We start from the raw sequence: 72,089 nt of genomic DNA, 5'->3' as shown, positions 1-72,089 counted from the left end.
TATCTCATGGTAGTTTTGATTTGCAATTCTCTAATAATCATTGATATTGAGCATGTTTCTGTGCTTGTTGGCCATCTGTATATTTTTTGTGAAATGTCACTTCAAGTCTTTTGCCCATTTTTCCATTGGTTTCTTGGCTTTTTTTGCTGTTGACTTGTTTAAGTTGTTTGTATATTTTGAAGATTAAGCCCTTGTCAGTTGCATCATTTGAAAATATTTTATCCCATTCTGTAAATTGTCTTTTTGTTTTAATTTTGGTTTCCTTTGCTGTGCAAAAGCTTGTTTGTTTGGTTAGGTTGCATTGGTTTATTTTTGCATTTATTTCTGTTTCTTTGAGAGACTGACCTGAGAAAACATTTGCAGATGTCAGAGAATGTTTCGCCTATGTTCTCTTCCAGGAGTTTGATTGTGTCTTGACATATTTAAGTCTTTCAGCCATTTTGAGTATATTTTTGTGCATGTTGTGATGGTGTGTTCCAGTTTCATTGATTTGCATGCAGCTGTCCAGGTTTCCCAGCAATACTTGCTGAAAAGATGGTCTTTTTCCCATTTTATGTTCTTGCCTCCTTTGTCAAAGATTAATTGACCATATGTGTCTGGGTTTATTTTTATGTTCTCTATTCTGTTCCATTGGTCTGTATGTCTGTTTTGGTACCAGTACCACACTGCCTTGATTACTATGGCTTTGTAATATTGCCTGAAGTCTGGGAGAGTTATGTGTCCTGTTGGTGTTTGTTCCTCAGGACTACTTTGGCAATTCTGGGTCTTTTGTGGTTTCAAATATTTTTTGGATTTTTTGTTCTAGTTCTGTGAAAAATGTCATGTGTGATTTGATAGGGATTGCACTGAATATGTAGATTGCTTTGGGTAGTATGGACATTTTTTCAATATTAATTTTTTCCAACCCAGGAGCATGGAATATCTTTCCTTTCTTTTCATCCTCTTTAATTTCCTTGATAATGTCAAACACTAGTTTTGTGGATTTATCAGAGCTGAGATTTTTAAAAGTCATCTATATATTGCTAATCATTGAATCTTTGTAAAGAGATAATAGTCCTTCACTAAAGATAGATTGGGTTTCCTCAAGCATATTTGATCAATTATGGTAATAGTGATGCTGGTGGTAATAAGTGATACTCTCAATTTTTTTTCTTTTAAATTATATATGATCCCTGTAACACTATGTAGTAAATACATTACACTGTACAGTTTCTTAACAAAGAATGACTCTTCAGGCTCTAGTAAGAAGAAAAGAAATAAACTAGCAATGGCTTTAATTCCCTGTTTTACTAGTAACATTTAAATAATGAATAAGAATGTGATATTAAGCAAAACATGATAATCATTATAATTTTACCATAATAAATAAGAAAAAAAATGGGAAGAGGTTAAATCAGTACAATGTGGTCCCAACAATTACACTATGATTCTATTTTTTTTGTCTTTTGTCTTTTTAGAGCAAAACCTATGGAACATGGACATTTCCAGGCTAGGGGTCTAACCAGAGGTAGAGCTGCCAGCCTACACCAGAGCCACAGCAATGGTAGATTTGAGCCATCTCTGCAACCTACACCACAGCTCATGGCAATGCAAAATCCTTAATCCACTGAGCAAGGCCAGGGATTGAACCCACAACCTCATTGTTCTTAGTCAGATTTGTTGCCACTGTGCCATGATGGGAACTCATTTAAATCAAAATGCATCTATGTATAATATCTTCCAATATCTCCTATACTATAAAGATGAATTTCTAAGTAAATGCAGAAGAACTTGGCACACTTTTTCAAAGATAAATAACAGATGAACCAGGAGTCCCCTTTGCTAAAGTGCACTTGTGACCAGTCTGATCTGGCCCTATTCACCATCTGAGCCATCAACAGTCACACAGAACATAGTCTTTTAAACCAAATACTTTATAGAGTAGACTACAAAAAAATCTAAATATATTATCTTCTAAATATTTGGGGAAGTAAGATAACCTCATCATTTTTAAGATTGAAAATATAAAGGGTCCATACAAACTAAGAACTGCATTAGGTGTACATGTTTTACATGAATATTCATTTGATGTGCTTTTAAATTCTCCATGAGAGAAGCAGATATTTTTGCATGTCTTTTGGCAATAGAGGCAAAAGCAAGAGCAGCCATGCTACTGAATTCCATGGGTCCTGGTTTTCAAGCAAAGTTATTCAGCATCTGCACTGTCATTGCATTCATTCACTTACCAGAGGAGAGCTACAGCAGCTCAGTGACAGGTCAGGGACAAAAGGAGGGTCAGTGGGTCTACAAAGCATCCCCTTTCTGTATTAGGTAAGAAAGTTCTCTCAGAGGAAATACAAACAGCTGCAATTCGAATCAGATTATATATGCTTAATGATTCTTTTACCTCATGTAAAATTAAACATAACCCTCACCACCACAAATCTGTAGGAACCAGATGAGAATTTGCACTACCCAATCATGACTACTTTTGCATTCCACTCTTGAAGTTGCTCCTTTATCAATGTTCCCATTGTTGCTGAGCAGAAACCAATCTGACTAGTATCCATGAGGATGCAGTTTAATCTCTGGCCTTGCTCAATGGGTTAAGGATCCAGCATTGCTGTGAGCTGTGGTATAGGTTGCAGACATGGCTTGCATCTCTTGTGACTGTGGCTTAGGCCAGTGGCTACAGCTCCTGTTAGACCCCTAGCCTGGGAACCTCCACACGCCACATGTGCAGTCCTAAACACACAACACACACAAAACAGTAATTACCCCAAGGTTTAAAGAAAAATGTAATTTATAAAAGAAATTCTTTTAAATCACTGGATGTATCATGTTTATTACTAAGACAAACAAATTATACTTGCTTTGACAAATAATAATTTTTAAAACTTTTGTCCTTCTATGAGCATTACTATACAAAGCTCTTATTTTTTAGAAACTCATGCTTGATGACTTACTTTATAAGTTACTGTTGGTAGCTGGTGACTCTTTTCATTATAGGAACATTTGAGTACAGCTGACCCTTGAATTATGTGGGCCCATTTACACACATTTTTTCATTAGTAAACCCTATGCAGTAAGTATGACCACAATTTGTGGAACAGCCAAGGACACAGATGACTTACTATTGGTGAGAGTGGTTTTTGTGCAGAGGGTTAGTTCCCCTAATGCCCACAACTATTCAAGGGCCAGTGGTATAGACAAAAGATCAGTAGCATAATGAACCCCACACCTGACACCTGGATTCAACAATCAGCCATAGGCTGACCTGACTGCATCAACACTCCAGTTCCCTCTCATCATCTCCACCACATTATCCTGAGCAGAGTGTAAACAGACTGGCTTCCCAGTAAACATCTCAGAGGTATGATAGTTTTGTTTTAATCAAAGGTCTTCCCCTATTTTATCCTTTTCTGCCAAATAAACTCCTACTTTACATTCCATCACCTGTGCTCTGCAGCCTAGTCAAGGAGCTTAGCTACCCTGCAACTGAAGTTTACTTCTGGTCTTGGAATGACCAAGCTCTTTTTGGCCTAAAAAAAGGCCTTTTATATTTTCTGTCCCTCTCTATAAAAAATGATGCCAACAAATTTACTGTAATTACTAAATTAACAGTTACTACAATTAATAAATTCATTATTTGGAGCTCCCAATGTGGCTCAGTGGGTTAAGGACCCAAGTGGTATTCATGAGGATGTGGGTTTGATCCCTGGCCTCACTCAGTGGGTTAAGGATCTGCATTGCCAATTCACAGATCTGCTTCCCACCCCATCCCACCACAACACACTGTGTTGTGGCTACAGGTTGAGTTACTGACTTCTGATTGCTTAGAGGAACTATCACAAAGCCCATACTTGTGTTATGTGCTGTGCTTTTGATGGAAATACACCTCACTCTCTTTGGACAAATGCCAAGCATCCCTTCAAATATCAGCTATGAATTGAATCTTACAAAGCTTTGTACTAGGATCTCATTCTTCTACTTGCATAATACACTCAAAAATGTAAACTTACCTATATAATGGACAGTGTTTAATTTCTCTTTTATACTCAAGATTGTTACAACATGAAATTATCTGAAATACATTCAAAATATAATTTGTTGGCTCTTAAATAATAGATATGTGGACCACATAGCTTAATCATCCTATCAAACTCACAGTAAATCTTCTTTAAAAAGAAGAAACTACCATTTTCATATAAAATTTTTCATTCTTATAAAAATTCATTTAAAAATTTATTTTATAATAATTTAAGCCAGTATTATAATTTTCAGAATAAATAAACACAGATAATTTAAATTAAAAGAACTCAAAATATTAAACTTCTTTTATCAAATGTCTTAAATCAACTTAAAATATGCTTATAGTTTAAAAGGTTCTTACTAGTTAAAAATACATGATCACTTACAGAACTATTACCTAGGAAAACACCACTATAAGCAAACAACTTAAAATTAAAAGCACTCTTTATATTGATTATATTTTTATGCACTCTCACCCCAGCAAAATGAATTAGAAAGTATTTAGTGCCTTATTCTAAAATCAAATGTGTGATTCTGGTCAAGTGACCTTATACTAGTGATTAGCACAATTCATTCCAAATCCTATATATGGAGCATCCATTGTGTGTAACGACAAAAGGCATACATGCTTACATGTATGTCTATACATCAACAATCTCACTAATTAAAGATTAATTTACAACTATGATATATGCTCTAAAGGAAATGAATATGACTCTATAAATACGACTGAGTATCCAAGGAATCTTACAGGCCTGGTGAGTCAGAGAAAGGCTTCCCAAGAAACAATAAGCTGATCTGAAAGTTAAGTCAGGACAATCAGAGCCATGCTACCCAGGATGGTAGCCATGAGCTACAGGTTGAGATGAGCAATGAAAATGTGGCTGGTCCAAACTGAGATGTGCTTTAAGGACCAAAATCGCATGAGATTTCAAAGATTTAGTACAAAAATGTAAAACACCTCAGCAATTCTTTTAAGTGTGTGTGTGTGTGTGTGTGTGTGTTTCAATAGCCACTTAAATTGAAATGCTAAACAATTACCCTTCTAATTTATTTTCTATAAATAGGAGTTTCAAATCCTTTCCTTAATATCATCTTTTCTTCGGAACTCTCTCCTGGCTTTCCTGCTATCACTTTGAACAATTCAGAAGAAGTGAAATTATAGAAGGACTATAATTTCCACCTCCAATTATAGTCCTCAAAAAAAAAAACAACATAACTAAGTGGAAAACATAAGAAACAGAAGTTTCATGAACTTTTCCACCTTCCAACTTTGAATGTGAACCTAAATTTTACAAATTACATATGCTATTCACAAAAAAAATCTCAGGACTAGAAAAGAAATTGCCCAGAAAATTACAGCAAAAAATATGCATATGGCACTCTCTATATCAATATAATAGTTCTTGTTTTATTAAGTTGAATACTATCAATAGGTGCAGGTTCACATTAAAAAAATAGAAATTCTTTCCTCAAAGTGCCAAAAACCCCCAAAATTCGAACAGTTAAAAAAAAAACCTCCCCTAAAAATAAAAACCTTGCCTCTAATGAATAAACCAACTGTCATCTAATTGAAAAATGCTTTGGGGAGGCTATTTTGAAGATCTTAAATAAGCCACTATTATGCTAAGAAACAAAGTTTTTTTTTTTTTTTTTTGCCTTTTGGGGACTGCACCAGTGGCGTAGGCATATGGAGGTTCCCATGCTAGGGGTCAAATCAGAGCTACAGCTGCTGGCCTACACCAGAGTCACAGCAACACCAGATCCAAGGTGTGTCTGCAACCTACACCATAGCTCAGGACAACGCCAGATCCTTAACCCACTGAGCAAATCCAGGAATTGAACACACAACCTCATGGTTTCCAGTTGAATTAATTTCTGCTGCACCAGAATGGGAACTCCCAGAAACAAAGTTTTTTAATTCAGATCTGAGCAAGTATGTTGCTTCCACTTAGGGAGTATTACAAAGAAGCATAGAGAAAAATCAGACCTCTAAGTTTACAAACAAATTCTATTAATACAAATGAAACATGTATTTCTAGCAAAGGCTTATGGTGTTTTACACTTTTAGTGTTTTACACTTTTATTTAAACAAATCAAATGAATTTCCTTTACCAGAATAGTCAGATTTGAAAGTTTAATCAAAACTGAGACAACATTCCAAAGGACCAGACTATTTCTAGACATAAAAAAGTAATGCCTCAAGGACATATTCAAGAAGTAAATTGTAAGATTTTCAAATATGGGTACTAAAATATCTGAAACATACTAGAGAACTCATATATCAAACACAGTATAAAAAAAGTTGTAACACTAACATTTTTCTAGTTATAAAAATGTGTCCACCAGAGACTGAATTCTACTGGGGACTGTTTATTATACTGTTAGCTATGGTTTCACATTTTCCACTAATGATGCACATATCCTTCATGTTAGTAAAAAAAAATTCTCAAACTTCCTGTATTTATACCACTATATTAAAAATATACAAGTGGGTTATGGATTTTCTTTCCTAACAAAAAATTCAGAGATGGGCTTTAATATTTCTGACTAGGCAGAATTGAATATCTTACTTAGACATTTTGTATTCTGATACTGAAATTAAGTTTATTTTTAATAATAGCATTTTATCTAAATTAATCATACCGATTCTACTGCTGATAATATCTTTTCAAAAGTCTGTGTTAAAATTTTTCAGGTAAGTATTTATGAATAAGCTCAAACATGTATGAAGAACTAAATGACTGATTTGAAATGTGGATGGTGACCACCATGTGATCAGAGTAAATTATAACTGTTACTAATTCATCCAGTATAGAGAAGGAAACGACGAAAACATTTTCTTCCTTCAGCTTCAACTGCATTCTGAAAGCTGCACCTTTCCAAAGTTTTCTCTATAAGCAAAGGACAAATTTTATACCACAGGGGAAGGCTTTCAAACACTGATGGCCTCTTGGGCCCTTTACCCTGACCTCCAAACATACTCCAATGCCTTTCCTGGGCCCTCCAACAACATGCATAATTGGTGTAGAATATGCTTTTCTCATTCTTGTGCTTTGTGTTCACATTTACTTCTCCCCTCACATCAAAGTCCTTTTCTTTTTTTTTTTCTTTTTTTTGGTTGCACCCATGGCTTGTGGAAGTTCATGGCCCAGAGAATGAACCTGTGCCACAGTGACCCAATGACCATAGCAGTGACAATATCAGATCCTTAACCCATTGGAACACAAGGGAACTCTGAAATCCTGCCTTAATTTGTCTCCAATATTCTAACAGGTGAGTGTTTTTGAAGAACCAAGCAGAAGAAAACAAATAATTGAGAAACAAATTAGAAATTAATTATCTAAAACTGAGTCATTAATTTACTCCAACAGGATTTGAGGAAAATTCTGAATAGAATTTAATAATAAGTATTTCTTTTTTTTGCATTTTTTTAATGGCCACACCCACAGCATATGGAATTTCCCAGGGTAGGGTTCAAATCTGAGCTACAGCTGCCAGCCTACTCCATAGCCAGAACAATGCAGGATCTGAGCTGCATCTGTGACCTATATCACAGCTCACCAGCTCATGGCAACCTTAGATCCTTGGCCCACTGAGCAAGGCCATGGGTCAAACCCGTATCCTCATGGATACTAGTCAGATTTATTTCCACTCTGCCAAAATGGGAACTCCAGTATTTTTTTTAATTTCCACATGTATTGTGAATATTAAAAAGTAATTGCTTCATAAAGGCTTTGAAATATAGGAAATAGTATTATTAAGCAATTTCTATCTAATTTTGAATTCTTTTCTTGATATTACAGTACCATAAATTACTCCCTTAATATAAAAATATTGAGCATTATCTCTTTGAATTTGGAATTTTTTTCAGCAAAAAATTTCATGAATGGCTTTATTACAATTTCAAAAGATATATTGGTCTATAACATTTACAGATATTATATATTATAACTGTGTTGGGTTAATATAATATAAACATTTTAATAATCCAGAAAACTTGAAAAAATTGTATTACAAAGAAAAAGTGCACAAACCCAACAATTTCTGACCAAAAATCTTATTCTAATTCCACTACATGTTTCAAACTCTGATGGACAGTTTCTACTTGTGTTAAATGATTTTATAGTTAATTTCCAAATAAGTCTTAATGAAATTAATAAGTTCTGCAACATGGAGAACATTATTCACCATATCAAGCACCAAGGCTGTCAACATTTTATTTTCCCAAATGATATTTAAGCAATATGAGAATCAGAGACCATATAAAATGTAAGCAACACAAAGAAGAATGAGAGAGAGTGGGGGACAGGAGGGGAGGAATAAGGGAGGAAAGGAGGGAGGGAGGAAGTGGGAGAAAGGCCACAAGGTAAGAATTCTTCAATGTATTTTCATACTAAAATATTCACCTCTGACTTCCCATTGTGGCTCAGTGGTAATGAACCCAACTAGTATCCATGAGGACATGGGTTCTATCCCTGGCCTTTCTCAGTGGGTTAAGGATCCAGCACTGCTATGGCCATGGTGTAGCTAAGCAGCTACAGTTCCAATTTGACCCTTAGCCTGGGTGTTTCGATATGCTGCTGATGGAGTCCTAAAAATAAAAGCTAAATAAATAAATAAATGAAATAAAATATTCACTTTAGTGATTAGTAAAATATGGTTTCCTGCTTTTTTTTAATACACTAAATCCATCCCTAATATTGGAGATGAGATTTGTACTATCATTTGGCCCTATGTATGTATCCTTTCATTGTACCTAGAGGAGAACAAAGGAAATTAATATATACTACTCTAAAATTAAAACTACTCACTGTCCTCTTTTCTAGAAGTCCCTCAAGGTGAAGAGTAAACAAGGACTTGATTCTTTTGTTCTTTTAATTGAGGCTTTTTGCTGCAGTTGAGTTCTTTACTCAGGGACACAGGACAGCTTCTGTTTTATTTAACTTATGAACTTAGGGCTCTAAATTCCCTTGGATAGGGACAAAGACAGTTAGTTATATGTGTAGTCAGATTTTGTAGCATGTCTTTAATCAGAAAAGTATTAGTCCAATGAATTTTTTTAAATACCTTAAAATTTTAGATTCTTTTTCAAGATAGTGTTTCTTTAGAAATAATTTATTTCATTGATAGCTATGTGCAAAACTTATTTTTTATTTTTCATTTATTTTTTATTGTATGACAGTAAAGACCTTTATTAACAGGTGCTTTCAGTTTATTGACTTTTTTTGAAAATATCAAGCTATAAACTTTTTTATAAATTAAAAATTAGGTTCTTAAAAATCTCTACTTTACCAGATATGAAACAATTTAAAAACCTCTAAAGGTGTATTGAGAAAAACAAGACCTTAAACACACACACAAACAAATTTATCATTACCAAAAAGAAACATCTTTATGTAAAAATAAAAAAAAAATCCATGCTGCATAGATAATGCATATAGTTCTAGTTATCTGGTCAACAGGCAAAAAGCAAGGACTTAAGGGCTTCAGCTCCAAACTTTTGTTCACTTCTTATTGCTGGAATTTTGTATTCATTTCTTCTTGTTGGATGGCTAAACCAGATGATGGTAGAGATGGTAAGATGGCATTTACTCAGCTCCATCCTGCTCAGCCTTGAGAGTAGAGGAATATTCACCTGGTTGTTCATCTGCTTTTGTCTCTTTGTCATCTTATGGTTTAGGGTTTTCAGGGTGTCTGTCTGGTAATTGAAATTGTGGCCATACTGAAGTTGAGGTGACTGCTGACCTTGGGTCTCTTCTTCTTGATTTTCCTTATCTTCTTTATTGCTATCCTCTCTGGGTTGTCTTTGGCATGGAGGGTCCATGCTGAATCATGGTCTATAGCCCTTATACATATTCTGTCTCACTCTCTCCCTAGTTCTCCTGCACCCTGCTTGTCAGCACCCTCCATCACTTTTCCCTGCACAGGAGGGTTAGAATACTGTGGTCAATGCCCATCCAGTCACATCATGTCATAAAATGGGAAACTTCAACTGCGATAGGACTGGTAGGGCCAGAGCTGTTGGGCCTGGCCTTCAGGAGCGCTCTCTGATCTCTCTTTCTTTCCCCAACTGTCACAATTCTGGCAATTCTGCTGGTAATTGCATGGAGGAACCCTGCAATATGGATAGCCTCTGTAATGGTTATAGTTTGTTTCATATTTACTGCCTTTTTCTGGAACTCTAGCAGGGCCTGTACATTTGCTGCCTCTGTACCTTTTTCTCCTTCAACAACATCAAACTCCACAGACTCTCAATATCCTACACTGCCCAGGTACTTCCTGGAGTTATTCTTCTTTATGGCAGTCTGGTGTACAAATACATCTTCCTTGGTGTCATTCCTTTTGATGAAACCATATATGTTTCTTACATTGAAGATTCCTTGCAATGACCTTCTTGTCCCTGTTGGCAGATACTGCTGATGTGCTGATGTGAAACTGCCCAGGCCTGGCTGCCCCTCCTTGAGGGTGGTGGCAGCCTGGGTGGGAGGGGGGTGGGGGGCTGCTCACACTTATGGTTGCTGTGATGGTGACTGGGGCTTGCTGTGGCAGCTGCAGGTCCTCCCGGTGTGTGATGGTAACTAGGCCAGTGGCAGCTGTGGGGCTACTCAGGGTTCTCTGGGGTCTGCTCTCTGCTCTTCTACTGATGACACACAAAACTTATTTTTAAAATAATCAATTACTGCCTTCTCCAGTAAGTTTTATTGTATTAGATTTTTTCAAAACTGCCTCAATAATTTGAATAACTTTTTTTACATTCTAACAATACATTTCAAAATTCTTGTAATAATTTATCCCACTCATTTTCTGACAGAAAAATGTAGATGTTCCCTGAAATAGGATTTAACTTATTAAGCTTAATATATTATTCTGTTAATATACTGTAAATATTTGGACTTTCTGAACTTTGATATTAAAGATGTAATTTGCTAAGAAAACCAATTTAAATGTAAATCACACTTTTGATGAAAAAGTTCATGCTTACCTTCACAGACTGGAATGAAATTATTTCTTTCATTGACACAGTTTTTGTATATGTTGTTCTCTTGACATTCAGTTTTAAACTATTTGAATTTTAGGAGTTGCAAATAACTTTCTAAAACATATTTTTTTCCTTCAATACAAATAGTGCCTCTTAAATATTTTGTTTTCTGTCTTGTTGGAATTAGTCCTCTTCTATATCACTTTTTAATTGAACTAACTCATTATTACTGGCATCCAAAATTTTGGAAAGCAACTAAAAAACATCTCTGGCTATAACATGCCTTTGTAATTAGGTCTGACTCTACATTCTCTCACTTTGTCTTTTCTGTGCTTTGTTTATTTGTTTTTTAAGACTCCAATAATCAAATGTCTTTAGTTACATGTCCTGTAGTGCTTTTAGTTAGTGCATAGACTATGATTTGCAGGTATTCTCTTGACATTTAAAATATGGACACTCCCCTGATCTTTATAGTGGTTCCTAATCTGATATTTATACATGAAATAATCATGCAGAAATTCAAAATGAACCATAAGTGGAAGAATGTGTAAAATCTGAGTGTTTGTGGAAGTAAATGTCACTACTGAGATTTCAGGGATCTGTGACTTATAAGCGAAGCATGGCAGATGATTAAAGAGAGAAATAATTAGTGTTTGCAAGGAAAAAAGCAGAAGTGTTGCTCTTTTTTAAGTATGTAAAACTTCAAACATACAAAAGTAGATAGAACAATATGGTTAATTCCTTTGAGATATACCAAAAGCATATAACCAACTTTGTTTCACTAATGTCATCACCACATGAACCTCACAGCATCAATATGGAGTCAATTTTTGTGTAAGGTTTGAGGTTTATATAGAGGTTCAGTTTTTCACTATTTTTTGGTTTGTTTTGCATGTCCAATTTTTCAACAACACATTTGAGACAACATATTTTCTCAGGTGAATGGTTTTGAAACTTTGTCAAAGATCATTCACACTTGTGTGGGACAATTTTTAAATTGTCTTAAATTCCATTTCTCTAGTGGCTACCCCTCAAACACTATATTGGCTTCATTATTCTAGACATTAGAATATGCAATCTGTATATACAGATATATATATATATATCTGTATATATATATGTAAATGTGTGTATGTGTTATGTTATAAAAGTCAGTGTAAAACTACACCAAGTCAATTGAGGCAGATGCACTAATGGCCCAGACTCTTAAGGAATGAATTTTGCATCACACACTGAAGACATAGTGATGACCAGCTGAAGTGCTTTCTAAGGGAAATGGGAATAAGTATTAGATGTTGGAAGGAGAATGTTATCAATTTTAGTTGTTACTAATGAGAAATTGCAGAAACAAGGACAGTAATCTATAATTGTTATGAGTATTTCTTCTTTGATTATGAGTATATTAAAATACCAAGAATGAGAGAGAACATTATCCCAGGACTTTGTATCTCTTTTGGCAAAATGATAACCATTCCTTGGCTGCATATTGAATACTTGTATCATGTGAAGTGGATTTATGTCTTTGTTATTGCTATTATTTGGAGATCAGTCAGGCTAAGGAGATTAGTATATTATCGAGTTGACAAAGGATGGACTCTGACAGCTAGTTTTTTTTTAATATTTTATTACTCAAATGAATTTATCACATCTGTAGTTGTATAATGATCATAACAATCTGATTTCACAGGATTTACATCCCACAGCCCAGGCACATCCCCCCAACCCCCAAAATGTCTCCTCCAGAGACCATAAGTTTTTCAATGTCTGTGAGTCAGCATCTGTTCTGCAAAGAAGGTCAGTCTGTCCTTTTTTCAGATTCCACATGTCAGTGAAAGCATTGGATGTTGGTGTCTCATTGTATGGCTGACTTCACTTAGCATGATAGTTTATAGGTCCATCCATATTGCAAAAAATGCTGGAATTTCATTATTTTTAATGGCTGAGTAATATTCCATTGTGTACATGTACCACTTCTTCTTGATCCACTCCTCTGTCGATGGACATTTAGGTTGTTTCCATGTCTTGGCTATTGTAAATAGTGCTGCAATGAACATTGGAGTACATGCGTCTTTGCGAGTCACAGTTTTCTCTGGGTAGATGCCCAGGAGTGGGATTGCTGGATCAAATGGTAGTTCTATGTTTAGTTTTCTGAGGCATCTCCATACTGTTTTCCACAGTGGTTGCACCAATTTAGGATCCCACCAACAGTGTACTAGGGTTCCTTTTTCTGAACACCCTCTCCAGCACTTATTGTTTGTAGACTTTTTGGTGATGGCCATTCTGGCTGGTGTAAGGTGGTACTCATAGTGGTTTTGATTTGCATTTCTCTAATCATAAGTGATGTTGGACATCTTTTCATGTGTTTTTTGGCCATCTGTATGTCTTCTTTAGAGAACTGTCTGTTTAGAGCTTCTGCTCATTTTTTGATAGGCTTGTTTGTTTTTTTGGTATGGAGCTGCAGAAGGTGTTTATAAATTTTGGAGATTAATCCCTTGTCAGTCGATTCATTTGCAAAGATTTTCTCCCATTCCGTGGGTTGTCTTTTTGTGTTGTTTAGGGTTTCCTTTGCTGTGCAGAAACTTTTAGGTTTGATTAGGTCCCATTTTTTTATTTCTGTTTTTTTTGTCAATACCCTAAGAGTTGTATTCGAGAAGATGTTGCTATTGTTTATGTCAGAGAGTGTTTGGCCTATGTTTTCCTCTAGGAGTTTGATAGTGTCTGGTCTTATGTCTAGGTCTTTAATCCATTTGGAGTTTATTTTTGTGTGTGGTATTAGAGAGTGTTTTAATTTCATTCTTTTCCATGTGGCTGTCCAGTTTTCCCAGCACCACTTATTGAACAAGCTGTCCTTTCTCCATTGTATATTCTTGCCTCTTTTGTCCTAGATTAGTTGGCTGTTGGTGCGTGGGCTTAATTCTGGGCTTTCCATCCTGTTCCACTTATCTATATTTCTGTCTTTGTGTCAGTAGCATACGGTTTTGATGATTGTTGCTTTGTAGTAGAGTCTGAAGTCCGGGAGCCTGATTGCTCCATCTCCATTTTTCTTTTTCAGGATGTCTTTGGCTATTCTGGTCTTTTGTGCTTCCAAACAAACTTTAGAATATTTTGATCGAGTTCTGTGAAAAATGTCCATGGTAATTTGATACGGATTTCATGGAATCTGTAGATTGCCTTAGGTAGTATAGTCATTTTGGTAATATTAACTCTTCCAATTCATGAGCATCTTCTGTCCACCTATGTGTGTCCTATTTAATTTCTTTCATCAGTGTCTTATAGTTTTCAGAGTACAGGTCTTTCGTTACTTTAGGTAGGTTTATTCCTAGGTATTTGATTCTTTTGGATGTGATGCTGAATGGGATTGCTTCCCTAATTTCTTTTTCTGCTTTTTCATTGTTAGTATATAGAAATACCATTGATTTATGTTTATTAATTTTGTATTCTGTGACATTGCCATATTCACGATGGGCGCTAAGTGTTTTCTGGCAGAGTCTTTAGGATTCTTTAGGTATAGTATCATGCCATCTGAAAATAGGGATAGTTTTACTTCTTCCTTTCCAATTTGGATTCCTTTTATTTCTTTTACTTCTCTGACTACTGTGGCTAGGACTTACAGAACTATGTTGAAGAGTAGTGGTGAGAGCGGACATCCTTGTCTTGTTCCTGATCTCAGCGGGAATTCTTATGGCATTTCACCATTAAGAATGATGTTTGCTGTGGGTTTGTCATATATGGCCTTTATTATGTTGAGGTATGTCCCCAGTATGCCCACTTTCTGAAGGGTTTTTTTCAGGAGTGGGTGTTGGATTTTTGTCAAAGGCTTTTTCTGCATCTATTGAGAGGATCATATGGGTATTATTCTTTAGTTTTTAAATGAGGTATATCACACTGATGGATTTGCAGATAATGAAGAACCCTTGCATCCCTGGGATAAATCCCACTTGATCATGATGTACAATCCTTTTAATGTATTGTTGGATTCTGTTTGCTAGGGTTTTGTTGAGGATTTTTGCATTGATGTTCATCAGTGAAATTGGCCTGTAGTTTTCTTTTGTTGTGGAGTCTTTGTCTGGTTTTGGTACCAGGGTGATGGTGGCCTCATAGAATGAGTTTGGGAGTATCCCTTCCTCTGCAATTTTTTGAAATAGTTTCAGAAGGATAGGTGTTAGCTCTTCTCTAAATGTTTGATAGGATTTGCCTGTGAAGCCATCTGCTCCTGGACTTTTGTTTGTTGGAAGTTTTTTAATCACAGTTTCAATTTCAGTTCTTGTGATGGGTCCATTCATCTTTTCTATTTCATCTTGGTTTAGTCTTTGAAGATTGTACTTTTCTAAGAATTTGCCATTTTCTTCTAAGTTTTCCATTTTATTGGCATAGTGTTCCATATAGTAGTCTCTGAGGATCCTTTGTATTTCTGTGATGTCCATTGTTACTTCTCCTTTTTCATTTCTGATTTTATTGATTAGAGTCCTTTCTCTTTTTTTGCTTGATAAATCTGGCTAGGGGTTTATCAATTTTGTTGATCTTTTCAAATAACAAGGTTTGCATTTCATTGATTTTTTCCTATGGTTTTCTTTGTTTCTATTTCATTGATTTCTGCTCTGATCTTTTTGATTTCTTTCCTTCTACTAACTTTAGGTCTTGTCTGTTCTTCTCTCTCTAGCTACTTTATATGTAAAGTTAGCTTGTTTATTTGGGCTTTTTCTTGTTTCCTGAGGTGGGCTTGTATTGCTATAAACTTTCGTCTTAGAACGGCTTTTGCTGTATCCCATAGGTTTTGGAGTGTTTTATCTTCATTGTCATTTGCTGCCAGGTATTTTTTAATTTCCTCTTTGATTTCTTCAGTGATACATTTGTTGTTTAGTAGCATGTTGTTGAGTCTCCACTTGTTTGTGTTTTTTTGCAGTTTTTTTCTTGTTGTTGATTTCCAGTCATATATTGTTTTGGTCGGAAAAGATGCTTGATATGATTTCAATTTTCTTAAAGTTACCGAGGTTGGATTTGTAGCCCAGGATATGATCAATCTTAGAGAGTGTTCCATGTACACTTGAGAAGAATGTGTATTCTGTTGCTTTTGGATGAAATATCCTATAAAGATCTATTAAGTACATCTGGTCTAATGCTACAATCAGGGCCTGTGTTTCCTTATTGATTTTCTGTCTGGTTGATCTGTCCATTGCTGTTAAGTGGGGAGTTAACATCCCCCACTATGATTGTGTTATTGTTGATTTCTCCTTTTAAGGTTGTTAGCAATTGCCTTATATACTGTGGTGAACCTGTGTTGGGTGCGTTGATATTTAAAATTGTTATATCATCTTCTTGGATTGATCCTTTGATCATTATATAATGACCTTCTTTGTCCCTTAAAATATTCTTCATTTTAAAGTCTATTTTGTCTGATATGAGTATTGCTACTCCAGCTTTCTTTTGATCCCCGTTTGCATGAAATATTTTCTTCCATCCTCTCACTTTCAATTTGTATGTGTCCCTAGAGGTGAAGTGAGTCTCTTGAAGGCAGCATACATATGGGTCTTGTTTTTGTATCCATTCAGCCAGGCTATGTGTCTTGGATTGGACATTTAGCCCATTAACATTTAAGGTGATTATTGATATGTATGTTCTTATTGCTATTTTATTAATTGCTTTGGATTTGTTTTTGTTGTTCTTCTTTCTTTCCTTCTTCTCTTGTTCTTTTCAGCCCAGAGAAGTTCCTTTAGTATTTGTTGTAAGGCTGGTTTAGTGTTGCTGAATTCTCTCAGCTTTTGCTTATCTGTGAAGGTTTTGATTTCTCCTTCAAATCTGAATGAGAGCCTTGCTGGGTAGAGTCATCTTGGTTGGAGGTTTTTTCCTTTCATCACATTAAGTATATCATGCCACTCCCTTCTGGCCTGCAGTTTCTGTTGAAAAATCTGCCAATAACCTTACTGGTGTTCTCTTGCATGTTATTTGTTTCTTTTCCCAAGCTGCTTTCAAGATTTTCTCTTTGTATTTAATTTTGGTCAGTTTGATTAGTATGTGTCTCAGGGTATTCCTCCTTGGGTTTATTTTATATGGTAATCGTGCTTCCTGGATTTGAGTGAGTGGTTCCTTTCCCATGTGAGGGAAGTTTTTGGCTATTATCTCATGGAGGATTTTATCTGTCCCCTTCTCTCTCTCTTCTCCTTCTGGCACCCCTATAATATGGATGTTGGTGCATTTAACGTTGTCCCAGAGTTCTCTGAGATGCTCTTCATTGATTTTCAATCTTTTTTCTCTTTTCTGTTCTGCATCCATAATTTCCACTAATCTGTCCTCCACCTCACTTATTCATTTTTCTGCCTCCTGTATTCTGCTTTTAGCTGCTTCTAGTGAGTTTTTTATTTCAGTTATTGTAATTTGCATCTCTTCTTTTTTAAGTTTTATATCTTGTATCTCTTTGCTCAGTGTATCCTGTATGTTATCCATCTTTGCCTCCAGCTTATTTCCAATGTTTTGCATCATCTTCAGCATCAATAATCTAAAATCTTTTTCTGGAGGCTGAGAATCTCCTCATCACTTAGCTGATTTTCTGGGGTTTTTCCTTTCTCCCTCATCTGAGTTATAGTCCTCTGTCTTTTCATTTTTATAGGTTTTTGGTGTGGTGACCTTCTTACAGATAATAGAGTTGTAGCCTCTCTTACTTCTGATGTCTGCCCCCCTTGTGGCTGTGCTCAGTATGGGGGCTTGGTGTAAGCTTCCTGATGGGAGGGGCTGATGCCTGTCCCCTGGTAGGAGGAGCCGATTCTAATCCCTCTGGTTGGTGGGGCTTAGTCTCTGGATGGGATTAGAGGCATCTGTGTGCCTGAGGGATTTTTATGCAGCCTGTTTACTGAAGGCCAAGGCTGTGATCCCACCTGGATTGTTGTTTGGCCTGAGGCTTCTCAGTGCTGACTGATGGGTGGGGCCAGATTATCCCTAAATGGCCACCTCCAGAGGAAGGCACTGCTGCTGAATATTCCCAAGAGTTTTGCTTTCAATATCCTTCCCTCACAAGTCACATTTACTCCTGTTTTCCCAGGATGTCCTCCAAGAACTGCAGTCAGGTTTGACCCAGATTCCCTTGGAGACTTTGCTTTGCCCTGGGACTCAGTGCATGTGAAAGTCCATGTGTGCCTTTTTAGAATGGGGTCTCCATTCCCCCAGTCCTGTGGAGCTCCTGTGCAAAAGCCCCACTGGCCTTAAATGCCAGATGTTCCAGGGCTCTTTCTCCCCATGCCAGATCCCCACACATGAGAGTTTGATGTGTGGCTCAGAACTCTCACTCCTGTATGTGAGGCTCTGTGAACCAGTTAGTTTCCAGTCTGTGGAGTTTCCATCCAGGAGGTATGTGGTTGTTTATATCATGAAATCACCCCTCCTACCTCTTGATATGGCCTCCTATTTTTCTTCTGGAGTAGGTTATCTTTTTTAAGGTTTCTGGTCCATTCAGGCAAAGAGTGATCAGTCTTTAGTTGTGAATTTTGTTGTTTTTAGGAGAGAAGTTTAGCTCCAGTCCTTCTATTCTGCCATCCTAATCCTGTCCCTGACAGCTAGTTTTATGTCAACATGTCCAGGCTATAGTGGCCATCTATCAGACAAAAATATAGGCATTGTTTTGATATATTCTGTGGAAGTGATTAACACTTAAAATCAATAAACTTTAAGTAGAGTTCACCCTTTGTAATATGGGTCTCAGCTGATCAGTTGGAAGCTCTTACAAGCAAAACTGACGTTTCTCTGAGGAATAAATTCTGCCTCAAGGCATCTTTTTCCTGAGAGTTTCAATATCAACTGTCATAAAGGAACCAACATAATCAGCAAATATACCACACAGTTAAATAGATTTTTGTCTCTTTTTAGGGCCACACTCATGACATATGGAGGTTCCAAGTCTAGGGGTCCAATTGGAGTTGCAGCTGCCAGCCTATACCAGAGCCACAGCAACTTGGGATCTGAGCCACACCTGTGAACTACAACACAGCTCACAGCAATGCTGGATCCTTAACTCACTGAGTGAGCCCAGGAATCAAACCTGCATCCTCATGGATGGTATTTGGGTTTGCTAACCACTGAGCCATGATAGGAACTCCCTAGATATTTTTACTGAAATGAATATACAGAGGTCAAATAATTGCATAAAAGATGCTCACCACCATTAGCCATTATTAAATTACAAATTAAAGCCAAAATGATGCTGTCCTACACATATATATTTAGTGGCTAGAATTAGAATAAATAACAAAATAATATAACTCAAAATTGTTACATATAGGGATAAAACTTTATTAGTGATAGCTTTCAAAGCATGGAAACAATTTTTATAATATAATTTGTTCCATGTCTATAATCATTTTTCTTTATACAAGAATAAATCTATTCCTGCTTCCTATGGTTAAATCTAATATTCTCCTCCATTGTATTTTGTTATTGTGGGTCTATGTGTGTTTGTAGGTGGTTTTACAGAAAAATTATTCTATAACTGCATTCTCACTAAGCCGAGAGGAACCACAATTAACACAAGGACACCTGTGGTTGGGAACTCAATAAAGGAACTACTTGGAATTTTAGGTTGTGACAACTGAGGAAAGCCAAGGATAGGTATTGACAGTCTTGTCTTGTCACAAGGCAGTGCACCAAGAAATATTCCCAGCATCTCTTCCAGCTTGGTGTGATCTTATAACTAAAGTTTTGGTTAGGGACTTAAATCCTACATACTGTTTTTAGCTTGTACATCTAAGAAAGAATAAGTGAGTGCTTCCCTTTATCCATGGTCCCCTTTCTGTAGTCTTGGGGATTATGAGGACTGCTGGGCTAGTGTGGATGCAGAGATGGAAGATTTATGTTTAAGATGGCATCACTGTCCCAACAGTCCTTGATTCCCCACTTCTGAATTTATAATGACAGAGAAATAAACTTCTACTTCATTTAAGACACTGCACAATTGCATCTTTTTAGAACATATTAATTTGTGCTTCAAGTAAAATATAATCATAAGTTTCTGATTTTGCAAGCCTTCCATTTCTTTTTTGTTGTTGTTTGTTTTTGTTTTTTGTCTTTTTTTTTAGGGCCACACCCATGGCATATGGAGGTTCCCAGGCTAGGAGTCAAATCAGAGCTAAGCTGCTGGCCTATGCCAGAGCCACAGCAACACCAGAGCTGAGCAACATCTGCAAACTATACCACAGCTCATGGCAACACTGAATCTCTAACACACTGAGCAAGGCCAGGGATCAAACCTGCAACCTCATGGTTCCTAGTCAGATTCATTTCTACTGCACCAAGATGGGAACTCTAAGACTTCTATTTCTTAATAAACACAAAACCCAGTAAGAGAGGTAGAGATTTTAGAGAGGGAGTCATATGGAAAGATATGTTGTTGTATGAAACTCGTTGAGAGGCATGCAGAAAAGATTAGTTCAGTTAGGAAGTGATTTGGGGAAGGAGCTAGTCTCCAGGGTAAAGAATATTTCCTATATAAGAGCATATTTGTTATGACAATAGAACATATTATAGATACAGGTTAAACTCTGTTTCAAATAAATGTGAAATACCTAATTGTCAAAAAAAATCTAATTTTCTCTTTTAACTCAATCCATAAAGGTAAGCATTATATTTGTTGTCAATGAAAAGATATGAGCATGAATCATTCTTGTCCAATAAAAACATTATAATTTTATATTAATCTGTATCTATTTTGCATCTACCAAAGAGCACTTATTTTGGAGAATTTAAAAAAGAAATCCTTTGATGTAATCTCTGATTCAGGCAGATTTTGACAGTATGATTCTCAGCATTATATTATCAAATGAGAAATTACAAATGTCTTAATATAATGGGTCAATATATCAAAGATTACTGCCTTCATAATCATCATCATCATCTTAGGTGCTAATATTTATTAAATTATGTATTTAATATGTGTATATTAAATCTGGGGATATAATAAAAATTTAATTTTATATAACTGAGTAAGATACTTGATTAAACTTATTAAAATGGGTTTGCATCCTTCTAATACCAAGGGAATGATTTTTTTGGTTAATATGAAGTTTTGGTAAATGAATCTGAAAATTCTAAAGAAATAATAGATTGCTTTCACTTTTATCTTTGAAGATGTCTCCTAAAGAAAAACAGCTTCTGAACTGCATTAAAAACATCAAGGTTATTACTTATCTTCAAGTTGATTTTATAAACCTGCTCTAAATAGCATTAAATGCTATGTGATATAGCTGGTACACTTAAAAAAAAATCATTGTTAAAGTGGAAAGACCAGAAAAATAAACACAATTTATTTGAGTAAAAACAAATATGGCTACATTTACCTGAATTATTTCATGTTTTTCTTTATGACTTTTAAAAATAGAAACACTAAATATTCCCAAAAGTCAGAACCTGGCAAATATGTTGCTGGATTTGAGGAAAGCTTTGTAGCTGAGATTGAATTTAGAAGGTAAGTACATATAGATAGGATTTGAAAAATTGTTTCTTAATTTGCAAATGGTTTTACATTAATAATTCCATTTAATAGTCATAAAATATTGTTCCATTTGACAATAAGTTGAGGCTAAAAGTGTTTTCAGTAAATGCAGACACCATATTCTGGGCTTCAAATTCTTTTGTTCTTAGTTTCTCTGGCTATTTTATATACCTGATTTTCAGTATGCTTCAAGTGCACTACTTGAAGAATAAGGACACATTTAGAGAGAGGATCAAAAATGAGAATATTTTACATAAAGATCAGATAGAAAAAAGGAATAAAGCAGGTAAGAGTTTCTGAAGACAATTGTTAGCCCATCAAATGTAGGTGTATGGTGCATGTTGGTCTGAAAAGACTGATGATTTATTCAACAAACAGTTGTAATCAGTGTCCATGTAGTATACTTTACACTGAATTAAATAAGTGAATAAAACCTGAGTAAAGGTGTCAGGATGAGATAAACAAACAAACAAAAATGATATGGTCATGTAGTCTCAGATACATGAAATAATGATTTAGTAACACCACCTATCAGCCATTAGATTCTGACCAACCACAGATACAACATTTTGACATTTTCTACAATCACATTTTCTTTGGGAGAATTGTGTAGTAATGAATCAAGGTTTAAATATATTTTGTACCTTAATATGGACTCTGAAATATTGTAAATGGTAAAAGAAATTAGTATTTAATTTTCCTTTTCTAACTCATGGAAAGTCCTCAGGATTAACAAGTTATAGATGAACTGTTGCTTCTGACCCATATGTATCTATATTTTCATAACTGAAATCTTGACAATTATCTTCATCTAACACCTGTAGAATATGGATATGGGTGTCTCCTCTTTGTAATGACTTAGCCTCTATTAACTTTCAAATCAGTTAACACTATGAAAGTTATGTATAACATTCTGAAAACAAGAAGTAATTTGCTACTTCTGCCAGAGGAAGCGAAAAGTGTAAAATTTCTAGCCCTCCTGCCCCCAACAACACGCACACACCACAGAAGGCATGCTTGAACTCTACCAGGGGAAGGAAGAGTTCAATCTGAGTTGGTAGAAACAATTGCTTACACCTTGAGCACTGTTCCTAAGAAGCAATTAAGTTGACTCACTTTTAATTTATTCAAGCAGTTAGTAAATAAATTTTTGTGAAAAAAATGCTACACATTGCATAAAAACATGTACAGAATATTAAAAGAAGCATATAACCTAAATAGAGCAAAAACAAAAGTACAACATAAAGTTGGGCAATCTCAACCTAACATATTGACATGACTTAACTAACACACACGTGTGCAAAAAAGAAAAATAAGAAAAATAAAAGAATGGATTGAATGGATTTAGCAGAATAATAGCAATTGCTGTGGATGTGAGTGATTTGGTAAGTTCTCAGGAGTTGTGGCTGATTTCTCTTTCATAGCATAAGTGTGGAGGGTTGAACATTCTAGTTAGAATTTCTTACTTGAACAAAAATGCTAGGTGGTCCAGCCTCTGACCTCATGAGTGCTCCTGTACAAGAAGACCACCTTAGAGGTTCTTCACACTTGACTGGAAAATCTGAATAAAAATGATGAGTATTGATTTTATAGACCTTATACTGAAAAACACAGTTTTAAAAATTAAATATCATCCCAAATATTGAATGGTCAGCACACTGATGTTGTTTACAATAAAATACATTAAATAGATAGTCAAAGCTAAACAGGACATTGCTGTTACTTTAAAAAATTAACTATATTTATCCCTGAAGTTATCTTACATAGTTTACAAAATATTTACTTGTGCAATAAAATTAATGTTGAATTCATAAAAATGTAAAATAGATTTGAGAGGTGAGGAGAAAAACATGTCAGCTGGAAGAAGGAAATCACTGATAGAAATGAACATAAATTAAGATTTTCACTTTGTTCAGATGATGAGCAAATTAAAATCATATCCTCAGAAACAAAGAAATATAATAATCTGTAATAGAAAATGGAGACCATAGAAGTTTTTTCATTAAAATATATTTAATAATAATGAAAAATATACTTCACAATTTTAGACATCTTATCAGATATAGGTTTTGCTTTTATAGGAAAGCAGAAAAAATAGAATGAATATAATCCTGTTTTTCATAATAAAACAAGAGCCAATGAAAGTGGAGTAACAGTATAGCAGATTAAATCACTCCCATGGATGAAATATGAAGAGATGGAAGCAGAAGACAACATGTCCACAGTGATACAATTTGTACTCCTGGGATTTTCTGACCTTACAAACCTCCAAGGGTTACTCTTTGTAGTGTTCTCTATCATTTACATCATTATCTTAATTGGAAATAGCCTCATAATAATAATAACTAGGCTTGACACTGTGCTCTAGAAACCCATATGTTTTTTTTTTCCTGGCAAATTTTTCCTTTTTGGAAATCTGCTGTGTGTCTGTCACACTCCCGAGGATTCTAGTCAACATTTGGACTCAGGATAGAAAAATTTCTATGCTAGACTGTGCCTCTCAAATGTTATTCTTCCTTATACTGGGAACCACTGAATATTTCCTCCTGGCTGTGATGGCCTATGATCACTACATGACCATTTCTAACTCTCTGCACGATCCTCTACTCATGAAACACAGGATGTGCATCCAACTTGCTATTGGCTCCTGAATCAGTGGAATCACAGTGCAGATAGTGCAGACCAGCCAGATTTTATCTCTGCACTTCTGTCATTCTAACAAAATTAACCACTTCTTCTCTGACATCCCTCCAATTCTGAAGCTTGCCTGTGGAGACACTTCTGTGCATAAGCTCTCTGTCTATATAGTAGTTTTCCTGGTTGCTGCCATTCCTTTTATGTTGATACTTGCCTCCTACAGCAAAATCATTTCCACTATTCTGAGGTTGCCCACAGCCAGAGATCAAGACAAACCCTTCTCTACATACTCTTCTCACATGCTGGTTGTGCTCTTATTTTCTGTATCTACATATTTAAGGCCCAAATCCAGTCATTCTGCAGGAATTGACAAACTGCATTCTTTATTTTACATAATCATGACTCTGATGTTTAATCCCATGATATACAGTCTTAGGAACAAGGGTGTGATTGCAGCACTCAGAAAATCATTGCTTAAAAAAATTGTTTGATGGGGGGTTCAGGGATGTGCTGGGGGTTTGGGATAAAATGCTATAAAATTGGGTTGTTATGATCATTGTACAACTATAAATGTAATAAAATTCATTGAGTAATTTAAAAAAGACACACACACACAAACACAAACACTCAAGCAGAGAAGTGCCATTGAAAGTCATATATCTCTAGGGCCCAAGACTCATAAGAGAGGGGGTTCCAAGCTCTTTTCTGGGACAAATAAGTGCAGGAGAGTGGGGGTTGGAGGAATTGCCATACTACCCAAATCAATCTGCCGGGGTCCAGCCCCAGCAGCCAGGAGATGATGAAGAGGAGGAGGGGCTACAAACAGGCATGGAAAGAATTGGAGCCAACTCCCTCAGCAAGTGCTGCAGATGACCTGTTTATTGAAAGGAGAGCATCAGGTTTTATACATTTTACTCTTGTTCATGATTATACAAAACAATATGTACTAACTTATTATTCCAAACTATTCTTTTAGTTTTAGATTTTAAATAAAGATTACATAGACAATACGTACAAGCTGTACTTTTATTCTTAGAAAATAAATGTTTAGCAAGCAGAATAATAGGTATCTACTTTTTGCTTTAACAATGGTTTGGCATAAGGTGATAGAGCAGTTAGAATTCCCAGATCCTTCAGAAGGGCTTTATTTGGAAGAAAGGTTTGTATTTTGAATGAAGGGGTGAAAGATGGGGATAAAAGGGAGAGTGGATGTGTTGGTTCTTTTCTAGGCTCAGTTGTTTCCTCCAGGACATCAGATCTCAAACACAGAAACCATGGGAAGGAGGAGCTGAGAAAGAATGAGAGCAGCTCCTGATTCAGGGCTCCAGGGCATGATCTCAGAACCCTGGGCAGTTATCTCTGTCCTCAGGGAATCAGCTACATTCCTGCCACAGATCTGTCACTCATCACTGCTGAGACTCTTGGAAAGTCACTTAAGCTCTCTACATGTTAATGCCCACCACTGTACTCTATGGGTTACAGCCCATGTTTGCACTTCCTCACCTACAACAGGCCTGGGTGTCAGAGGAGAAGAAAATAGGTATTGTCCATGTGCTGTGAAGCATCACACCCATGAAGAACCTGAAAGGTAAGTTTCCTCCCTCCCTGATGTGGAGCATCCATATAACCCCCTGGTTAAATGGACCACAACTAAATGTCTAACTTATTGTTGCCATCACTCAAGACTGAACACATACTGAGCATTGATGAAGCACACATACTTCATTTTTTTTCTAAAAATGTAATGATGTCTGATAACATAATACTAAAAGTAGGCCAGATTAACATTTCTACATCTCAGAACAGGGGATCTAGGCACTTAGGGATCTACAACACTTTCCCAGGATTGTGATTCTTCTAAAAGTGTTTGAACCCATTCCATTAGGCACAATCTCTGTGCTTTCCTGTTTTCTAGAAGGTCTTAGTTAAACAAAGATATTTTTTCACAAATCCTGTCTGTCACTTGTTTTAAATTGCATGATCTTTCTAAGTCTGACTTTGATCCAGAAAGTTCTGCTGGGCAGCTGGTGAGTAAGGGGACCAAAAGTTTAGACATAATAAATTATCACTAAATTCCCTATGGTCTTGTGACAGCAAGATGTCAACAACTCTCTTCATTGTAATACATTTTATAGGATCCTGCTTCCCAATTAGAAAAATCAGGCCTCAGAAGTCACAAGGATCAACTTCTGGCTGGGTGAAAAATTTACACTCCTGACATTGCAAGCAGGTTCACCCAACAAATGAGTCAGTTGAAAGTACTGTGGAGTGCCAGGGGTTCAGCCCCAGCAGCCAGGAGACGATGAACAGGATGAGGGGCTACAAACAGGTGAGGAAAGAATTTGAGCCAACTCCCTCAGCAAGTGCTGCAGATGACCCATTTATTGAAAGGAGAGTATCAGTTTTTATACATTTTACTCTTATGCATGATTATACAAACAACAATATATGTTAATTTATTATTCCAAACTATTCTTTTAGTTTTAGATTTTAAATAAAGATTACGTACAAACTGTACTTTAATTCTTAGAAAATAAGTAAATAGCAAGCAGAATAATAGGTATCTAATTTTTACTTTAACAATGATTTGGCATAAGGTAATAGATATTCTTGCCTAAAGCTACCTATTGTGCTCCTACAGCAGGCATGAGAAGCCATTAATGGGGAGTGGGGTATTCACATGTGGCTTGCTTTTGAGGTCAGGCTGACCTCAGACCATTAGCAGGTTGTGGGAACATAAACTGTCTTACATAAACCTTACCTATATAGAAATCTTTATTAATCATCAAGTCTATATATCAAAAAATCTTGCCAATATAATAATAATTTCCACCTGCTTGGTCCCAATAGGTAGCGTTTAATGTAGAAAAATATCTCGCCTTATAGTAGTCACAATTGTTGGGCCATGGGCAATACCCAAACCAAATCCTAATCTGTCTCCATGGGGACAGACCAAAGTCCAACAAAAATCCCCAGGCTTGCATGGCAGTTCAGCATAATATTTACTATTACTCCACTGAAGGGAAACTTCCCATTCTTAGGAAAGTTCTTTATACATTTTTCAATAGTATTCAACCTATTTGGCAAGGTCTTAGGTTTATAAGTAGGTAATGGCCCAGGAATTTGAGAAAGTTCCCATTTTATGAGCCAAGAATGACTCACAACACACATAAATGTCATACAGGAAAGAAGTACAAGAATAGAAGAGGAAATCATATTTCTGGAATTTTTACTAAACAGGATAAGCTGAGGGGTTCTTCAAAACTGCTTTGCAGCTTCAGTTTCTTCAGCCTCTGCTGTAGCTTTGCTTACAGTTAACCCTCACACAGGATTATTCTTCTTAGCCACTTTGTGGCTCCCAGCCTTTGAAACTGCTTTGCAGCTTCAGTTTCTTCAGCCTCTGCTGTAGCTTTGCTTACAGTTAGGCCTCACACAGGATTATTCTTTTTAGCCACTTTGTGGCTCCCAGCATCTCTCCCTTTTTTAATTTTTTAAGACAAAGGTGTGGAATTTAGTAGAAAGTTGAGAGATAGAGGTTTTCAGGAGTCGGAAGATGACCAGAAGGAGAAGTAAAACAAGGACAAATATGAAAATTGACACTCCTAAATTATAAAAAAAAAAAAATGTGGTCCATGAAGCATGCCCAACATACCCTGCTAGATTGTTAAATAAATCTGAGGCTACATTTTGGGTACTGAACTGCTTCTCACCCTCACTCATATCATGAATTTCTTGATGTAGATTAGTAATATCTAGAGACAAATCTGAGTGGTCCCACACTCCCTGAATATGGTGTTTTATTTTATCCCACGTGTGAATACTGTGGTTGACTTGCAAAGGAGTCACACAGATCCATTTAAAATCTCAATGACAGCATAAGGCCAATTTTATTTTGAGTTATTAATTCTTGACCAATAGCCAATACTGCTTCTTCAAGAGCATCTACCCTATCATTAAGTATTCTATCTATAATTTCTTGAGTGGACAAGGCTAAAGTAACATTTTTTGACAACTGGTCAGCAAAAGTTGCAGTATGAATTTGCTTAGTCAGAGCAATAGCAGATACAGTCATTGAGGTAATTATAGAAATCAAAGCAGTAGTACCTAAAATCAATGCAGCTATAAACCTTTTAGATCTAATTAACTTATTGTTTAATAATTGTAAAGCTCTTATGCTTTGATCATTGTACCAACTTCCAGTAACATTTACTGGTATCATAATATATGGTGGCTGCCTTACTAGCAACATAACCTTATAATTTCCATTATCCCTGGTAATACAATTTGTTGTTGTACAATTAAAACATTGAACATTATATACAGTTCCTATGTAGTTGACTGCTACATCAGTATAATAATAAGCTAACAGAAATGCATAAGGACTTTGAATACATGCTTTAACTAAAAATGTGGCATTAGAGAATGGTCTATATAAAATTACTGATCTTAAAGCAGCTATTGCCTTCCACAAATGTGGCTGAGAATGGACCTTAGTCCCATAGCCTTGATAAATTATTATTGGGGCTACCCAGCCATTATCTGTTAGCTTATTAGCCAATAGAGGCAGCAGCAACTTATTATTATACCAATTAAGGGTCTTATTATTTTTATTTAGATATCCTCTATAATTAGAATTTGGATTAGGTGTATTCCATTTAAATATTTTGTTAACATGATGAGGAGTTAAGTATGGATAAGTAGTATTATACATACAATAATTCCATGGAAGATATCCATTATTAATATCTATATTTTCCCAAAGGGCTTGTATATGTGCGGTAGTCCATGGAGAACAATTTGGAAATCCTTTGGGATGTATCTGAGGTCTTACATTTATCATATTTGAAGGTTGGGATAAATGGGAATGATCATTAAAAGGATATTTTTTAATCCACCCATCATTATGATCTGCCTCAGGTCCTAAATATATAATTGCCCAGGAATAAAATTTTTGTTGATATCCCTTTTGAGGGTGGGGAAGAAAATTATACTGAGGGCTAAATGTAACTGACCCCATAGATTGAGTCGACATACATCCTGGAATCTCATTTGGACCTGCAGCTAAGGGTGTCAAGGGCAAAGTAAAACAGCTTGGAAAAGCATGAGAGTTTCCTGAAAAAATACGAACTTTTGTTGTTGCTTTAGTAATTTCAAAAGGTGGCAGAGGTAATCCTGGGCCTCCTAACAGATCAGATTGATCTGTATGTATTTTAGTCATCTCATTATCTCATGCTACAGGTTGAAAACTAGGAGGGTTTGGAAAGAATGCCCAATAAGAGTTACTCTTTTCAGCGCTTACCTGAGCATAATTAATAGACAGAATAGATAAAAAGGCAACAAATAAAACACTTAAGCTTGGATTCTGGTCCTGAGACAGAGCAAGCCATTGGGCATCAGCAGTCAGCTTCTTGATATCTCCCCAAGTCGGACCCCTGGATTGCTGCATCAATCAGGCTCTACAAGGGGATCTGGATCTTGATGGACTGACAGCTGGTGACAGTGGGATGATTATCGGTGGTCTTGTGTGAGGGTTGGTTCTCAGGACTTGATCTCATCATCTCAGAGATAGCCAAGGATCCCTTGGAGGAGAGGAGGACCTCCTAGGGGGCCAGGATGTTCTTCCTCTCTTTCTCCTTGGAGAGTCATCTATATGAAACCTTTTCAGCCGTAGGTGGATTTCTCCCACTTCACTTTCCTTGTGCCCAATGAAAGCCTTTCTGACATCTAGGGCAAATAATTTTTGGTCCTGGCATAACTGGAGCAACAGGTGCTGCAGGAGCAGGATGGCCAGGAAGCACAGGAGCACAAGGTTGTTGATTGCCCTGAAGGCAGATTTTACTAAAGTGTTCTGTTAGACCACAAGAGAAACAAGCACGTTTATTTCCAAGCATCTGTTACTTTTGCCCTTTTGGACTCTGTCTGACTCCTTGTAGAAATTTAGAATAAGTTTCACTCTTGAGCACGGCTGCCATAGTAACACCCTGCACATATGCAGGTCCAATGTCAGCACACTGTCTGATAAAATCACTGACATTTCCAGTTTTTCTTATCAGGTGTCTTTGACCTTCTGAGGTAGAATGATAAGGAGGGTGATTTAAAGGAGGAGGTAGAATAGGTGGGGGTTTCCCAGAGGGCAGACCCATTGTACCTGCTAAAGAGGATGTATACCCTGTGGCTCCAAAATTGGATCCATTAAGTGATCCATCTCCCCTTTCCTCTCTTTTTCTCTCATATCTTTCCTATTCATCCTCTAATTCCTGTTGATCCTCAGGATCCAGACAATCATCTTCATCATCATTTCTTATTGTTGCTACCAATGGTGGGGCCAATGGTCCGCTATTAGGTTTAGGAGAAAGGGGTGTCCTCTCATCAGGATCCCTTATATGTGAAGAAGATAAAGTCTGACTTAACTTAGATACCTCAGGTTGGGGATCTAAAACATCCTGAATAATATTCCAAAGAGCAAAAGCATCAACAGGTACCCTCTCTGGACCATGAAGGGAATAATAGGTTTTAAGTTCTTCACCTACCTTTGTCCAGGTTTTAAGATTCATGGTCCCCTCTTCTGGGAACCAAGGAAAGGTTTCCTGCATAAAATGTAAAAATCTTGCAAGTTGTTGATTCGTTACCTTTATTCCTCTTTTATTAAGCATATGAAGCAAGATCTCAATAAACAACTTTTGCTCTTTGGATGCGGTGTGCCCCATTATCAGGCCTTTATTCTGGATTACTCACCCTTCAAACTCCACTTCTCTCTGTGGAGGGGCCCTAGAAACCCTGGTGTGAGAGCCTATTTGTCCCCAAAATATGTATACATTACCTCCTATTCAGGTCCCTGTTTGGGCACCACTTGCCAGGGTCCAGCCCCAGCAGCCAGGAGACGATGAAGAGGAGGAGGGGCTACAAACAGGCACGGAAAGAATTGTAGTCAACTCCTCAACTACATGCTGCAGATGACCCAATTTATTAAGTGAAGTGCATCAGCTTTTATACAATTTTACAAACAAGTCTTATGTAAGATTTGACATTAACACTTGATTTAAAGCCCCTATTATACCCTCCACCCAAGATGAAAAAAGAGATTAGTCAGAACATGTTCCTTTAGTTTCAGATTTTTCTTTAAAATTACAAACTTAAAATTTCACATTGTATTTTTATTAATAGGTCAATAGTAAGCTATTCTATTCTATATTAAGAACAAAGCTTTAATAAATGTTAGACTGTGGTACCTAACATTCTTTAGCTAAAGGCATATGTGGTTAACAGAAATGCATGAGAACCTTAGGCTCATGACATTCTTGGGGCTTTGGTTTATTTGGCACCAGCAAGCTAAGCATATAACCTATTGTCCTGGCTTACATAAGCTCTTTATATAAGCTATTTGTCTAAACCACCAATTCCAATAGGGAGGAGTACTATTCCTAAGAATTGCTGTGCCCCCACAAGGGATGATAAAAATTACAGGTGACACTGTTATTTAATAGAAAATATATCATTTGTAGGGAACAGCAATTTGTAGGCCATACACAACACTTATACCACCCCCAAACTTCTTCCCAATGTGAAGGGACTGAAGTCATAAAAGTTTCCCTTGTATGCTTTTACAAGATATGTGCCATAAATTATTACTCCAAAACAAAGGATTATTCCATTACACTGTTTAACTGACTTCACTCTGTTTTGGTCCTGGTGTTTAGGTACCCAGGGCAAATCCCTAGTTATAAGGAAACTATAAGTCAAAAATGAAAATTTAGGGGGTATCATTTTTCTCTTCCAGGAAACTGATGTTTTTCAAGGAATTGCTCGGCAATCCTTCCTCTTTCTTCAGCCTGTCTGTAGCTTTGCTAACCAGACAAGCCTCATGCAGGTGCTGACTGTGGCTTCTTTACTGGAGCAGCCTTATGACTCCCAACAAATCCCGCTCTTGGGCATATATCCAAAGAAATCTTTCCTTAAAAAAAGACAAAAAAACACATGCACCTACATGTTCATTGCAACACTATTCCCAATAGCCAAGACGTGGAATCAACACTTATGTCTCTCAACAGATGATTAGAATAGGAAGATGTGGTATATATTCACAATGGAATGCTACTCAGCCATAAAAAAAAACAAAATAATGTCCATGAAGCAGCATGGATTGCACTACAGACTCTCATACTGAGTAAAGTAAGTTAGAAAGAGAAAGACAAATACCATATGATATCATATATCTGGAATATAATATATGGCACAAAGAAACCTTTCCACAGAAAAGAAAATTATGGACTTGGAGAATAACTTGTGGTTGCTGGTGGGGGCAGGAGGGAGTTGGATGTATTGGGAGCTTGGGGTTAAAAGATATAGACTATCACCTTTGGAATGGATTTACAATGAGATCCTGCTGTTTAACACTGGAAACTGTCTAATCACTTATGATGAAGCATGATAATGTGATAAAAAAAGAATTTATACATGTATGTGTAACTGGGTCACATGCTATACAGTAGAACAAAATTATGTACTGAGGAAATAAAAAAATTAAAGATAAATAAAGTACAAGGGAGCATCTCTGGAGTGCTGAAATGCATGTACCATACCAGGCCTGGCACAGTCAGTTAAGGATCTGGCATTGCCACAATTATGGCATAGATCTTAACTATAACTCTAATTGTATTCCTGGCCTGGGAACAACATATGCCAGGAGCGGCCAAAATAGAAAAAAAGCCTGGTATACAGCATAGTGATTCATTTCTTTTACAGATTACAGTCCATTAAAAATTGTTAAAAGATGATGGTTATAAATATTTGTGCTATACAATTTGTATTTGCTTATTATCTATTTTATAAATAGTTGTTTGTATCTCTTCATCCCATTTCTGTAATTTAATCCTGGTGCTATTTTTGAGGAAAGGAGTGTTCCAAAATATCCATTTCCAGGTGTTCTCATGTGGCTCAGAGGGTTAAGAACATCACTCCTATCCTTGAGGATGCACGTTTGATCTTTGTTCAGTATGTTAAGGATCTGGTGTTGTAACAAGCTGCAGTGTAGGTCACAGGTATGTCTCTGATCCTGCATTGCTGTGGCTGTGGCATAGGCCTGCAGTTGCAACTCTATTTAATCCCTAGCTTGGGAACTTCCTCATGCCTCAGGGGCAGCCCTAAAAAGAAAATAAATAAATTACCTAGGGAAGAAAATCCACTTGTTTACACATTGGAATTACATACTATGTTTAAGTTTTGCAAAAATATGCTAATTAAATAATTGCTCATCTAAGCAGGGACAATGGAATGGAGCTAAATTTTAATTAATATTCATATACAATACTAATTAACATTTATATCATTATAACCTCATTATCAATTAACAATTGTAAGGTTAGGACTCCCTTTATACTTTCACAAAATTCCTTGAGACTTTTATATTAGTCCTCTTATTTCACTACCACTTGTGTTCAAAATCTGTTAACTCACAGTGAGGCAGTTTTTAGAAAGTACTTTCTAAACATTTAGTTATTTATGTTCATTCCACTACCAGCCAACCCAACTGAGATTGACTGAAAATAAATGTATGACATAGTTTTTAAAAATAATCATCTGGTTTACATATACTTCTTTGACTAGCCCATGATTCCCTTTGGGACTCCATTAATTTCTTGTGGTAAACACCAATAAATTATTCTCATTTATCCTGTTTATTCTGTTTTAAGTTACACCAATTTTCTGGATAGCAGAACGTATTGATTTCTGGCCACAGATTTTATGCAGGATCCAGGCTATGATTTTGTTGCCATTTAATAAAGATTTAGATTCTCTGTTATGTCAAAATAACAGCTTCAATAGATACATCACACACACACACATATGTGTGTGTGTGTGTGTGTGTGTGTATATATATATATATATATATATATATATATATATATATACCCACATATATATTTAATGAGAAAGGAAACATAAACATTCCTGTCCAGATTCATTTTGGATGAACGTTGTTATATTGTGAAGATTGCTTCTTCTAAGCAGAAGTGTACATAATTTATTTAGCAATAGTAATACTTTTGGCATAATGTCCCTCTAAAAGAAAATACTTCTGGAAGTTCCCATTGTCACTCAGTGGGTAAAGGGCCCAACATTTTCTCTGTGAAGATACAGATTCAATCCCTGGCCTTTCTCAATGTGTTAAGGATCCAGGACTGCCATGAGCTATGGCATACACTGCAGGTTCAGCTGGTATCCCACATTGCTGTGGCTGTGGTGTAGGCTGGAATCTACAGCTCCTATTCAACTCCTAGTCCATGAACTTTCTGGGGCAGCCCTAAAAATATTAGGAAAGGAAAAGAGAAGAAAAGAGAAGAGAAGAAAATACTTTGGAAAAACTAAGCATAATTATCCCTAAGAATGGAGAAAAAATTATAATTTACAAAGCCTTAATTCAACAAAAACTGGATGATCTATGAGTTCCCAGCATGGCTCAATGATTAACAAATCTGACTAGGAACCATGTGATTATGGGTTTGATCCCTGGCCTTGCTCAGTGGGTTAAGGATCTGGCATTGCAGTGAGCTGTGGTGTAGGTTACAGATGTGGCTCAGATCCTGCATTGCTGTGGCTTTGGCATAGGCCAGTGGCTACAGCGTGGAAACCACATACCACAGGAGTGGCTCTAGAAATGGAAAAAAAATTGGATGACCTATAGAAATATGTATCCTTAGAGGATAGATAAAAGATTATAACACAGTGCCTTTAAGCCACAAAATTGGAGGCAGCCTGTATTCTCTGAGCTACAATTCCTAACACTTTCTATCTTCTGATTGACTCAACATATTGCTCTCTTCCACAGGTGTAATAATTTTTAGTAATTAAATTACAATTTTAGTAAATCTATTTGCATTTCCTTTTAGACTCCTTATTCTGTTTCCTTGAAAGAGGACCACATTAAGTTAAGTTGCTAAGAAAGTCTTGTTTGTAAGTGAAGATAAAATGTACTATTCAGATTAAAAAGGGAAAGATCCACTGAACATTTATATTACACATTATATTAATATTATATATTATTTCTATGGTGTTATATATAAATTATATAAATGCTACAGGTCATTATATATAATACAATGCTACAACATATATTATTACATATAATTATGTGCCTATATTTAGATTAAGGTGAGAATGCTTTTAGTGACAACATCCTTTCCATGAGGATCCCATGCAAATGCTATGTCTACTTGAAAGCATTTCCCTGTTTGCACTGAATTTTTTTTTGCTAGTACTAAAAAAAAGCAATTAAATATCTTTTGGAGTGCCTTGACTATCATAATTATTGCCTACTTTTTACCCACTACGTTTAGTGGGTGCAATTTAATGGTGTTTCACTACAGACATTATATCTTCAGCTTATATGTCTGTCCTAATTACCAGGAATTTGGGTCGGGCAAAGGTGTTTTTATTTCTCTAAGGACCAATGCATTGTACAAGAGAGGTGATCCCTTTCAAATTCCTAAGCACAGGAAAAATGCTATGTGAAACTTTATATTATTTTCCCATCAGAACACCAAATATTGTGAATGAATTATTTATCTGTTCCAGCCTTTACTGCTAACTTCTGTCTGAGAATGGTTGATATATAACTTTGCACCTGATACAAAAATCTTACTTTTGGTCTTCATTCACTTTTGAAAAATATTTATTCAGGACAGAACATTGTAAATCAATATAACAAGAAAAAATTAGGGAGTTCCCATTGTGGTTCAGTAGTAATGCACCTGATTAACATCATGAGGATGCAGGTTTGATCCCTGGCCTGTCTCAGTTGGTTAAGGATCTGGTGTTGCTATGAGCAGTGGTATAGTTTGTAGACACAGCTTGGATCCTACATTCTGTGGCTGCAGCATAGACCGGCAGCTACAGCTTTGACTCAACCCCTAGCTCTGGAATTTCCATATGCTACAGATGTGGCCATAAATAACAAAGAATTTTTCAATGAATATGCAGTTATGGTAATAACAGTCATGAAAAAATATGTAACACTTAAAACAATCATTTTGCACATAAATCCAGGAAAGAATGGCAAATTTCTTCAGCCTTTATATAGGATTCCTTTTCACGCAAATCCAAGGACCAAGTGTCACATTAAACCTGCAAGAGAAATCATATGGCAAGCAGGAATCATGAAGTTGAGTAGCTCTCAGTAGAGAGAGGTGACTGCAGATGTTCCAATACAACCCAGTTTTTTGATTGGTTACCCAAATATCATTTTGTCTCATGAATTGAAATTGTCAAGATCATTACCAGATGCCCAAATACAAATTTTGTTAGGATTAGATATGAGGATGGTAAAATTTCTTAGACAACAAAGCCTGCAAGATGTCTTGTCACTAAATGCACTTTCCACCTAAGGGCAGCATCAAGAATTGTGCTATGAGGATGGCAAGTGAGGAGTTAAAGGTATGATACTGATCTAAATACTTTAGTCATATAAGTATAAATACACATCTAATGTAGTGACCTGGTATGGTGGACACAAGGAAATATCTCAAGTACTTGGAAAATTCAGAGGGAATATATTCTTGGTGCTGCCCTCATGAAATATGACCTTTAAATTTTATGTGTAAAACCCAACATTTAACATGAAAAAAGTAGGATCTTACTCCTAAGTCACTTGATCAGCTTTATCCTAGGATGTGATATTATATGATGCATCACTGAATAATTTATGTCAATTAGGGATCTAATCAAATGAATACCACAGAAGCCAAAAATCCTATTTCATTTGGATATTATGATAAAGAGAATAATGGTTGGAGCTGCTACTGTGCACAGTGGGTTAAGATTCCAACTTCAGGGACTCCAGCCACTGCTGAGGCACAGGTTCTATTCCTGGCCCAGCACAGTGAGTTAAAAGGATCCAATGTTGCCACAGCTATGACATAGCTCTCTGAAGCAGCTTATATTAAATCCCTGGCCAGGGAACTCACATCTGCTGTGAGTGTGGCAATTAAATAAATAAATAAATAAATAAAACAAAAATAAATTTTTAAAAAGAGAGAATAATTACCCCTGAGAGATAAACCCAAGCCCCTGGAAATTATAAATGTGCTACATTACTTGAGAAAATAGGCTTTGTCAATAGGATTAATGTCAAAAATTTTGAGATGTGGTGATTATCCAAATAGGTTCCATCTGATCACACAATCCCTAAAAAGAGGAAAAGAAAGAAATAATGTATTCAAAAAATATTTTATGACAAACCAATCATGTAGAAAGGGGTTTCATGCCAAAGCCTGCTGGGGTCATGAGCCAAGGAATATCATGATATCTTAAAGCTGAAAATGACAGTTTGCTGGCAACTAGCAAGGAAAGAGTCTTCAGTCCCATGATCTCAAGGAAGTAAGCTCTGCCAATAATCTAAGTAAACAAGAATAATTGAATCCCTACTAAAACATACAGGGAATAATGCAGCCCTGCTGACACTGTGATTTTTGCTTTGTGAGGCACATTTTGGGTCCATGATCAATAAAGCTCCAAGGTAATAAATGTGCATTTTTTAAGCCACTAAATTTGTGGTAATTTACTACAACAGCAAGAGAGAAGTCATACAGAAAGATTCACATAAAACAATGTAGAAGATGTTGTAGACACATTTAGGATATACCAGAGTAAATCTTCTATCCCTAAACCAATATACTTTAGAGTTTGGAGACTTGAAATACTCAATTTCCCAGCCTCCTTTCCAGCTGAGTGTGAAGAGATCACTCAATCCTTGTTAATGAGATGAATGCAGATGTCAGCAATTGCTCTGTTCTTTGCTTCCTCTTCTTTACCTTATTGGAAGGTGCTGAAGTTATATCTAAGAATGGAAAAGCAGGAAAATATAAGAAACATGGCTCTCTGAAGTCCCTAGATTTTGTATTTCTGAATTTCTTTTGGGGGTTGGGTGGCTATGCACAGTGCATGTAGAAGTTCCCAAGCCAGGGATAAAACCATTGCCATAGTAGCAACTTGAACCCTTGCAGTGATAATGCCTGATCTTTAACTCACAAAAGAATTCCCTACTTTTGAATTTATAAAGACAGTGAAATAAATTCTGTTTAATTTAAGATATTGTACAATTGCATCTTTTTAGAACACCTTAGCTTATGTTGCAGGTAATATGTAAACATAAATTTCTGGTTTTATAAGACTTCTATTTCCTAATAATTGCACAATATAGGAAGAGAGATAAACAATTTAGAGAAAGGATGTTATACACAGATATGTTTTTGGTTGTTGTGCCAAACTCCTCGATTGGCAGGCAGAAAGTTTTAGTTCAATTAGTAAGTGATCCCCAGGGAGAAGAACATTTCCTATTTAAAAAATACTACGTATTATGACAGTAGAACATATTATAGATGATAGCCAACCTCTGTTTCAAATAAAAGTGAATTAGGTAACAGTCAAAGAAAATTTCTCATTTTCCCTCTTTTAACTCAATCCACAAAGGTAAGCATTATATTTAACTTCACTGCAAACAGGCAGGCAGGAAGCATTTTTGTCCCATGTCAAATTTAGTTTTAAATGAATCTGTTTATATTTAGACTCAGCAAAAGAACATTCATTTTTGAAAATTTTAAAAGGACTCCTTTGTTTTTATTGCTTTTGCTGAATTTCAAACCCTCATTCAGATAGATGTTACTTTCCTGATTCTTATTATTCTACTATCTAATGAAATAGTAAAAATACTTGGTACTCTAATGGGCCAGTATAGATTAAGGAACTCTTCATATGCATTGTAATCATTTTAAATGATAACACTTATACAGATTATTATGTGTTAAGCAAATTTTAAATAATTTTCATGTATTAAATCTGGGGATAGCACATAAAATTAATTGTAGATAACTAAAAAGAAAGATAATAAATGGACTTTTGAAAATGAATTTGCATCCTACTAAACACCAAAGATTTCTTTTTAAAAATTAAGTTTTATGGTAAATAAATCTGAAAATACTAAAGAGATAATGACATGTTTTCATTTTTATCTTCAGAGACTCCTAAAGGAAATACACATCTAAGGTGCAGTCACCAATTTTAGATCTTTTTTCCTATCTTCAATTTCATCTTATAAACTTGCTCTAAATAGTGCTATATGCATTTTGATGATAGATTGTATAAATATTTTCATAATCTTCACCTCAAAAAAAATCCTTGTTGTAGTGGAAAGACCAGAAAAATAAACATGAATTATTTGAATAAAAACAAATGTAAGGGGGAGGAGACAAGATGGTGGAAGAGTAGGGGGACATGCTTACACTCTCCCACAAACATAACAAAAAAAAAACACATCTACAGGATAAATGACTCACACAGAACAGCAACCAGTCACTGGCAGAAGAAACTAAACTCCAATAATGGCAAGAATTTTGTGACATTACTAGGTAAAACAGGAGAAAAGAGGAGAGTGAGAGAAGGTGAATCTGAGCTGGATGGGTGCTCCTGAAAGGGAACTGTGGAGGAGAAAGGGATTCTGCACCCTAGAAAGTCACCTACTCAGGGGAAAGATCAAATGAACTGGAGGAATCTCCAGATGCAGAGAAGAGTGTATCAGTAAGTTGGAGTTCTGAAAAGCAGATAGAGAACCAAACAGACCATCTGAACTATGGGCACAGTCACCAAAAATTGAGATGCCTCTGTGGGGGCTGGGCACTGAGACCTAGGCTCTGGAGGTTAGTCCCTGGGAAAGGGCTTAGGGGGGTGGGGTGGAGTGGAGATTGCTTGGGAGGTCTAGAAACCGGTCTGTCAAGTTTGATGGGGCAGAGACTGCCAGGGAGACTAGAAAACAAAGCTGTTGCAGAGGAAGGGATCAATACTCAAGGGGCAGGGAAGTGGAAAGCTAAATCAGAGGGAACCTGGGAGAAGAGCCTGGTCTGCACCTGTGCTGGGGAGGGGAGAGAAGAAGGGGTGGGTCCCCAGAGAATACTCCCCATGCCACAGCAAGCTTACCTGCCTGCTAGCTATCAGAAAGCTGTGCTTCCCAGTGCATCACCTCACCCCATCCCCACCCCTGCTACCCCCTATGCACTCACCAGACCTGGGGCTGCCTGCCAACTGGGAGGGCTAGCATCAACAATTGCCTGAAGCCTACCACCTCAGGGGCAGTCCCTGCACTGACCTGCTTGCCCTTTGGAGGGGCTACACCCCTGCAGAGCAGCACCAAACACCACCAGCCCCCAGGAAAAGGCCTGCAGCCCAGAAAAGCTAGATCAAGCTTGGCCAGGCCATGAAAAGATCTGCCTAATTCTCAGTCAGTCTTTCCAAGTTGGGGAAGAGCCTCTTGGGTTTGCAGTGGCACAGCTAGCTTCCAAAGCTCTCAGGGGGATCTGCACTCTTGCTGAACAACTGCACAGAACTGCCAGCACGCAGCAGGACCCCCTGCAGCCCAGAAAAGCTACAACAAGGCTGGCTGGGCTGTGAAAACATCTGCCTAATTCTCAGACAGTCCTTCTGAGTCAGGCTGCCCTGGGGAAGAGCCTCTTGGGTTCTCAGTGACCCAGATAGCTGCTCCACTCAGTGGGGAGGGCTGCACTCCTGAAGAATAGCTGCCCAACACTGCCAACCCTCTGCAAGAACCCCACAGGCTGAAAACACCAGGGCAAGCTCTGCCTGACCGAGTGAAATCTGCTACCATTGTGGTGTGGACTTCCCAGTCCTCTCTGCCCTCACAAAGTCCTCATTTGCTACAAAGAGACTCTGTTAACCCATCAAAAATCCAGAAAAGCCACACTGCCTCAAAAAAGACAGACCAACAACACCAGCTCTCAGGAAACATTCCATGGCAGTGATAAGACAAACACTGCCTGGTAACGGAGAGTACAACTCCCTCAGGAGAAAGAAAACAACAAGCAAGATGAAGAAGCTGAGAAATCACCCCCAGTCAAACCAACAGGAGAACTCACCTAAAACAGTCAACAATGAAACAGATCTCTGCAGTCTGACAGACCTGGAGTTCAAAAGAGAAATAGTGAAGATACTGAAGGAATTAAGAGAAGATATGAACAGTAATGCAGATACCCTCAGAAAGGAACTAGAAAATATAAGGAGGAGCCAAGAAAAACTAGAACATTCATTTGCAGAGATGCAAACTGAACTAGGGGCAGTAAAAACCAGAATGAATAATGCAGAAGAACGAATCACTGATGTAGAAGATAGAATAATGGAAATCACCAAATCAGGTCAGCAGACAGAAAACCAAATCAAAAAACAGGAAAGCAATATAAGAGACCAATGGGATAATATAAAGTGGTCCAATATATGCATAAAAGGAATTCCAGAAGGAGTAGAAAAAGATAAGGGGATGGAAAATATATTTGAAGAAATTATCGCTGGAAACGTCCCAAATCTAAAGGATACTGGATTCAAGATACAAGAAGCACAGAGGGCCCCAAACAAGTTGAACCCAAATAGGCCCACACCAAGACACATCATAATAAAAATGGCAAAAGTTAGTGATAAAGAGAGGATCCTAAAGGCAGCAAGAGAAAAGCAGAATGTTACCTACAAGGGAACCCTCATAAGATTATCAGCTGATTTCTCTACAGAAACACTACAGGACAGGAGGGATTGGCAAGAGATATTTAAAGAGCTAAAAGGAAAAAAAAATGCAACCTGGAATACTCTATCCAGCAGGAATATCATTTAAAATAGAAGGATTAATAAAAACTTTTCCAATAAAAAAAACCTAAAATACAGCAACACAAATCCCAGGATAAAAGAAATACTGAAAGGGCTTCTCTAAACCAAAAAGAAAGGAAGTAAAGAAAGAGAGGAAAAAGAAAAAAAAAAACTAGGATTGAGGAAATCACAATCAGAGAGCAGTCCCGCAAATAAGCCAGCACACAGATTTAATCATGAATATGTTTCAAATAAAATAAAAATAAAAAGAAAAAAATAGTTATCACAATCATAAAATGTGGGCAAGGGTAGTAAGGAAATAAATAAACCCTTTTCTTTGTTTGTTTCTCTTCTTAATTTTAGTATAGTAATGAAGAATTTGAACCTACAGGACCATCAGGCTAAAACATACCCTTGTAGGAAGGGGTTAGCATACTTAATAAACACAACAACCACAAGCTAAAACCAATCATTGCATTCACAAAAAATGAAAAAAAACCACTCAAGCAGATAATAACCAGAGACCATCCAACCAAAAAAAAAAATAAAAAAAAGAAAGGAAGAATCGAGAACCATAGAATCAACTGGAACACGAGGTTCAAAATGGCAATAAATAATCATCTATCAATTATCACTTTAAATGTCAATGGACTGAGTGCTGCAATAAAAAGACACAGAGTGGTTGAGTGGATAAAAAGGCAAAAACCTTCAATACACTGCCTACAAGAAACTCACCTTGGGACAAAAGATATATACAGAATGAAAGTGAAGGGGTGGGAAAAAATATTTCACGACAATAGACATGACAGAAAAGCAGGAGTTGCAACACTCATATCAGACAAAATAGACTTTAAAACAAAAGACATAGAGAAAGAAAAAGAAGGACACTATTTAATGATTAAGGGATCCATCCAAGGAGAGGATATTACTATCGTCAACATATATGCCCCAAATACAGGAGCACCCAGATACATACAACAAATACTAACGGACATAAAGGGAGAAATTGATGGGAATACAGTCATGGTAGGAGACCTTAATACCCCCCTCACATCAATGGACAGATCCTCTAGACAGAAAACCAATAAAGCAACAGAGATCCTAAAGGAAACAATAGAAAAGTTAGACTTAATTGAAATCTTCAGGACACTACATCCAAAAAATCAGAATACACATTCTTCTCAAGTGCGCATAGAACATTCTCAAGAATTGACCACATATTGGGACAAAAAGCTAACCTCAACAAATTTAGGAGCACAGAAATTATCTCAAGTATCTTCTCTGACCAAAACACCACGAAATTAAAAATCAACCACTGGAAAAGAAATGAGAAAAAACCTACTACATGGAGACTGAAAACATGCTACTAAGAAACCAATGGATCAGTGAGGAAATCAAGAAGGAAATTGAAAAATACCTTGAGACAAATGACAATGAAGACACAAACTCTCAAAATCTATGGGATGCTGCAAAAGCAGTGCTCAGAGGGAAATTTATAGTGATGCAGGCCATTCTCAAGAAAGAAGAAAGGTCCCAAATTGACAACTTAACCCTCCACCAAAACGAATTAGAAAAAGAAGAATAAAAAAGTCCTAAAGTCAGCAGAAGGAAGGAAATTATAAAGATCAAAGAAAAAATAAATAAAATAGAGATTCAAAAAATAGAGAAAATTAATAAAACCAAGAGCTGGTTCTTTGAAAAGGTAAACAAAATTGACAAAACACTGGGCAGACTCACTAAAAAGAGGAGAGAAAGAACCCAAATAAACAAATATAAATGCAAAAGGAGAAATCACAACAGATACTGCAGAAATACAAAAAAACCATAAGAGAATACTATGAAAAAATATATGGCAACAAATTTGACAATCTTGAAGAAATGGACAATTTTCTAGAATCTTACAGCCTGCTGAAACTGAATCAAGAAGAAACAGACCAACTGAACAGACCAATGACTAGAAATGAAATCGAAGAAGCCATAAAAACACTCCCCACAAATAAAAGTCCAGGACCAGGTGGCATCACAGGTGAATTCTATCAAACATATAAAGAGGATCTGGCGCCCATCCTCCGTAAACTCTTTCAAAAAGTTGAAGAGGAAGGAATACTCCCAAAGACATTCTGTGATGCCACCATCACCCTAATTCCAAAACCAGAGGAAGATACCAGCAAAAAAGAAAAATATTGGCCAATATCTTTGATGAATATAGATGCAAAAATTCTCAACAAAATCTTAGCCAACCGAATCCACCAACATATCAAAAAAATCATACAACATGACCAGGTTGGGTTCATCCCAGGTGCACAAGGATGGTTCAACATACGCAAATCAATCAGCATCATACACCACATTAACAAAAGAAAAGTCAAAAAACATATGATCATCTCAATAGATGCATAAAAAGCATTTGACAAAGTCCAACATCCATTCATGATCAAGACCCTTGGCAAAGTGGGTATAGAGGGAACATTCCTGAATATAATTAAAGACAATTATGATAAACCCACAGCAAATATAATCCTCAATGGGGAAAAACTGAAAGCCTTCTCCCTCAAATCTGGAACAAGACAGTGAGGCCCACTCTCACCACTGCTCTTCAAAATAATTTTGGAAGTCCTAGCCACAGCAATTAGACAAACAAAAGAAATCAAAGGCATCCATATAGGAAAAGAAGAGATCAAACTGTCACTGTATGCAGATGACATGATATTATACATAGAAAACCTAAGGACTCACCCCAGAAACTACTTGAACTGATTAATAAATTCAGCAAAGTAGCAGGATATAAGATTAACATTCTGAAGTCAGTCTCATTTCTGTATACCAGCAATGAAATATTAGAAAAGGAATACAAAAATACAATACCTCTTTAAATTGCACCTCACAAAATCAAATACCTCAGAATACACCTGACCAAAGAGGTAAAGGACGTACATGCTGAGAACTATAAAACTTTAATCAAAGAAATCAAAGAAGATGTAAAGAAATGGAAAGGTATTCCATGGTCCTGGATTAGAAAAATCAATATTGTAAAAATGGCCATACTACCCAAAGAAATCTACAGATTCAATGCAATCCCTATCAAATTACCCAGGACATTTTTCACAGAACTACAAAAAACAATCCAAACATTTCATATGGAACCACAAAAGACCCAGAATCGCCAAAGCAATCCTGAGAAACAAAAACCAAGCAGGAGGCATAACTCTCCCAGACTTCAAGAAATACTACAAAGCCACAGTCATCAAAACCGTGTGGTACTGGTATCAAAACAGACAGATGGACCAATGGATCAGAATAGAGAACCTGGAAATAAACCTTGACACCTATGGTCAATTAATCTTTGACAAGGGAGGCAAGAACATAAAATGGGAAGAAGAAAGTCTATTCAGCAAGCATTGCTGGGAAACCTGGACAGCTGCATGCAAAGCAATGAAGTTAGAACACACCCTCACACCATGCACAAAAATAAACTCAAAATGGCTTCAAGCCTTAAATATAAGACAGGGCACCATCAAACTCCTAGAAGAGAACATAGGCAAAACACTCTCTGACATCAACCTCATGAAGATTTTCTCAGGTCAGTCTCCCAAAGCAATAGAAATAAGAGAAAAAATAAACCCATGGGACCTAATCAAACTGAAAAGCTTTTGCACAGCAAAGGAAACCCAAAAGAAACCCAAAAGACAACTTACAGAATGGGAGAAAAGAGTTTCAAATGATGCAACGGACAAGGGCTTAATCTCCAGAATATATAAGCAGCTTATACAACTCAACAGCAAAGAAGCCAATCAATCAATGGAAAAATGGGCAGAAGACCTGAATAGACTGTTCTCCAAGGAGGATATACAGATGGCCAGCAAACACATGAAAACATGCTCAACATCGTTGATTAGAAGAGAAATGCAAGTCAAAACTACCGCGAGATACCACCTCACACCGGTCAGAATGGCCCTCATTAATAACTCCACAAATAACAAGTGCTGGAGGGGCTGTGGAGAAAAGGAAACCCTCCTGCACTGTTGGTGGGAATAGAAACTGGTACAGCCACTATGGAGAACAGTTTGGAGATACCTAAGAAACCTATACATAGAACTTCCATATGGCCCCACAATCCCACTCTTGGGCATATATCTGGACAAAACTCTACTTAAAAGAGACACATGCAGCTGCATGTTCATTGCAGCACTATTCACAATAGCCACGACATGGAAACAACCCAGATGTCCATCAACAAATGATTGGATTTGGAAGAGGTGGTATATATACACAATGGAATACTACTCAGCCATAAAAAGAATGACATAATGCCATTTGCAGCCACATGGATGGAACTAGAGACTCATCCTGAGTGAAATGAGCCAGAAAGACAAAGACAAATACCATATGATATCACTTATAACTGGAATCTAATGTCCAGCACAAATGAACATCTCCTCAGAAAAAAAATCATGGACTTGGAGAAAAGACTTGTGGCTGCCTGATGGGAGGGGGCGGGAGTGGGAGGGATTGGGAGCTTGGGCTTATCAGACACAACTTAGAATAGATTTACAAGGAGATCCTGCTGAGTAGCATTGAGAAATATGTTTAGATGCTCATATTGCAACAGAACCAAGGGTGGGGACAAATGTGTACATGTAGGGATAACTTGATCCCCATGTTGTACAGTGGGAAAAATATGAAATAAAATAAAAGAAAAAAAACAGATATTGTCTCATACCAAACAATACGTTGTTAGAGTCACAAATGGCACAATGGATAAAAAAGTACCGTGTCAATGTGGATGGGGTGAGATGGAAAACCAAAAGAGACTGTGGAAGAGAACAAGGTTGGATATGCAGATGCATGGTGTAATGTTTCCTATGCTATATAACAGGAATCTAATATACGGCACAATATATTCATAGCCTATTATGATTCATTCTATACATTCTTAGCCCAAACATCTGTTCAAGGACACATGCAATTAGAAAAACATAATGGAAAAGAAAACACATTACAAGGACAAGTTCTATGGTACAAGAATTCTGTGTGATATTTCTGAATTGTGACTTGAGCATATTAGCCATAGATGGAAGGAAAAAAATCTGAAACCAACACATTGGACTTAAAGGCTTCCCTACAGCCTAGTAGCTTCTGTTATTCAATGGGAGCTGACACTATTCATCATGACCTACGTGTGACAATAGAGACAAACCATGAAGTCACTTAACATAAGACAAAATATGATTATAATCCATGAAAAAGCAAAGCTGAAGCAATTGCCAGAAAAGGGACAGGTGAATATCGTCATAATTCCTAAAACAGGAAGATATGTGTATTATCTATTATTACCACAATTTTTAGACAAAAATCCATTTCTGGTTTGTGAGTTAATTTAAGTGAAAATATAAAAATTAAGAATGGATAAAAAATTGTGACTGCTATAACTTTCATGCAGTACACTATTTCTGGCAGTATGTTAAGCAATTTATAGGCATCATTTATTTCTACACTTATACTAATCTATTTGTTTATTTTAACTCAAAACAAATAGTGTTTGAATTTTAAGCCAATTTTCAAATAAGATAACGGTGGCCAAAATCTACTGGATAATATAGGATGGAGCTAGGAATCAAAACAAATTTAACTCAAAAACCTGCACTCCCAACAACTACATGAAACTGCATTAATATTGAATTGTGTTTAATTCATATTTTCATTATAAAAAGTTCAACTAAATTTAGATATTTATAGCATATACATAGTAATTAATGATGCTACATATTATATAATGGCTATATAAATTGGGACTTATCCACAACATTAAGAAAACCATATTGTTAATTAGTGATATTCTTCATAGCATTATTTACATATACCTTGAAATTTACCTATTGGAATTAAATTAATTGTAAGTGAAACCATTTTAATATTTTTTTTCTTTTAGTAAGTCTATTGAATTATGCAACCATACCATTATCTATATCTACCTCCAAAGTTGTAGCTTTATAAAGTCAATACTTTTAAATAAATAGAGTTTTGCAAGTGTAAACATGCTCTGTTGTAAATATTTGTCACCACAAAAATTTCCTTTCTGCACATTTCCATTTGATTTTTAATTCCACTCTACCTACAAGCCACTAGTGATTTACATTCTGAATCATGTATTTGCCATATTAGGAATTTTCATATAATTGACATCATGTAATGTATAAACTTTTATGTCTGGCTTATTTCACTCAACAAATTTTTTGTGTTTCTTTCATGGTGTAGCATGTATTAGAAATATTATCTGTTTTATTACTGAGAAGTATTTTTGTGTGTGGATATGTTTTGTTTATCCATTTACCAATTGGTAGACATTTGGTTTGCTGTATTTTTTGCCTTATGTAGGTAATGCTGCTATGAATTTCACATAAGACTTTCAGGCTTATAAATATGTTTTTATTTTTCTCAGATCAATATCTTGGAGTAGAATTTCTGGGATGATTGGAGAGGCTATAAGACTACCATTTGTACAACTGCCTAAAAGTTTTCCAAAGTTTTTAATCCCCACAGAAATATTAATGTTTCAGCTTCTTCATAATAATACTTGGTACTGGCAGTTATTTTGATTAGAGTCATTTTAGTTGATATGTAGTGACACTTGCTGTGGTTTTAATTTACATATCTTAAATGGCTGATTATTGAGCTCTCTATTAAATCTGCAGCTGATATGATTCTGTTGGTTATAAAAACCAGTATTATACCAGTCTTGGGCCTCACATTGTCTATAACTTTGGCCTTTCCAATAAAAGCCACTGAAATCACAGTTGTTTTGAAGACAACCCTGCAAATAGTGTTTTTTCCCACTCCACTCTGAATTGGATCAGCCCCTGTCTAGCAGCAAAACTGAAGGTCTTCATGACTTCCCTCAAAATAACACTTCTATATATTTAAATGACAAATACGCTTTATCCAAAATGAAATTTGGCTTATTGTAGCCATCCATATAATGAAATACTATCTAGCAAGAAAATGTACAGTGCTATCAAGGTACAAGTGGAGATAGGATATTTGGCCAATTGTGGTAGATTCATATGTAAATTTAATCAATAAATAGAAATTGTATAACCTACAAAATACCAGTTGATATTTTTAAGTATTTGACACATTATATGTTTTAGTGAAATCTTTAGTGTCTATGCATCATATTAAAAAACATTCTGTCCCTCTGTCATTATATTGTAGCCCAGTGTTATAATATTTGGAGGTTTATTTAGTAGAAAATTATGTGGTGGGTTTACACAATATTTTCTCCATGCGTAAGTCAATTTAGCAAAACTTTAGCAAAATTTTTCTTATGTATCTCTCTACTATAAGGATAAGGAGGATGAAGAGATGCCATATTTACTCAAGAGAAATGTAGAATAAAACATTTGGAATTTCCTAAGATTAATGGGATTATTACACTTTATGTTATAAAAGCAGTGAAGGAAATGGCTTAGAGGAAGGGAGATGCTGCTATGAAATAATTACAGGAGGTTGTGTTTGTCTTTACCGAAGTTGAGAGAAGTCTAGATAGGGTTTTCATAAACTGTGCTTATGAACCATTAGTGTATTTCACAATTTAGTACATCTTGACCAGAATTTCAGTGATGAGACAGCATAGAAGAGAATGGGGGAGAATACAGAGCAAAAAGGAAGTGCATCCCAATAATGAGAGGAGAGTGTGTGCACTGATCTGGGAATGAGCTAAGATGCATGTTAGATCTTGAAACTGGAACACAATTGCCTGGTTTTGAAGGCTTCCAGAATGACAAGGCATAGTGATCCAGAAAGTCTCTTGGACAGGAGTCTGCAGAGGAAAACAGTATCCTTTGAAGTGAAAAAATAAGGCACCATCATTTTAGAGTCACTACTAACTACTAACTACTAACCTGCCACTACTAACCAGCCAAGTGAGGTCATGCAAGTGCTTAAAGATCCCCATAGTCACCAAATGGTGTAATTATGTTGAAATGATTCCACTGGAGAACAACAGACTGGTCAGCAATGCTGATGCCTCCATCAATATGGAAGAGGAGCATAACATAAATAAAACCCTCTCATAGTCTCATCTTCCACTGAGAGGTCTTCACCCATTCAGTAAATAAGAGTGAAATCAGACAAAACTAGGAAAATTTTGGCCAATGACCTGTTCTTTACTAATTATTTCATCAAATTTTGCCCAAAGGGTTTTCTTCTAAATTTCCCAGTTTAGGGACATGAAATATGAGTATTCCAAGGAAAACATTCTACATCAGTTACACTAATATTGTGACAAAATCCTTAGTTCTATTTGGCATTGTATCTTGTTTTCTTTAATTCATTACAAAATTATTGATGAATGACCCTAGTTAAAGAATAGACAGTCAGAGCAGATGTTTTTGTAAGCACAGAGGGCACACAGTTCTTTGGAATCTTTGGTATTTCCCCTGGAATTAAGTATGAGAATTCACAGATCTACTATAAAATAAAAAAGAATGAAATTATATATTGTCTTTTAGTTTGCATCCCTAGTTAATCATCACTAAAACACTGATATATTGATTCAGTATAATGTTACAATATGAAAACCCTTTATTTACTACATTACATTTGTTTTACTGAGCAATGAAGCTCTGTTCACTGGGCATAGTGTTCATTACATGTATATTACATGTTTTTTTACCTGTATACACTATGCCCTATAAATATTGTTTGTGATGAGATATGAGAAAGAGAAATTGGTGTTTCAGGATGAACTAAGTCCTGAATTACATATGGACACTTCCAGTGGTTGCTACAACTCTGGATAGAAACCTATGGATTTATGTTAAATGAATCCATGAGGGAAAATACAAGGAGGGTCCACTGTATAAACTTCCTGAACTCACATATAATATATAGTCTCAATTTCCATGGCCATCTATAAAATGTCCTTTATCATTTTTGCTTTAATTAATGTGATATAATGTTTTAAGATAAAAACAAAAAATGGGGAGTACAGTATAATTTCTGGGCTTAAAATATTTCTAACTCATCAGTAATGATGGCCTCAATTATATTCAAAATTGAAAAACCTGCCCAGGACAATATCTAAGGATTTGAAGTATTGTATCATAAGAAATGGTCAATGTGTACCTCAATATCATCTTAATACCAAATCACAAATAACATCATTTTATAACAAGGCAGAAGCAGAGCAGAAACATTTATCTAATTGTACCAGATACGTCTCCTTGATGCAAAAAAAAAAAAAAGGAAAAGAGAGTATATTCATAGAATAGTTATTTAAGATCTGCTACATGAAATTCAGACATATAAACTTCCTGTGTGCAATGGAACCAGATTGTGATATCTAAGCTTTGGCTATATTCAATTTTTAAGTGAAAGTGTCTATTTATACCGCATGAAAAAGAAATGCAAGATTCTCCACCTTTTATTATATTGCACCCATTGTTAAGTATTCATTAGAAAAGAGAAAAATTTATATAACCAGTATATAAAATACACAATCCTACTTCTATTTCTCCAATACCAAATGGAATAATATTTCTTTTTTTTTTTTTTTTTTTTTTTGTCTTTTGTCTTTTTTGTTGTTGTTGTTGCTATTTCTTGGGCCGCTCCAGCAGCATATGGAGGTTCCCAGGCTAGGGGTTGAATCAGAGCTGTAGCCACCGGCCTACGCCAGAGCCACAGCAACGTGGGATCCGAGCCGCGTCTGCAACCTACACCACAGCTCACGGCAACGCCGGATCATTAACCCACTGAGCAAGGGCAGGGACCGAACCCGCAACCTCATGGTTCCCAGTCGGATTCGTTAACCACTGCGCCACAACGGGAACTCCCAGAATAATATTTCTTATTCATCACATAACTCTGAATGACTAAGGTGTAAGCTGATGCCCAGAGCTTTTAGCAAATGTTCTGTGTGTACTGTATTGAAGATCATGCCCTAGGAGGAACTGGATGAACATCACATAGGAAGCTACTTGTAAGAATTTTTAAATGGTAATCACTACTTGATTTAAAAGGCAAATTAGAAGACACTAATAATCTACAACAAAAAGTCCTTTGAAGAAACTAATGATATTTTGAGAGTCAGGAAAATCTTAGAGCATTTATACTACATTAAATGCAGAGCTGTAGATAGGCAGGTCTTCAAAAATAGGGAATGGCATCATAAATCTTCAGCCTACATTGGCATCCCAGTCAATCATGCACTGCAATTATTCTGATGATCTTAATTGCATCACACTGTGAGGTAAAATCATTTGGGAGAGATACACTGATAAGACTGGGTAGCCATCTACTATCAACCAATTAAGAGGAGAAATAGGAGCAACCTCTACCAAAGCAGGTTAGAAGAATATAGTTCAAAACATTGAACCTGACTCACTGATGTGTAATAACATTGCTGTAATAGTTCAAGACACAATTTTTTAAAATTTAAATGTATAATACAATGGACTAGAATAAAAACATGTTAAATACATTTTTAAAAATAAATGCAGATTATGTTTATTCAGATTATATATTAGTTGTTTTTGAAAGTACAGGAGCATCTAGGTTTGAAGTGAACAAGAACAACTAAAGGATTGGAAGACAGTGAGGAGATATCCTAGTCTAGTGGATTTTTAAATATGTATATATGAATAAACTTGGCTTCAAAATGTTCAGATAAGTTTCCCAAGCTCAGATTGCTAATTAAAGTCAGAATCAGTTCCAGAAGGTAAGGTTGAATGAGCACAATGCATTCATAACTTTAGGATATGTAGAAATTAGAAATGTATTTAACTCTAGTTTTTTGTATGCTCTTTTCTTAAACTTTCTTTGCCTTAAATCTTTCCATTAGTTTTGATAATATTTACCCAGGGAAATATTCCTGTAACCTTTCCCCTGTCAGTGTTCTAGTTACAGGGCCTCCTTTTATACTTGATTTTTCAGCAATTAACTCCATCAGATTATAACTGACTATTATGAATCTGCTTGATTACTACCTCCCTCACTTCATATTCTAAGCTTCTTGATGGCTGAACTCTGACTTTTATTCATTGTCAGCTCAAAACCCTGAAAAATGCTTAGTTTTTAATGGGAAGTCAATGAAGATATTTTAATACATATGAGTAGCAAATTTATATGACTTATATTGTATGAATGTTGTATAAATATATACACACACATACACACATATGCATACATACATATATATTTAAGATTAAATAAAATAAAAATTCCAGTTTAGAATCAATGAGGAGATTAGGAAATAGTAGGCCCAAGATTGACCAGATTAAAATATATGTCAAAACTATGCTTTCTACATTTATAGGAGTTAGAAATTGGATTCAGGATTAGAGGGGGTTATATTACAAAAGGTGACCACCATCATGTTCCTAGATATATCTTTCCAAGCAAAAATATATATTAGGAATAAGGGGAAGAAATAGATAAATTATTATGATATTAGTCTTAATTAATCTAATAATAATCTTTAATTCCCCATTATCTAATACTTAGAAGAAACTTTATTAAAAAATTAAAAAAAATGTAAGGGTGGCTGCTCTTTCTGGCTTGGCTCCCCCTTCCTCCAACCCTGGCTGTCACCCATCTCCTATGCCACCACCCCACATCTTCCCTCCTGCCTTTTCTTCATCTTCTCCAGTCTTCATTCCTCCTTCCCCTCCTTGTAGTCACCCCCACCCATGACCACTGGCCTGGGATGAGCTTGGAGCAGCAGGCAAGAGTTCCCTACCACACAACCTCTCAGAACTGAACCAATAAAACCACATTTTTCCTAGAGTACTTACTTTCAAGAAAGCATAACCACTACTATAGAACTAAATGCACTGTTCATGAAATTTGGAATTTTTTTTCCAAAAAAGCCCGTAGACCCTTACTCTCAGATGCAGTCCACCTATAACTATGATGTAAGAGGAGGTGCTTATCTCCCAGGGTATTTTTACCCATTTCCAGTAACACCTTAACTTTATCAAGTTGAACTTCATGTGGGAGGACACCAATTTAATGGGAAAGGAAAGATGAAACAGTCTGCAAAACATGATGCTGCTGCAAAAGCTTGGAGGGTCCTGCAGAACGAGCCCCCACCTGAGAATCTGGAGGTGAATGGAAGAGAATCAGAAGAAGAAAATCTCAAAAACCTGAAATCATTCAAGTATTTGATATTGCACTTAAATGTAACTTGCGAGTGAATTTTTAGGTTTCCCGGGAGAGTGGCCCACCCCACATGAACAGCTTTGTGACCAGGGTGTCAGTTTGGGGAGTTTATAGTAGAAGGTGAAGGGAAGAGCAAGAATATTCCAAAGGAAAATGCTGGATAGCTGTTCTTGAGGAGCTGAAGAAGTTACTGTCTCTGCCTATAGTTGAGCAAGTGAAGCCCAGAATCAAAAAGAAAACAGTCAATAATCTGGTTATAGAGCACTCAGGAATATGGGCAGGTGATGTATCCCATTAGCAGACTGGCCCAGATCCAGCAGGTGAAAAAGGAGAAGGAGTTATTGTACCTTCTTCCCACCAAGTGAGGCCTCCCAAGCTGCAGGGACTTTATGATGCAAGTAAAGGTGGGAAAAAAAACACTGCCAAAGGATCTGGCACAAAGAAGAACATTACCAAACATAATGCAGCCAAGAGTATGCTGGAGATCCTTAGTTTCAAGGTCCCACAGACTCAGCCCACCAAACCAGCCCTCAAATATGAGGAGAGGACACACCAAAAACATCAAGGGATGGAAGAAAAGTAGCCTTTTTTGAACCTGGTTCTGGGGATGAAAATGGTACTAGCAATTAAGAGGATGAGTCATTATTTTAGCCACATCTTAGTCATCAGCACCTGCTTGCTGGAATTCTTCCCAGGGTGCATGAGGTTGCCATGGCCATAGAGGTTATTCAAGGACATCACACCAAGTATTTCACCAGGATAGCTCCAAAGCCTGCCAAGACCATGGTAACTGCCAAGATAGCCCATGAATTGTGTGGGGACAGCTTGCCTGCAGCCAAGACCATTTTAAAGAACAACATCTCTTCAGGTCATATTCCCCATGGACTCCTCATGAGACCCTCTTAGCAGTTGGACTACCTTTCCAGAGTCCAGGGATTCCAGGTTTAATACAAAGACTTCCCCAAAAGCACAAGAATTAATATATTATCTCTTATAAATTGTTCCTCTCAGCCACATCTGATCAGCCAGGGTACCAGAAACGATGTGTAGTCCTGCCATGACATGGCTGCAATAAAAAATTTAAAGTTGCTTCCTGAGTTGGACCAACAAAATACAGAGATGCCAAGAACAGGAAATGGACCAATGTCTGTGTATGGGAACTACTGAACCTTATGACCACATGACCCATTGAAAAATCCCAAACAAAAATTTTGAAAATGCTTTGAAAATTTGGAATTTCTTTTTCTTTTTTTTTTTTTTTGTCTTTTGTGTTTTTGTTGTTGTTGTTGTTGCTGTTTCTTGGGCCGCTCCCACGGCATATGGAGGTTCCCAGGCTAGGGGTTGAATCGGAGCTGTAGCCACCGGCCTACGCCAGAGCCACAGCAACGCGGGATCCTAGTCGCGTCTGCAACCTACACCACAGCTCACGGCAACGCCGGATTGTTAACCCACTGAGCAAGGGCAGGGACCGAACCCGCAACCTCATGGTTCCTAGTCGGATTCGTTAACCACTGCGCCACGACGGGAACTCCAAAATTTGGAATTTCTGATACCTCCAGTGGACAGAGAGACATGATGGGTAAAGGGCTTGAGACAGTGTTAAACAAGGTGGGAACATGAGTAGCTGCTGCTGGGGGCAGGGTGGGCCTGCCATGCAGCCCTAGCTGCAATGTGAAACCAGCAGGTCTGTACCCCAGGCATACCACTGCTTGGTTTTGGTGTTTTTTTTTGGGGGGGGGTGTTCTTTTTTTCCTTGATATGTTAAAGAAGGATAAAGCACAACCCCTTCTCAAACTGGCTTAAACACTTTGGGACAAATCTTGGACACCCATGATGGAGCAAAGCTTTAGTTTGAAAGCACCAGAGGAAAATCAAATGCTTCCTACTCAGCGCAAGTTGACTTTCTTGGCTTGCTCTGGCAGAACACCTCCTGTGGTACCCACACTGTCACCACTGCTCTCTTCCAAAAGAGATAGGTATTCTTAGTTTCATTCTTTTCTTTTGATTAAAATGACACTATATAAATTTTCATTTGAGAGTTGCTTAATTGTATCTAGTTACACAGCTCAGTTGAGAGTGTTGTCTGAGACTGACTTATCATTAACCTAACCAGCAAAGGTCATATCCAAGTGTATGTGGTTATATGTTTTTATTTTGTTGGACTCTCCCAGGACCATTTAAGTGATGCAAATTGTGGTCCCTCTTGTTTAACTGGAACAGTTATGGACTTCTCAGAAACCTTGCTAATGTCTCCCACAATCATATATATTGGAAAATTTAAGAATTTAAAACTTTAAATGATCATTTGTTTTATATTTTATTTTTGTTAATGCATCAGGACAAACAAATGAACTTCGATCTTTGCTTCAAAGACTATTAAAAATTTGTATGTATATACACATGACTTTTGAGGACACAGCTTTCACTACACTACAGGGTATGATCTCATGTAGCACATATACAACTGCTGATTGATCTTCTTGAGCACTTTATACTGTTGATTAAATCTCCATGTAGGGCTGAAAAGAATGACCCATGTTTATCTCTATAACTAACTGTTGCTTTTGATGTCATGTTGCTGTGTACAGACATGTGTGCTGTGAGGTCCTGCATATGGTCCAGATGAAAACACAGTAGACTTGCAAGTTAAGTACTGCTTCAATTTTTGTTTATGCTGGAATTTTCTCTCCCCATGTAATGTAAGTAATACATAGTGTTTGTCACCAATAAGTGGTAATACTATTTTTTTCAATTTATTCTCCAATTCCACTAATGCCAGGTTGATCCCTCCCAACCTGTGCCCTACCCATTTTTTATTTTTAAGAAAACATTGTAATGCTTATGATTCCATTTGGGCAAAATTATTAAGCTCTGAAATAAGTTTATATCATACCACTGATCAATAAAGAGGTACTAATATAAAAAAAAACAGTAAGGCAGTCACTTAAAAGTGTCTAATATCCATTAGAGGAAGAAATGTGGGAACAGAAGTTTGTGATAAATGTGATAGAAAATATAAATTAAGTATGTCTAAAATGATTTTAGAACACAAATATGAAATATGTTATCCTAGGAAGTAACTCTTCAAAGAAGAGGTGATAATTAAACAGGCATTAAAAAATAGAGTTTTTCTTTTATCCATTTTTTTGTAGAGATGTGCAAAGCATGGCAAGGACAGAAGAGAAGCATGGAAGGACACCATTGTTGACAAAGATAGATGTATTATATTAATTGAACCAGTGGATACCCATTGTTGATTCAGAGAGCTGAATAGACATGACTGGAACTACCTAAAATATTTAGATAGAAAATTGTTGCAAGTCACATATGCTTTTAAATATAATTCACACTTCATTTTTAATACATAGTAAAATGTTTTCTATGTACCAATGTCAGAGTTTTGTGTTTGGAAGTAGAAAAATGGCTGAGAGGAAACAGAAAACTAAAGAAAATGTAGATAAAGCTTCCCTTTTTGCCAATCTAGTAATTGTCTGGTCTTTTACTGCTCTATCTTCAGTCTAAGTAATGTCTGTAAATTAATAGTTTTTGACATATATTAATGAATTAGGAAACAAGATCATTGAAATAGTCTCCTCAGGAAGTAGCAGTTATACATAATCAAGGCTAATATTAAGTATAGAACATGTATAGCCTTGGTTATAGACCAGAGTGGGATGTGTAGCCTCAAGATGTTTATATAGGTAAGTTGCTTATCTGATTACATTGGTGAAAATGGTGATGGTTTTGTGGTGACCCAAAGTGTAGATTTTGAAACTGTGCTTATAGTTGCTACTAAAAATGTATTCAGTTTTTAGAATTTTGACCACTATTATTTGAATAAAATAGAACAGACTACAGTATATCAAAAAAGAATATGAGAATATTATTCTGGATATTTTTATTAGCTCCATTCCATCATGCAACAAGTATTTACTTCTATAATTTGTGGTGAAAAACTTTAGTCTGAAAGCTAATAGTCTAGAAAAGGGATTTGACTGAGCAGTCCCTTGAATAAAAAGTTTATCTCCTTTTTTCTCATTCCTTTTATTTTTTATTCAAAGTTGACTTCTCTTCTTGTTGGGCTATTCCCATGATGTGTGTAAGTTCCTAGGCCAGGGATAGAACCAGTACCACAGTAACCCCAGCTGCTGGGGTGACAAAACTGGATCCTTAACTCACTGAAGCTACAAAGGAACATTTTTTTTTCTTCCTTTCCTAGTTTTTTTTTTTCCTTTTGCCATTTCTTGGGCCATTCCTGCAGCATATGGAGGCTAGGGGTCGAATCGGAGATGTAGCCCCTGGCCTACATCAGAGCCACAGCAACTCGGGATATAAGCTGCATCTGCAACCTGCACCACAGCTCATGGCAATGCCGGATCCTTAACCCACTGAGAAAGGCCAGGGACCGAACCCGCAACCTCATGTTTCCTAGTCGGATTTGTTAACCACTGCGCCACAATGGGAACTCCAACTGCGCCATGATGGGAATTCCCAAAGGAACATTTTTAAAATTGAAATTATATATTTGGAATTGATGAGTTACCTAGCCTTATTTATCTAAATTTCTGTGTTGCTATTATGACATGTCAAAACTCAGAGTTTCAGAAGTAAATATATAACTGATTTAGGATAAAAATAAGATGAAAAAACTCTTAGAAAGTTATTACAGTGTTTGTAAATTAACATATTGATTGAACCCAAAAATAACTAAAATGATTTTTTTGATATTTTGAATAATAGTTGTAAATACAAAAAAAGCAATTTGTAAATTCTAAAGAAAATTTGAAGAAACACAGGCTGTTATTTTATTTGCATAACTATTTCCAGTATTTAGACTCTATAAACAAAGTTGTATGAGTATATCCAAGAAATATTTGTTTCCATTTTCAGGCATAAAAATGAGAGAGAGTGTGAGAGAAAGAGACACAGAGAGAGACAGAGACAGAAACAAAAATATAAAAAAGGTGAGGGAGCGATAGAATAAAAAGGAGTATGAGAGATATTTCATCTACCACTAATAGTACAAACTTAAGTCTACAATTTTTACATTTTCCTGAATCAATTTTTTTGGATATTCAATAATTCAACTAAGAAAACCAATCAAAATAAATTAGAAAAGTAAATAGAAAGATTTATGACTTTTTGTAGGAAAGGATTTCCCTGGTGGCCTATCAGTTAAGGATCAAGTATTGTCATTACAGCAGGATTTGATCTCTGGCCTGGGACCTTGCACATGCTGCAAGCATGGCCAAATAAATGAAAGAAAGAAAGAAGAAAAATTATAATCAAAATATATTTCAAATCTATGTTTCTATGTTAAAACTTAAACAAGTTGAATAGGATTTGGAGAATAGACTTGTGGTTACATGGGGGAGGGGAGGGAGTGGGATGGATTGGGAGCATGAAGTTAATGGATCCAAACTATTGCCTTTTTTTGAGTGGATTAGCAATGAGATCCTGCATTGAAAATTATGTCTAGTCACTTATGACAGAGCATGATAGTGAGAGAAAAAATAATGTAAACATGTATGTGTAACTGGGTTACTATGCTGTACAGTAGGAAAAAAAATTGTATTGGGGAAATAAATTAAAAAAGAGACATGCATTTCCAAATCTCTTGGAAAGAAAGTATCAGTACTATTCTAAATTACAACATGTCATAAAAAATTATCAGGATTCATTTCCATTGATCATGTAAGTTCATCCTTAAAAGGCAAAGATATTGTGTAGCATTGTAACAAGAAAAATCTGGAAAAAAAATTTGTTTCTCACCAGGGAACAAATAAGATCTATCCTAGTGCCAGCATAATAATGAGGTGCAGACTTTTGGGTCAGAAACACATGGACTGGAAATACAACTAAATGTACTGAGACCAGGCTTCTGACTTTGTTGGGGGTATTTCTGTTTTAATCTCCTCTTCCTCATTTGTAGATTGGGCATAACAATATGATCTTTATGTAAAGATTAAAAAATATAATAAAAACTCTCATTGTACCCTCTATAGTTACCCATTTTTCTGTATTTGCATTTTTCACATAACTGTGAAGACAATTTGCAACATATCCTGATCTTTAAGTGATAAATTATTAAAATAAAACATAAAATACAAAATGTTTCTGCCAGCATTGGAACAATGTAGATTGGGGTCTGCACAGGTGCAGTGAGAGATCCATCAAAGACAGGTGACACTACAGAATATTTGTTTCCCTTTATGGTATTAATGTTAACATTTTTCAATGAAAACAATAGATAAACATTTTAACAGGTTAGGTTAAATTTGCTAATAGCTTAATGCACAGGATCATTCAACAGAAACCAAGACAATGAGTGCAGACCATTCCATAGCTCCAATCTTTGTGTAGACAATGGAATTGGGAGAAGAGAAACAGGCTTTTCCCATATATATCTCTTTTGGCTCTCCACCCCATTCCCAGAATCCTATATTTTAACAATCTCTATATTAGCATTAAATCTCTTTATCAGTTATCAAAGTATAAAAATACCACTTATATAATGGCTACTTGAATTTACCTCTTTTCTCTACCTCTTCATGCATATCCATTGAAGGGATATGGGTCCAATCAACAGGTAAATGATTTTATTCTCATGAGCTTAGCAGATCAAAGTGAGTTGAAGATGACTCTCTTTGTGATTGTCTTATCAATCTACCTCTTCACAATAGTAGACAATCTAGGTTTAATCCTAGTGTTTGAAGAGACCCAACTCAACACACCAATGCACTTCTTTGTTAGTAAGCTGGCTTTTGTTGATTTATGTTAGGGTTCTGTGATTACACCCAAACACTTGGGTATTTCTTGTGCAAACAAAGTATCATCTCCTTCAATGCATGCACTACTCAATTAGGCTGTTTTCTCACCTTCAGGGTGTCAGAGTGTTTACTCCTGGCTTCCATGGTGTATGACTGATACATGGCCATTTATAGCCCTCTCCTCTATAAGGTCTAAATGTCCCCAGGAGTCTGCACTCAGCTTATGGCTGCCCCCTACAGCTATAGCTTTTTGATGGCACTGTTTCATACCATCCTCTCCTTTCAACTCTCCTACTGTAACTCTAATATCATCAATCATATTCTGTGACATGCCTCCCCTCAGGCTAACTTGCTCAGACACTCACTCCAAATAGCTCTCAGTTTTGCCCTATGCTGGTATTACTTTCATCTCCTCTGTTCTGATTGTCTTTGTTTCCTACATGTACATTATCTCTGCCATCCTGATTATTTGCTCAGCTGAAGGAAGACCTAAAGCCTTCTCCACATGCTGATCCCACATGCTGACAGTCACCATATTATATAGGACCCTCATCTTTATGTACTTAGAGCCAAGCTCTAACCCTTCCCTTGACACGGATAAGATGGCCTCTGTCTTCTACAATGTGATCATCCCCATGTTAAATCCTTTCATCTACAGCCTTAGGAATAATGATGTCAAGAACAACCTGAAAAAATTATCAACAATAGAAACCAGGCTTTTTGTGTTTATAACACTTAAAAATAATTTGAATTAATAAAAGTAGGTTTTCTTTATGATCTTTTTTTTCCCATTGACTATTAAAACTAGTAGACTTCTTGATCTTATTTGGATTTCAATAAAAATTTCTTTCTTTTTTTCAACACACATTTATTGAGCAGCTTCATTAGACATGCACTTAGCTTTTCCAGGGAACAGGTGAAACTGAAGGTAATAAGAGACCAGAATAAAAGCCCCTGTCCTGTGAGCCCCAGGGGGGTAGCTGGGAGCTGTATGATTCCTCAATGGGTTCTGAGCATGGCACAGGTACACAGTAGGGGCTCAGCATGCATTTTCCAAAGAAATGCATGAATCTAAGTGTCATACCTGCAAGACATTCTAGGCATGGCAGGACAGAAACAGACCCAACACCACCAAGGCATCCAGGGGCTTCTGGGAATCCTATGTGCATGGCCTGAGAGACCTGAGGAGGCTCTAGGAGATGTCAGATCTGCCTTCCTGGTGCCCTCCTTCAGGCCATGGCAGTTCAGAGGACAAACTGAGGTGAGTGAAAGAGTCACATTTGGGGTGTGGGCCAGTATCCTCAAAGCACACCCAACTCCCCCACCGCCATCCTTGGCTTCCAGCCTTTTGGCTCCTACTGATTCCTGGTTCCTTTGAGAGATTCCACCTCTAGGGCTTCCCTTCTTCTCTGTATAGGACCTCTGCTACCTTTTCTTTTTGAACCAAAAGCACTCCCTCTGGACACTTTCTTCCCAGTTTTGGGGCACACCATAGAGGTGCACCCAGGGTGCACAGAGCTCCCTCCCCAGCCCTGACAAGTGTCAGGGATCCAAGAGTAAGAATCCCTTTAGCCTTCCCCCCAAATCCAGATCTTAGATCATGGTAGTCAGTAGACTCCACCAGAGCCTGGGAAGATATGCCTACCAAATTTCTTTCCTATCAAATAAAATCATTCCCTGAAATCTTTATTGTCAAATCTTACTTAGAATTATAATTTATGTATATAAATTACCATAAGATTTTGTGATATCATTTATCAAATTAAAAGATATATATTTTAAAAATTCATCATTTTATCTAATAGCTATATAACTAGAAATTATACAAGAGCAGAAAAAGTGGAGATACCTTGAATGTACAGTTTAAGGTTATAACAATGCTTTAATGACATATTGTAAAGAGTGATTTAATAAACATTCCAAATTAAATGCTAAAAGACAACTGTGAAGCAGTGGTTTCAACCAGGAGCAATTTTCTTCCTGCTGCCCCCACCAGGGCATATTTAGCAATGTGTGGAAATAGTATTTATTTTCACCAGGACAAGGTGGTATAAAAGAATACCATTGCTCTGTAGACAACTGAGCCTAGGTGTGCTGCTATATAACCTACAGCACACAGGGAAATCCCTCACAAAAATTATCTTGTCCAAAATGTTAATAGTGCCATGATTAAAGCCCACACTAAATAAATGTTTACCATATTCAGTTTGCAGTATGTTTTCCTCTTAAGAGCCAGTGCCTATGTCTCTTTGTTAGAGAACTGCATCAGGTTACCTGAAGGGGTTATGCCTGCATGTCAATTAATCCAGAAGTCACTGGAAATTTACATCCAAAGGGGAAAGCCCTTGTCCAATGACTGATATGTGCACAGGAGTGGACATGTAACCCTTGACCATTACAGATTTGAACTGCATGGATCCAACTATATACATGGATATTTTTCACTAATAATTACTACAGTAGTATGAGATCCATTTTTGGTTGAATTAGAAGATTCAGAGGAACTACTGAGATAGATGACCAATGATAAATTATACATTTATGGGTTAAGAGTTGTTCAAGGGCCAACTGTATATACTCAAACTCCTTTGTCCACTCATAGCAACTCCAAAGTTTGATCTACAATCTCTTCAGAACTCTTCCATGGAATCTAACCAAAATTTCTATCATGGGACTTTAATGCTATGCCTTTGCTTGGCTTACTTGCTACCAGGTTGTACTTCCCATTCAAAATAATAAATATCCTTGGGAACAATTCCTAATAAATCACATTTACACAAATCATTGATTCAGCCTTTCCTCCTTGAGGAACCCAACTTAAGGTGGTATTATCATTTCTATACACTTCATTATTTGAGTAATTTTCCAGAAAATAATGTTATTTTGCTAATAAACATATTTTGAAACATTAAATTTTTTTCACATTCATCAACCTTTGTCCATCTGCTGAATCCTACTTGAATACTTTCAGCATCTCTTCATGTCACAGAATGGACTCACAAGTTTCAAAAGAATAAAAATCTGAAGGATCTTTTAGGCAGATCTAGTTTGCTCTTAGTCTTATTAAAATTATGGACTTTTTTTCTTGGAAAATGTCAAATCAATAGATGTGGATGTCAGAGGTATGGACCTGACTTCTGATTGAACCACTAGCTGAATTAATTTTGGAAATCCATTATGTCCCTTTTAAGATGTGATCTTTCTCATTGGTAAATGACAGGGTTATGTTTGATAGATTTTTTTAACAGAGTCTTTTTTGTTCAAAAGAAATGCAAATCAAAACTACCATGAGATACCACCTCACACCAGTCAGAATGGCCCTCATTAATAAATCCACAAATAACAAGTGCTAGAGGGGCTGTGGAGAAAAGGGAACCCTCCTGCACTGTTGGTGGGAATGGAAACTGGTACAGCCACTATGGAGAACAGATTAGAGATACCTTAGAAATCTATACAGAGAACTTCCATATGACCCTGCAATACCACTCTTGTGCATCTATCCAGACAAAACTCTACTTAAAAGAGACACATGCACCCGCATGTTCATCGCAGCACTATTCAGAATAGCCAGGACATGGAAACAACCCAAATTTCCATCAACAGATGATTGGATTCGGAAGAGGTGGTATATATACACAATGGAATACTACTCAGCCATAAAAAAAGAATGACATAATGCCATTTGCAGCCACATGCATGGAACTAGAGACTCATCCTGAGTGAAATGAGCCAGAAAGACAAAGACAAATACCATATGATATCACTTATAACTGGAATCTAATATCCAGCACAAATGAACATCTCCTCAGAAAAGAAAATCATGGACTTGGAGAAGAGACTTGTGGCTGCCTGATGGGAGGGGGCGGGAGTGGGAGGGATCGGGAGCTTGGGCTTATCAGACACAACTTAGAATAGATTTACAAGGAGATCCTGCTGAATAGCATTGAGAACTTTGTCTAGATACTCATGTTGCAACAGAAGAAAGGGTGGGGGAAAAATGTAATTGTAATGTATACATGTAAGGATAACCTGACCCCCTTGCTGTACAGTGGGAAAATAAAAAAAATAAATTTTATGTTATTAATAATAATTAAGAAGAATAACTAAATCTACTCTGTAGTATGTGGTGGTAAGCACAAAGCTCTGCAAATTGTTATATTTTAGCACAGTTTTCCAGACATCTTCCTTCATATGCTACATACATACATAAAATAGAACCTAACCAAGAGTGGAGGAGTAGAAAAAAATCTTCTTGTCACATCATATGTGATGATTAAGTAAAAATTACCAAATTATAACCAACATTCTGATTAGACAGATTAATAAATTCCTTCACAAAAGCATTCCTTTCCAGAAGCAGATTTTATGAGTGTTTTTACATAAAAAGAAAACATGTTTTCCTAATTTTTAAATTATGTAAAAATAACTTTAATCATCTAGAGCCACTTTTCTCTATTGAATTCACAACAGTAAAAAGATATGGAACCGTGGTAAAATTAGCTCTTATTCAAGACATAGATAGGACTTCCTGCTGTAGCACAGTTGTTAAGAATCTGGCATTGTCTTTTCAGTATCTCAGGTTGCTGCTGAGGCATGGGTTCCAACCCTGGCCTGGTGCAGTTTGTTAAGGATCCAGTTTTGCTACAGCTGAGGCATAGGTCACAGTTGTAACTTGAATTAAGTCCCTGGCCCCAAAACTTCCATATGCCATGAGCAAAGCCAAAAAGAAAAACAAAAAAGACATATAAATACACTGAGTTTGTAAATCAATAAGTATATGTAAATAAAATTATCTTGAGAGAGTATCAAATCACCTGAACAGAATGCATGGCCATACTCATGCCTCACATTAATTAATGTTGGGTATTTCTAAAGAAATCCAATCCAGTCCTGTTTTCCTCAAGTGTGTAAGTAGATGCATTTGTCTGAGTTTGAACATAAGATGATTTTACTGATTTGGTTTTACAATAAAATTTAATAGAAAATGGGTTTTCTTAATTTTCCTTAATCAAAAGAAGAGTCTCAGTAATGTACAAAGCTCATTCTGTGAAAGCTATGGAGGCACAAGAACATCTGGAGGCAGAGCATTGGTATCTTCTACCACAGGCTCAGTCTAAACTAGAATCTCCCTGAGTAGAAGCAGAAGGAATTTCAGTTCTTTCCATACTATTCAAATATCTCCCTCCCTATCTCCTTCTCCCTTCCTCTGCCCCTTCTTTCTGTTGCTGTACTTCTATCCATATGTGATACAGTAGTTTTTATTGCTGTGTAACAAAATTTCCACACACTTTGTGGTTTATAAAAACTCCCATTTGTTATTCCACAGCTGTGGAGATCAGAAGCTCAGACAGCTCATTGCTGACTTCTGTGATCAGGGTCCCATAAATCCAAAGTCAAAGTATGAGATGGATAGCATTTTCACTTGCAACTTGGAGTACTTTTCCAAGCACATGTGGTTGTGGCAGAATTCAATTCCTTGCAGAGTTTTTTAAAAACATTATTCTAACAAGTTACATTAAATGCTATGCAAGTAGAAAAATTTTTGTAGCCAATTTCTGCATTTTACTCCTAAACATTAGCCTATTTATTTGATGAAGCTCAACATTCTTTCATCTATTTATACAAGACAAATATAAAGGTTGACTTAATGACCTGTAAAAGTCAGAAATAGAGTTACCTTTTAAAGCTGGTGGAAAGGGGAGTGGGTGGACAATAAGCTTCAAATGTCAAGAAGCCACAGTGTCCCTTAATAGGAATCTAAAGACATTGTGTGATAGCCACAATATAGGAAATTGGAGCTCTCATGTGACATTGGAGTTCAATATTTTGTTGATAAGTTCATAAACAAGTGAATATCTTGTTAATGACAGATGAATCTAAAGGAAAGAACAGTTGTTGTCTCAGGTGAGGATACAGAATACAAACCATGAAAATGAGGGATGGGTTTTGTCTGAAAAGGGCAAGGGAAGAGTTGAAGTGAGTTGAAAATGGTGAGTTCCCATTGTGGCTCAGCAGGATAAGAAGCCAACATAGTGTCTGTGAGAATGCAGGTTCAATCCCTGGCCTCAGTCAGTGGATTAAAGGTCTGATGTTTGCTCCAAGCTATGGCCTAGGTCCTAGATCAGATCCAGTGTTGCTGTTGGTGGCACATAGGCTCTATCTGCAGCTCAAACTCAATCCCTAGCCTGGGAACTTCCATATTTGTGGGTGCAGCTGTAAAAAGTAAATAAAAATGTGGAAAATAAGTAAAGGAAGATCCTGTGAGGAAGAAAAATCCAGGCATGTGTTATAATGGTTTGGCTTAGAATGTTTACTGACATAGACCAGACCATAACTAGTGAAAACTGGAAGAACATTGACCTGGGTCATTGACAAAACATAAAGCCAGCATAATCATGAGTTCTTGTTCCTATGAAATCTCAAGGGTCAGCAGAATCAGGCATCCTCAAGAGATAAGAGCAGGAGAATTTCACTTCTCAGGAAGCAAATGTATTTCTTTCACCTAAAGGATAGAAAATTGGTTTTCCCTAATAAAAATGTAAAGATGTGAATGACAGGAATCCAATGAATAGAGTTTGCAATTGAAGCCAGAGAGTTAATACTTGTAAAAGTACTATCACTTGCTGCATGAGGAGGTTGGAATTCCAGACACAGACTTAAATACACTATGAACATTTGCATGCTTAATCCCCTAAAATGGGTACATTTACCCCTCACCCCATGGGATGTTTGTGTTGGGTAAGACAGCTTCCCAATGCAGGCAAAATTCTTCTCCTGGTATTGTTGATGGTGACATTTTTGCTATATAATGTTCTTTATTTTAAACCAATTCAATATTCTTTAATGACAACAGGTAAGCTAAAAACATTTACCACATTTGTTTAATTTTAAGGTCTATTAGAGAATAGTTTAACCCCTGTAATGTTTAAATACTTGGTATCTGTATTAAGGAGGATATTATTTTTGAGCATATTTAAACTTATTTCAATGTATTAATGCACAGATTTATAAGAGAAGAATCAGATTCCTGTTCATATCCCTGAAAAATTTCAGGTTTAGCAATTATTAAGAACATTGCAATTAATTATATTTAAAGCAGTATTAAATAATAAATTCTGTCTAACAAATATATGTTTAATAAAATCTGTATAAAAATGTATTCTTACAGCAACACATAAAAATATGTCTTTAATGTCAAAATCTGCAAAAAACAAGTAATATTTTTTCCTAACATACTTCACTGTGTTTGATTTTATATTTGAATAATTGAAGCCTAAAACCTTTTTTCTGCCTTAGCAGACTATATCCTTGATGAATTAATTTTCAATAATTATGAGACAAATTTATGTATATATATATGTATATTTTGTTGAAAGATTTGGTAAGATAACAATATTTTAATTTTAGGATAATGTAGTATGGCATTTAAAAAGTGAGCCCTTACTTGAATCAAACTAAGTTTGGCAATGCTATGAGACTTTAAAAAAATCATAAAACCCATTGCAACATTGGAGCACAAGAAGTTGAAAGGCTGGAGGGAGGGGGAGGGAGTGGGAGGGATCGGGAGCTTGGGCTTATCTGACACAACCTAGAATAGATTTATAAGGAGATCCTGCTGAATAGCATTGAGAACTATGTCTAGATACTCATGTCACAACAGAAGAAAGGGTGGGGGAAAAAACTGTAACTGCAATGTATACATCTAAGGATGACCTGACCCCCTTGCTGTACAGTGGGAAAAAAAAAATAAATAAATAAAACACTTTTTCCTCAAAAAAAAAAAAAAGAAACCTTCCCCAGACCACGATTTCTGTTGAGCATTTTAACAAGCTATGTTATATAATATCTTACAAAAAAATGCCCTATTCAAAATGAACAAAACTCACCATATTAAGTGCAGTTGATATTCAAGGTATTAAAAATCACAATATTCATGATAGGGTTTGTTTTGTTAAAAGAAAATATTTTTTCACATGCACTGATAAGAATCAAATGATTGTTGGAGTTCCCATTGTGGCTCAGAAGTTAACAAAGCCCACTAGGAACCATGAGGTTACAGGTTTGATCCCTAGCCTCCCTCAGTGGGTTAAGGATCAAGCATTACCATGAGCTGTGGTGTAGATCACAGACATGGCTAGGATCTGCCATTGCTGTGGCTTGGCCTAGGCTGGCAGCTGCAGCTCTGATTAGATCCCCAGCCTGGGAACCTCCATATGCCATAAGTGCAGCCATAGAAAAGAAAAAAGAAAAAAAATAGTATCAAATGATTATTAAGGCACAGAACTTATAAAGTAAGCTCTGACCATAAACAGTGATAAATGCAAGAGAGAAATGAGGCAGCTTCCTTTAAAAATATAAAATAAAATATCTGTTCTTCTTTTAGTAAAGAGTCTCAAGAATTTGAAAACTCATATTTTGCTTTGTCAGTACTTGGTTCCAAATACTTCCATACCATGAATATTCATTGTCTCTGAAACAGCAATGTTAAAGATTAAAAGAAAAGTCCCTAAGAATGATCCTAGGGGCTTGGAATAAGAGAGGGGACTAAGTATGATAGCCAGCTACATTTGACACCTGAGGGAGGAATTCCTGAAAAAGTGCTGGATTTAGAAAAGCTTATCAAAACCAATTTTCCATAAGAAATAATGGAAAATGACTTCATAACATAATTTTTCAAGATGCCATCTGCTATAGCTGATTATGTACCAGACTTTGGGCTGTACCGAATGTTTTCTGGGGTCATCTTTGCACCTGCCTTCTGTCCAAGGAATAACTGGTACTCTGAGCAGAGAGGACCTACTCGCAATATACCCCCAGGTTCCTTCCATACTCACCTTCTACCTGCAGAATGCTAGTGACTAAGACCAACTTCAGTGGATGGTTTGCACAGACTTTTGCCATCAGAATTTCTAATGAGCCAGAATGATGCTATGTTGACAAGAGGTAAGGGAAAATCACAAGTGGTCAAAATCCCAGAATCTGCTACTGATGACCGTGAAGAGCTTTTCCAGGCATGAGGTGAAGTGAAGCCATATAGTCATGAATCTGCATTTTATCAGTCACTGGTGATGACTAGTTACCATCCCTCAGTGTCACTTAATACCTGTCTTTTGAGATGCAGCCTATGATTATAGCATTTAAAACACCAATATTCTAAGCAATGTGTAGCAATGCTATTCTAGCTGGGACCTAGCACTAAGCAGCATGGTTAAATCTTACTTTCAAAAGAATTACAGGAAATGCTGACAAACAGATATGCAAATGAACATGTAGTATAAAATGACCAAATTTTTGTAAGGCTATAAAGAGAAATAAGGAGGAGAAAATTTGATGGGAATGACTACATTAGATAAAGCAGTTATGTTAGCCTCATAAATAACTATTTTATGGGTGATGTAAAAGAAAATCCAAATGCAGAGATCAGAGGGAGAGGAGGATATAGTAAATGTGGCTAGTGTCTATGATGCCTAGAGAAGAAATAATTTCCCAATAAATCTCTCTCAACTCCATATATATTTCTCCAGACTGGTGATCTAATGCTCCATCAGTTCTCACTTAGAACTTATTTGAATCTTGGTTCCTATCCTTTCATAATGCACACAAATGATTCTTTCAAAATTTTGTCTTTTAACTTTATGCATTAAGTCACAAAATTCACTCTGCCTCAACTGTCTTATCCTTCTGTCTTTCCCTTTACATTTGAAAGATTACCTGCTGGTATATCTTCATGTTTCAATCAGCTGATCATTTTCACACTTTAAAAAGCCAGTCTTAAAGTTGAAAGATACCAATTGACATCTTTAGATTTTTGTCTGTGCAGTTTCTCTTTCCCATTCCTTCCTGTGGTAAATACTTCTGACCATCTGCCTTCTTTCACTGGACATGATTCTGGGGGATCTCTTAACATCAGAGTGATTCACCTCCAGAGTATAAGTGTATTTCACAGGCTATCCTTAAAGGGCCCTTTATATCCCTGAATTCAGTGACTGTCCCAAGAAAAGCCATCAAATCCATGGATGGACAGTCAAAATACATTGTGACTTTTTTTTAACAAAATGCTAAAGGAAAATGTTATATAAAAGAGATAATACCAGGAAAAGAATGATAAGGTGGAGGGGAAGTGACACAGTGCTGATAAAATTGTATCAGTCTGTGCACTCAGACTTTTTAGAAACCAATCAATCCTTACAATCTAGAGTTATGTGAGGAAAATCAAAAATTAAAACATACCAATTTGATGGGCTTAAGAATTAAATTTAAAATTAAACTTACTAACTAATATTTCTCTCCCTTGTTTTCACCAACAATACAGGTAAGACATTAGGTTATGACCCTGATTTCTTATCTGTATTCCTCTATAGACTTTAAGATGAGGGAGAAGGAGGGTAATATTTGCTAGTTTGCTGTAACATTCCTGGCAGTAACTAAAGTATCTTTTGCATTGAGTCATTTTGAAATTATTTATAAAAATTTGAATCAAAGAACAACAGCCTTTCTTGTGTTTTACATGTCAGATGGTATCATAAACCTGAGGTGGACATCTGTGAGTCTATATAGAGGTTTTTTTTACTTTTATTTTTTCCTTTTATTTCATGGAATTATTTCCTCCCATTCTGTTGATCCCTGTAGCCACACATTACAGGAGCAGCAAGTTATTCTCTCTTAATTATGGGAATAATTCAGAAAAATTTAATAATCAGTGAAGATTTCCAGTCACTTTATAATGCATTATAAGAGGAACTTTCAGTTATCTAGATCACAACTGAAGAAAAAACAACACAGAAGAATATAGTGACTTTCACTCACCCATGGCTTCTGAAGCTTTTGTAAGTACAAATTATCTACATTAAATATATTTTTGCTTGATGTACCTATATTGTTGTTTCTTCACACAACTATGAATGAAATAGACCAGAGCACCAAAGTGTTTCTGAGAACAAGACCACCAAAAATGTCATCTAGGAGTGGTTTACTTCTGCAGGTTGTTTTGGAAGGAAGGTCCTAAGTGGAAAGTACTGGATTTCCATGGCATGAAATAGCAAGTAATTCCTTAGATTATCTAGTGTCCATGAAAAAAGTGCCTTTTGAAGGTAAGGCTTAGGGAGACTAATTCAACTATCTTTTGGATATTAACCTCTTCCTTGTGAGATATATGATCTGCTAATATTTTCCATGATAACATAGGTTGACTTTTCATTTTTTAGACTGTTTTCTTTGCAAGGCATACCTTTTAATTTTGAGTTAGTCCCACCTGTTTAATTGTCTTTGTTGTCTTTGCTTTAGTCATTGAATCCAAAAAAATCATCACCAAGATCATTGTCAAAGAATGTACTCACAAAATGTTTTCTTCTAGGAATTTATGATTTTGGTTCTATGTTTAATTATGTGAACTATTTTGAGATTTTATTGTGTATGATATAATAAAGAG

General features: G+C 36.3%; 3 pseudogenes; 2 read left to right on the top strand and 1 right to left on the bottom strand.

Moving 5' to 3' along the window:
- Nucleotides 1-9,602: 9,602 nt before the first annotated feature.
- LOC100513107 lies at nt 9,603-30,244 on the bottom strand (annotated as a pseudogene).
- Nucleotides 30,245-36,464: 6,220 nt separating this feature from the next.
- Nucleotides 36,465-55,058, top strand: LOC100513490 (annotated as a pseudogene).
- A 666-nt stretch (nt 55,059-55,724) lies between these two features.
- Nucleotides 55,725-61,416, top strand: LOC106504626 (annotated as a pseudogene).
- Nucleotides 61,417-72,089: the final 10,673 nt, after the last annotated feature.

Source organism: Sus scrofa, unplaced genomic scaffold (assembly GCF_000003025.6).
Source record: "Sus scrofa isolate TJ Tabasco breed Duroc unplaced genomic scaffold, Sscrofa11.1 Contig26, whole genome shotgun sequence".
Lineage (NCBI taxonomy): Eukaryota > Metazoa > Chordata > Mammalia > Artiodactyla > Suidae > Sus > Sus scrofa.
This window is presented reverse-complemented; position numbering and strand designations above follow the sequence as displayed.